This window comes from Populus trichocarpa, chromosome 15, assembly GCF_000002775.5.
Source record: "Populus trichocarpa isolate Nisqually-1 chromosome 15, P.trichocarpa_v4.1, whole genome shotgun sequence".
Classification (NCBI taxonomy): domain Eukaryota; kingdom Viridiplantae; phylum Streptophyta; class Magnoliopsida; order Malpighiales; family Salicaceae; genus Populus; species Populus trichocarpa.
This window is the reverse complement of record NC_037299.2, coordinates 12845610-12911674: the sequence shown is the minus strand read 5'-3', so window position 1 is coordinate 12911674 and position 66065 is coordinate 12845610. Positions and strand designations below refer to the sequence as shown.

The 66065-nt window shown below is 33.6% G+C and overlaps 7 protein-coding genes across 16 annotated transcripts; 6 read left to right on the top strand and 1 right to left on the bottom strand.

Annotated features, from left to right (window-relative positions):
- Positions 1–4972: 4972 nt before the first annotated feature.
- Positions 4973–7484, top strand: LOC7457604 (40S ribosomal protein SA). The gene is made up of 5 exons (XM_002322292.4): positions 4973–5234; positions 5938–6200; positions 6303–6500; positions 6826–7036; positions 7218–7484. Exons 1-5 carry the CDS (start codon positions 5075–5077, stop codon positions 7322–7324), a joined length of 939 nt encoding a protein of 312 aa, XP_002322328.1. The 5' UTR covers positions 4973–5074; the 3' UTR covers positions 7325–7484.
- A 10968-nt stretch (positions 7485–18452) lies between these two features.
- On the top strand, positions 18453–29585 carry LOC7456688 (protein ROOT HAIR DEFECTIVE 3 homolog 2). The gene is made up of 22 exons (XM_002322290.4): positions 18453–18855; positions 19620–19686; positions 19805–19907; positions 20339–20409; positions 21567–21630; positions 21712–21777; positions 21889–21936; positions 22035–22097; positions 22218–22274; positions 22625–22783; positions 22868–22936; positions 23014–23105; positions 23319–23397; positions 23616–23781; positions 26479–26603; positions 26697–26959; positions 27040–27136; positions 27223–27393; positions 27507–27611; positions 27994–28088; positions 28210–28306; positions 28844–29585. The coding sequence occupies exons 1-22, from the start codon at positions 18702–18704 to the stop codon at positions 29126–29128; spliced, it is 2496 nt and encodes an 831-aa protein (XP_002322326.3). The 5' UTR covers positions 18453–18701; the 3' UTR covers positions 29129–29585.
- A 1701-nt stretch (positions 29586–31286) lies between these two features.
- On the top strand, positions 31287–39033 carry LOC7456687 (protein ROOT HAIR DEFECTIVE 3 homolog 2). The gene is made up of 20 exons (XM_002322289.4): positions 31287–31583; positions 31738–31804; positions 31922–32024; positions 32152–32222; positions 32919–32982; positions 33504–33569; positions 33697–33744; positions 33844–33906; positions 34024–34080; positions 34933–35091; positions 35171–35239; positions 35336–35427; positions 35552–35630; positions 35982–36147; positions 37084–37175; positions 37276–37544; positions 37641–37737; positions 37840–38004; positions 38128–38232; positions 38468–39033. The coding sequence occupies exons 1-20, from the start codon at positions 31448–31450 to the stop codon at positions 38798–38800; spliced, it is 2301 nt and encodes a 766-aa protein (XP_002322325.3). The 5' UTR covers positions 31287–31447; the 3' UTR covers positions 38801–39033.
- A 1804-nt stretch (positions 39034–40837) lies between these two features.
- On the bottom strand, positions 40838–46993 carry LOC7457601 (CBBY-like protein). 2 transcript variants are annotated; one of them, XM_002321751.4, is made up of 11 exons: positions 46616–46993; positions 46424–46473; positions 46222–46285; positions 46013–46061; positions 45854–45922; positions 45501–45562; positions 44705–44785; positions 43475–43629; positions 43288–43372; positions 42176–42319; positions 40838–41124 (listed from the first exon to the last, which is right to left on the bottom strand). In XM_002321751.4, exons 1-11 carry the CDS (start codon positions 46894–46896, stop codon positions 41022–41024), a joined length of 1143 nt encoding a protein of 380 aa, XP_002321787.1. In that variant the 5' UTR covers positions 46897–46993; the 3' UTR covers positions 40838–41021. The 2 variants fall into 2 exon arrangements, with proteins under 2 accessions (XP_002321787.1, XP_024442774.1); XM_024587006.1 differs by lacking the exon at positions 40838–41124 and having other exon boundaries at positions 42172–42319.
- Positions 46994–48617: 1624 nt separating this feature from the next.
- On the top strand, positions 48618–51818 carry LOC7457600 (arginine biosynthesis bifunctional protein ArgJ, chloroplastic-like). 9 transcript variants are annotated; one of them, XR_008057397.1, is made up of 6 exons: positions 48625–48733; positions 48847–48938; positions 49024–49161; positions 49499–49622; positions 49832–50800; positions 51545–51818. XR_008057397.1 is itself a non-coding variant. In XM_024586539.2 (5 exons), exons 1-4 carry the CDS (start codon positions 48937–48939, stop codon positions 50572–50574), a joined length of 399 nt encoding a protein of 132 aa, XP_024442307.1. In that variant the 5' UTR covers positions 48625–48936; the 3' UTR covers positions 50575–50800; positions 51545–51818. The 9 variants fall into 9 exon arrangements, 4 of the variants coding, with proteins under 4 accessions (XP_024442305.2, XP_024442307.1, XP_024442306.1 ...); XR_008057394.1 differs by having other exon boundaries at positions 48847–49161; XR_008057398.1 differs by having other exon boundaries at positions 48625–48938; positions 49073–49161.
- Positions 51819–52697: 879 nt separating this feature from the next.
- On the top strand, positions 52698–55057 carry LOC18109890 (peptide methionine sulfoxide reductase A1). The gene is made up of 2 exons (XM_006388123.3): positions 52698–53318; positions 54553–55057. The coding sequence occupies exons 1-2, from the start codon at positions 52776–52778 to the stop codon at positions 54802–54804; spliced, it is 795 nt and encodes a 264-aa protein (XP_006388185.2). The 5' UTR covers positions 52698–52775; the 3' UTR covers positions 54805–55057.
- Positions 55058–59356: 4299 nt separating this feature from the next.
- LOC18109889 (cyclin-U4-1) lies at positions 59357–61573 on the top strand. The gene is made up of 2 exons (XM_006388122.3): positions 59357–59866; positions 60983–61573. The coding sequence occupies exons 1-2, from the start codon at positions 59532–59534 to the stop codon at positions 61251–61253; spliced, it is 606 nt and encodes a 201-aa protein (XP_006388184.1). The 5' UTR covers positions 59357–59531; the 3' UTR covers positions 61254–61573.
- The last annotated feature ends 4492 nt before the right edge of the window (positions 61574–66065 follow it).

The window sequence follows — 66065 nt, the reverse complement described above, 5'->3', positions numbered from 1 at the left end:
TGGACCGACCAATTATATAGGTGCAACTGATCCAACAGCAGTCCGGTGTAGTTGAGTGTTGTTTTGTTCTTTTGAACACTTTTTGTTGCCTGTGTTTGGAAGTGGGATAATATTTAAGATTTAAAGTATTTTTTAATTTTTATTTAAAATATATTAAAATATTATTTTTTTTATTTTTTAAAATTATTTTTGATATCAACACATTAAAACAATTTAAAAAATAAAATTAAAATTAATTTTAAATAAAAAAATTCAATTTTTTAAAAAATACAGTTTCAACTATATTCTCAAACACTGTCAAAAACAAAAATTATAATGAAATGTTATTGCATGATATACTAACTTGACTATAATTTATCGATAAATTGATTGTCATAAAAGATAGTGTTGGATTATTATCTTGAGACAAAAAGGATTGAAATAATAGAGATAGAAATGTGTTTAGTTAAAAAGATAAAAACATAAAAATAAATTTATTTTTTGAACAATTTTAGAGTGAATTTCTATACTTCCAGAATAGGAGGTGCATGAAAGACAAGTCTCTATATATAATATTTTTATTTCTAAAATATCCTTATAAAAAACTCTCAATTTCAAAATTGTCCATCTAAGACATGTAAGAATAAAAATGGTTATTATCATGGTTTTAAAACCCAACTCGGGGGTCGATCTAGGGCAAAGTTTGGGACACTGGTCGAGGCTCGAGTCATGGGTCGAGTTGATCCGGGTCAGCGTAAGAATAAAAATGGTTATTATCGTAATTTTAAACTTGATTCGGGAGTTGACCTAGGGCAAGACTCGGGTCGCGAGTGGGGTTGATTGTTGACTTGGGTTAACTTAAGGATAAAAGTGATTCTTATCATAATTTTAAAACCCGACTTAATGATCAACTCAGGGTAAGGCTTAGGTTATGTGTTAGAAGGGTTGATCTAAGTCAACATAAAATAAAAATGGTTATTATCAAAGTTTTTAAACTTGATTCTAGGGTCAACCATGAGTAAGGCTCGGGTCACAAATTAAAAAGGTAAGTCTGGGTTGACCCGGGTCAATGTAATAATAAAAATTGTTATTATCATAGTTTTAAAACTTGACTCGAGGGTCAACCAAGGTAAGGTCCAAGTAACGGGTCGAGAGGGCCAACACAAGTTCACTCGAGTCAACACGTGAATAAAACTGGTTATTATCATAGTTTAAAAATCTGACTCGAAAGTTGACCCGATACAAAGTTCAAGTCACTGGTCAGGAGGGTCAACCCTACTGACCCAAAAAAAATCAAAACAATCTTGTTTTGACCAATTTTTTTTCCAAAAAAATTAACGAGTTTTTAGGTAATATTGAGGTTTTAAATAACCACCATCAAAGTCTTCTCGCCTCATGGAACCCGTGAACACCAAAAAAATCTATTTTGATGGTCATAAATAGCTTAAACTACAACCTTTTCTCTTATCGCTAGAATCCATCAATCTCTCTTTCTACTCTTTTTAATTAGGAATTGAAAAATATTATAAATAAACTTGTACCAAAACTATTATTTTCAAATCTAAAAGGATCTAAATTGTCTAATTTATGTTATTTTTAAAGTTTGAAAACCTAAGTGTATTTTAAAAAAAATTAGCATGCCACCCATGTTTGGTGTCCTTTTTATTTGAGTCCCTCTACTTTCAATTTCATCATTGCTTAAGAAATTAAAAGCAATTAGTCTTTAATGGCTAAAAATAAAATTTTGAGAACCAAAATAAATTATTAAAAAATACATAATATATTCATAATGTTTTGTGAGTATGTGATAAATGTTGACTGATCAGTGTTTATCTCACCCCTTCAATTTTTTTTATGTTTGTTTTTAAGATAGTTTTTGTGGTTGTGGTTTGAAAAAAATAAGTTTTTAAAAAGTATAGTTAGCTGTGGTTAGTTGGATTTAAATACGTATTTAGTAAAAATTATGATTGAGGTTTATGAGCAGCAAAAAACATGTATAAGATATTTGGTAGTTATGTTATTGCGGTTGCTTTTCAAAGTGTTTTTTACTTAAAAATACATTAAAATAATATTTTTTTATTTTTAAAAATTATTTTTGATATTAGTGCATCAAAATAATTTGAAAACACCAAAAAAAATTAATTTTAAGCAAAAAAATAAAAAATTTAATTTTTTTCAAAAATGCTTTTAAAATGCAAAAATAAATAGGGTTTTACAAAACTCAATTATAAAAATATATAAAAACTACTTTATAAAAATTACATTTCAAACTCAATTTTTTTTAATGAATGTTATAATATAAAACATCATTTAATATATTATCAAATATCTTAATATACACCGTCAACTTAAAAGCCGAAGATAAACAAACGCACCTTTTAAGTAGAATTTTATCTCGATATTTGCAAATCTGCTTTAACGAGAAAAAGGTAATTAAGAAAAAAAGGACGAGAACTACAAATATCTTGATCAACAAAGTGGATCATGCCGCAATGGTACGTGGAAATCAAGTTTGCAAATATTCTTCAGTCAGCCGAGTCTTCATGGATCAGAACATAGTAAACCAAACACATTGATTTCTAATCTAGACCTAAAGCCAACAAGAACATGCAGTGCAGACCTCTCTAATTCTCAAGTCTATTTATTTTCTTTAAACATGGAAGAAGCATAATTGTGCACCAGAAACAATTCACAGCTATGAGGACAAGTAGTGCAGACCATATGCCTGTTTCTGGACCCCAACAAGGACATCACAGATACCCTCAACTCTCTGGGGTCTTAAAGATCTTTTGGCTTTAAACTTATCATCTAGCTCTATCTGGTGGCTCTCTACCACTAGAGGTTGGACAGATGAAGGTCTTGCTTGCATTAGATCTATCAGGAAACAGCTTAACAGGAAACATCCCCAGCACCATTGGAGTTCCTCAATATCTCCTTAGCTCACAAGGTCAGATTCCAGAAGTATTCGTTGAGTTGAAAAGCTTGGAATCCTAGGATTTATCCTACAATAATTTTTCCGGTGTGATCCCAACTTCTATGGAAGGACTTCTGCAACTCGAGAACTTAAATTTATCTTCCAATCAATTACGAGGAAGACTTCCTAGTGGAGGACCATTTGCAAACTTCACAGAATCGTTTTTCATGTCGAACTTGCAAGAACGATGGACCGTGTGGCCTGCCTCTAAGTTTCCCAACTTGAAAGAATGATAATGCTCCAAGATTAAATAAAGCCGAGTTGAAATTTTTTAGATACATTTTGCCATCTATTCTTCTTGCAATGCTTATTTTAATTACTGTAATCATAATAAGAACTCGAAAGAAGAATAGGCAACGCCCCAGCCAAGAAGGATCCTTACCACTCATTCATAGCATCACACAGAGAAAAAATTCATACCAAGAACTTTTAGCTGGAACCAATAAATTCAATGAAGGTAATCTTCATGGAATAGGAAGTTATGGTAGAGTACACAAATGTGTACTTTCAGATGGGATGACTGTTGCGGTAAAGGTCTTCAACTTGCAAGTTGAAGGAGCTTTCAAAAGTTTTGAGGCAGAACGTGAGATTATGCGCAACAATATTCGGCATAGAAACCTTTTAAAAATCATCAGTAGCTGCTCTAACACTGTTGATTTTAAGGCATTGGTTCTTGAGTACATGCCTAATGGGAGCTTAGAAAAGTGGCTGTGTCTCAATAGCCAATAGGCAAGAAGTTCTGAAACAGAAGGAATTTCTGCAAGATATTTGGTCGATTCTGTAGTCATAATAGAATATATGGAACCAAAATATCTGCAAGATTCGTAGATTATAAGCCTTAAATGTAGTAACGAAGCTGTTATAAAAGTTGCATCAATATTATTAGCAACTTTGCAATAACTTCTCTGCTACACAGTTTATATCAAAACTCATCAAGACTGCGCTATTAGAGATGAAAGATTCAAGACTAATTGAGTGATTGTTGAAATTGGGATGCAGTGGTTGCCAAAGATGAAGATTACAAATGAAAAATTCCAGTTAGTCACAGTGGCTCCCCAGCAGGGATTAATTTCTTCAGCATAATTGAAACTGAAAATGGTCTGTGAAGTCATTTTGATCACCTTATTCGAATCTTCTGACCTTTTTATGGCACTCTTTGGTTCCTTGGAAAGAAATGGATAAAAGAGGAGAGACTTTCTGGCTGTAGTTCTGGCCTGGCTCGAGGTTTCTTTTCTTTTCTTTTCTTTTCTTTTTCTTTTTCATTAATTCTAACTGTAACTCTTGCTGGAGGCAAGAACACCCCACCTCTATGCATGCATGCTCATCCTTTTTGTCAGAAACCTCAGCGGAAATTTCTGCTGTTCAGAAGTTTGTGTTATCAAGACGGGTTCCTTGTAAAATTCATCTCTACGAAACACTGTTGCTGCCTCTCCATATCTGTTAGATGTGCATGGTCTAAGATATCCTGCTTCGATCCAGATTTGCACAACACAATCACAGCATCCTAAGACCTTCAAAGTTCAAAGACAAGTTACTTCCTAACATACGAGGACGAAAATTTCAGGAGATTATTCACCTGAAGCAAGGATCAATATCAAGACCAGACTTGAGAAAATTAAAGAAAGTTTTTTTCTTTATTAAGGATTAAGGTTATGTTTGGAAGTGATTCATCGTGTTTCTATAAAGTTTTTATTTTTTTAAAATAATTTTTTTTATGTTTTTAAATTGTTTTAATATATTTATATTAAAAATAAATTTTAAAAATAAAAATATTATTTTAATATATTTTTAAATAAAAAATATTTTAAAATATAGTATAATAAATATTAATAATATTGTGAATATATATGGAAACAGATTCAGCCCATTATCTTCGTAAAGTAAGCTGCCACTTAGGCTTAGTTATCACACTGGGTTAATTAACTTGAAGCCCAATACTTAAAAGGGCAACTCAGTAATTAACCCCAAAAAATAGCATCTAGGGTTTCTTCACCGTCTCCTTTATAAGCAAAGTACAAGACTCTCTCGCAGATAGCGCCAACGCCTTCATTCTTGCTTCCTAGCTGCACAAAACCCTAGCTTTTACGGGTTAATCTCTCTAACTCTCTAGAGGGTGAAATCATGGCGACGAACACAACAGCAGGAGCAACCCCAGCTCCACCTCGGGAGCTGTCGCAGAAAGAAGCTGACATTCAAATGATGTTGGCTGCTGAAGTCCACCTCGGCACCAAGAACTGTAATTTCCAAATGGAACGTTACGTTTTCAAGCGCCGCAACGACGGTTAGTTACTTATAATTACAAAACACGGAGTCAAATATTGTTCTTTTATTAGTGAAATGGTTAGTTTTGCGATTTTGTGTTTTGAAGTTTGTGTATTGTTCGTGTCTGAAAGAACAAGCTTTTGGGGTTCTAATCTAGTTTGTCTTGATGGGATTTTGTCTCAAGTAATAAATTGGCTGTTTTTTCATGTTTGGATTCTGGGTTTCTTAGGCTGTATATTTTCTGTTTTTGCTCTACAGTAGTTGTTAAAAGAATTGTATTTTTGTGGTTTTTGTCAAGAAAACGTGGGAAATAATAAAAATTTATTATTCTAATATGAAGTTTATTGTTGAATTTGAATAATGTAATATTGCTGAATTTTTTTTCCCGAAATTGCTTCGTAAAGAATCTCAACCGTTGTATTTATGGGACTCAATCCACTCATTCAATGGTTGAGGATTTCGGGAAGATTTGGTGTCTGGTTGGTATTGCTCTTTGAATTATGATTAGTTGTTAATTAGGATAATGTAGCTTAATTAATGACTTGCAGTTAAGATAATGTATCTTAGAAGGGTTCTATTTTTATGTTAAATAAATCACTTGCTTTTAAGCAGATTTGCGTTTGTTGATATTTGGTTCTTGGTTGCTTTTCAAATGTATTTTGTTAAATTAGGTTGTGATTGTTTATGTTTTTTGAGTTGCTCTGTATTTTTTTTTGTTACAGGTATTTACATCATCAACCTTGGTAAGACATGGGAGAAACTTCTATTGGCTGCCAGGGTTATTGTTGCCATTGAAAACCCGCAAGACATTATTGTTCAGTCAGCCAGGCCCTATGGTCAAAGAGCTGTTTTGAAGTTTGCTCAATACACCGGTGCTCATCCTATTGCTGGAAGGCATACTCCTGGTACATTTACAAATCAGCTCCAGACTTCCTTCAGCGAGCCTCGTCTTCTTATCCTTACCGACCCAAGGACTGACCACCAGGTGAGGCTAACAATCATTTATATCTCTTGTAGCTGATGGCTTGTTTTAGTGCTTTCTGATTTTCTTACTTTAACCATGAGTGTATTTTTTTTTATCTTGCAGCCAATCAAGGAAGCTGCCTTGGGAAATATCCCAACCATTGCTTTCTGTGACACTGACTCACCAATGCGGTTTGTGGATATTGGTATTCCAGCCAATAACAAGGGGAAGCACAGCATTGGATGCCTATTTTGGCTTTTGGCAAGGATGGTTCTCCAAATGCGTGGCACTATTCGTCCAGGGCACAAGTGGGATGTGATGGTGAGTTCCATATGGTTTTCTCTGTTTTTAAATTGCAATAAGACATAAATTATTTTCTCTGATTTGTATGCTCATGCCATTACTGCAATTGCATTACTACCTAGTTTGCTACCACTGTATGGTTAATTTGTTTTTTTGATTGCTTAGGTGCATGACGCAATGAATGCTCATGCTTTGTTTTTTTTCTTTTCTGAAATGAGAAATCCTGAGTGCCTCCTTGTTTTTAATCGTTTACTTGTTAGGACCTTGTCAATATCAATTAGCATGCAATTTTATATCCTATCTCCAAGTTTTCTTATGTCCATTTGTTTTTCTTCTTTGGCAGGTTGATTTATTTTTCTACAGGGAGCCTGAGGAAGTAAAACCACCGGAAGAGGAAGATGTGGTTGCTCCTGTTGACTATGCACTTACTGGACCTGACTATATGGGTGGTGCTGCTGACAGCTGGTCTACCCCTGTGGCTGATAGTGGATGGACCAATGAGGCCTTGCCAATCCCTGCTGCACCTGTCACAACAAGCTGGACACCTGACCAAGGTATGAAATGTGTTTGCTTTGTTGATTAAGCCGCTTGACAGAGATTTAGGTTGTTGAAGCTTTTTGTGTTGGATGCTGAATTTGTTAGTCTGTTCGCACTGGCTGCTACACATCATAAGTTTTTCATGCCAACATCGTTTTCTTTAGTTTTGTTCCTGGCTTATACTTTCCATTTTCACAGCTGCTGGTGGATTGGATCCAGACTGGGGTGCTGCTGCTGCTCCTCCTCCTCCTCCTCCCCCACAGCAAACTGCAAGTGCTGTGGTTGACGAAGGTGGTACCTGGTAGTGAAGCCTGCAAGAGTTTTTACTTCGACCATGTGTTGTTGCAAGTTTAGCATAATTGTCAGTGAGTTTCGAGACAAATTTTATAGATTTTGGTGATGTCGGTATCTCAAATGATGCTAAATTTGTTATTCTCGATTGGCCTTAAAGCAACTTGCGAATTATATTCTTTTTATTGCTTAATGATTACTTAGGCATGCGAATTAGTTGAGAAGGCTTAAAATTTAAAATAATTGAAGCAAAGCAAGTTTGCTCGTGTAAAAACTTACTTTGGAAGAATTTGTATTCCATCCAAAAACAACTAAATCTGCTGTTGATGGAGACCACCTCATGTTTGAGAGCGAAATTTCAACTATAAAATCTAATTCTCATCTTCTTGTCTGATTTCCTATAACTGCCTCTTCAGCCTATGGTGGTACCATCCTATACTTTTAAGGATACTTTGAAGCAAGGTTTCGAAGAATTTAACTCATCTTCTTGTCTGATCAAACATGGACGATGGCGAATGTATAAGGATGACTGGTTTTGATCTTGTAATTATATATAACGATATATTAAAAAAAAAATTGAACTCGAGCTTATTGTTAATTTTCATGGTTTATATTTTAAAATGGTTTGTATTTTAAAGCAGATCTTGGTCAGCACCTTCAATATCAACCTAACAAGAAAGTTGGATTGAGTGTGTTTCAAATTTATTTTAAATTTTTTTATCCACTATTACATGTAATATCTGCATTGATATAAAAATTGAACTCGAGCTTATAACTCCTAGAATGGACTACTTCTACCATTTATTTTTGGTGTCTGGAGAAGCCTTTGGTGGGGAAATCTCCCCTGTTGGCTCAATCGGGGTCAGCTCTAACAAAAACTAAAGGTTGGTATGATGCCATACGATAGGGGTTTCAATCCAGCCGGAGCCACCGGACCAACGAGAGTGACCTCATCGGAGGGTTAAGAATAGGGTAGAAGCCGGTCTTCGGAAGTGGGTAGAAGAAAGGAAATCCAAGCTTCTTCAAAACGGGGAAGCTGGATCCAGATGTGACTGAACGATCAACCTTTCCAGAAGACTGAGAGTCGGGGACTATGGCTTGAGAAATTGCAGTTTTTCAGCCTTTGACGTCTCTTGAAGACATCAACTCAGGCACCTGCTGAACTGTTTGTAATTTAAAGAATGGACAAAAGGAAAGCACTCTTTGTGTTGAAGCGCTCCGTGGAAGCTGTAAGAACCTGGGCTTCATAGAAATCAGGAGATCTCGGTCAAGCTTGGGCCTCTCTGCCGGCTGTTTTGCTTGTGGCTTTCTGCGGATATCGAAGGTCGGCCTGGTCGGTGAAAAAGACCTCTTGCGAGAAGCTCTAGTGCTTTTGCTAAACTTGGCTAATCATGTACTTCTAAAGGATTGGTACTCCTTAGCACGCCATGGTCCTTGTCAGATTATAACAGTTGTTAAACATGGGCTGGATTAGTGGTTTGATAATCTGAGATTAAGAGTCTAATTTTATCTTATAATTTTTTAATTGAATTAAATAAAATATTTATTTGATAAAATTATCAGATTAAGTTTTTCATTATTCGCGTTGACCTATTAAACCAATTCAAACCCAATTATGTCAACATCAAGAAGAAAAAACCAATTTTGTTTTAATAAAAATAATTGATTTGATATTTCACAAATTAACTCAATGACTTAACGATTCAAGCTTTTTTTCTAATCAATTCTCGAATCAGGTCTAACAACAATCAATAATGTAGATCAGATTATTAAAAATAATTTTTTAAAAAATATATATGAATTGTTTTTATGGTACTGGAAAGATGGATTTGATCTCCAGCAAAAACTGATCTAAATATATCAAAAAAAAATTAGGAACAAAACGGGCCTAAAGCAGTAGACAAGCTCTACTTGTAAACTCTCTAAGATCTCCTACACATATTTTTCTAAAATCTGAAAAATAAGCAATTTTATTGCTAAATAAGCTCAATGTTCAGCCAATTTAATTGAAATTATATTTTCCTCAAAAGAGAGGCATTGAAAAAGAAGAAGAAGCATAAAATGCTAACTATATATTCTAGAACAATGCTTCTTAAGAAATCAATATAATTGTTGAATATTGTAAACAAACCGGTAAATTTTAATTTCAAAAGTTTTATCTAATCACTATCTATTAAATTATGAATTACTATTCAAAAGTAATTATCTACCTAAAAAGATCATGTTACGGTGTCTCGTTAATTATCTTTTTAAATAACAAACTATATTTTTTATTATTTTATTTTATTCAAATATAGTGTAAGAGTGTCAATTTATTTATACTTTATTTGGTATTAAATAAAATAATTTGTTTTTCTTCTTTTTCATAACCATGCTATGCTATGCAAACTATTGGGCATAGTTTTTAAATCCGGCCCGATCCAAAACTAGAGTTCTGGGTTTTGACCGGATCACCCGGGTCAATCTCTATTTTTTTAAAAAATTAAAACGGCGTTATTTTAGTAAAAAAAAAACAAAAATCAAAGTATTGCAACCGGGTTTTTGACCGTGTTTTGCCGGGTCAGTCGAGTCACACCGGATCATGACTTTTCTTATTTTTTTTTCATCCCGGTCCGGTTTCAGTTCCGGATGGACCGGATCCCAAGTTTGAAAACTATGCTATTGGGTACAAAAATAAAATTCACATTGAATGACCAAATAGCTTTCAGTATTTGTACCCTAAAAAAATATGAGCAGGCTAGATAGATTTTTGTTTTGTCTTAAGGGTATTATTATTTTATTTTATATTGAATAACAATAGTAATTATATAATAAACATTAGATATTCGAAATCTAATAAATATAATATAAATATTTAAAATTGTTATTCATTGAATAATGAAATAAAATATAAATATAGTAAAAACATCCATTGGGAGCATGTACGATTGGGCTATAAGTTGGGCCAGGCTAATTGTGCATGGAGCTAGTTATTTTGCTTGGTCTCAGCAACCCAGTTTATATTTTGGGCTTCAAGCCTTATATCTTATCACGGGTCTCGAGCGCTTCCTAATAAATTCTTCCCTTGAAAATGGGTAAACTCCCATCTTGCCCTCCCTATAAATACGATGGTATCTCATAAAAACAATTAAAACTAAAAAATAAACAGGGTCTAGTAAGTCATAATTAGTGGTTAAGCTGCTAAAAAGTTGACATTAATAGTTAAGCAATTTATGATGGTTTCTCATAAAAACAATTAGAACTTTCAAACTTATTATCATTGTACTACAAAAAAGTTTTTCTTACAATTAGTAAAATAATAGTCCAATAAATTAAAAATGAAATATAATATAAAGGATCAAACAAAATGCTAGCATACACACAATATAATATATTTTAATATAATTTTTATCCTTGCATTGACCCGAATTAACAGTTAATCTGATATGTGATTTAAGCCTTGTTATGGGTTAATTCTTAAATTGAATTTTAAAATTATAGTAATAATAATCTTTGTCATTATATTGACATGCAAAAAGCTTGTTCTTAGTAAATCCGTGAGTCAATGATCACTTGTAAATCAAATTAATAAATCAATAATAGAGGTTTGAGTTTTTTTTAAAATAGAGAAATAATTAACTTAGCTTCACTCAAAAAAACCCAAAATAACTTGTGATTTAGGTAAAACTCGTTAATTTTTTAAAAAAATTTCTTGTTTTGATCTGTTTTATTTATTTTTTGATTTTATATGAAGGATAATTTAATCATTTCATAAATAACAATTATTTTTATGTAGAGAGTTGAAGAAGCTTGTTATATCTTTTTTTAGTGGAAAATTTCTTCATTAGTGAAATTTTGGACAAGATAAAAATTATTTTTTATATTATTCAAAAGTATCCAAACAACTTCACATAAAATTATGGTGATACTGCCCAAATGACTTGTACCTTCAACGATAACTGTTTCAAAATAAATTTTTTAATTGATTTAGCGTATAGCTTTTACCTTTGGTTTACATTGATTTACGAATAAAGAATAAAATTATACCTTTAACTTCTTAATTTGAAATACCGGAGAAAAATCTCAAAAATAAAACAAAATAAAGATAATAAAGTTCTGAACATCTATTCATAATACAAATCAAGTTATAAATATTGAATGATAAACTACGACAACTCATCTTAAAAACCCTCAAAATGGCAGTGATCACCAACCGATCTGCTGTTTGTTTGCCTGTGACTAAAATGTCATCGTGGGTTCATTATACGTGATAGTCCATTTTCCATGCTCTTCCCAGGTTCCATTTCCCATGCACTTCCCAGGTCACGATGAATCTATTCAGGCCAAGTAAAACTACACTGCTGTTTGTTATACGTGATCAACACAAAGGTCTGGATTTATGCCGATGAGATTCTTTTAAGATGACCGAAGGACTTCTGCTCAATGAATATACCTCTTGTCCTATGCTGAATGTTTGCCCTGTTTTTGACTGTCCATTCAGACTCCACTTGAGTATCTGGAGCCTGTTCTAAGGAAGATATTCAGAAGGTATTTTGTGCGTTTTTCTGCCTGTGCCAGCTTCTCTTCTGGCCCTCTGGCAACTGTTTGTTTGATTTAGCATTTTCTAATGTTTATAATTCTGCAGTTACGGGATGAAGTTGCTAAACCCGAGGCTCATAAAAAGACTGCCCTCAGTGAAGTAGCGATCCTCTCATTTCCACCTTTCTCGCTAACGTTTTTGTCTATGCTTCGTATTTTATCTCCTATTTTTTTTTGCCATGTTTAATTGAAATGTTTCTGCTTCTGTTAATTTACACAAAGGTGGAGAGGTTGCTGCGTTGCCTAGCTATGAAGAAAAGGAGGAGCAATTTAAAGAGCAGGTAACCTGAGCACACCCTTATGATAAGAATAGTAGTGTATCCAACCTTAGAACTTGTATGTTTCTAATTGATATTGGTTTCAAGGGATTATACTTCTTTTAAAGTCCTGGTCTTTGATTTGTAGCTTGTTTTGTTTGCACAACTGATTGGAGTTACATTGGTAGTATGACATCCAGGCCAAATTCATCCATCTGAAATTGCTTTTATGGATCACACGAACTGATATGTGGTTGATTGTGAATAAAAAATGAGTAAAATTACAGGAGAAAACCACCTTTTCAAATGCATAGAATTGAAATTTTCTGTTGGTAGACTGATATGATGTCTTACACAGGTTGATCAACTGAGGCGATGGATTTCCGATTCTTTTTCTACAGGATTTTCTTTCAGCCTGTGGCAGGCAGGGAAAACAGTAAAAGAGAACAAGGACCTGGATCTTCCTGCTCACAAGGTTTATTACAAGCCTCTTTCTTATGTGAAAATATATTATTAAACTTTCATTGTAAATACAGTTTGCTGTTTGCTTAAAGGTATGGTTGCCACCCATGTTTTGGATAGGTTATGAAACCACCAATGTTGCTAAATCGGGCTTCAAATTCAACAACTATTAGCATAAAAGCAGAAATGTGTGCACAGGTTCTCCTGATTTAAAACCACACTTTTTTTCTGTGTAAATAATCTGAGTTTCTATAGCTGTTAGTATAATAACAGGATCTTGTTTCAACTATTCATCTCTACCAGTTCAATCGTGCTTAGGGTCTCCCTAAAGTACTCAGAGACTACAGCTTGGACTTCTATTCAGTAAATCTTGGAAGCGAGCAACGTGAAAGATTTCAAGAGAATCCTAGAGGCAACGTGAAAGATTATGAAGATCAACTCTTCTCCAAATCACAAGTAGATGAGTAGCCCATTTGCTTGTCCATGTAGCAAGACTAGAGCTTTTAGTGGCCATTTGTATCTTATCTTTAGTAGTTTAGCGCTCTCTCTCCCCACCACACGCATTCCACAGAGGCTTGCTCTGGGATATTTGTCAACCATCCTTGCCAATCAAATTAGTGATTCTCAGGTGAATTTGGGCTTAGAAAAACGATAAAAATCACAGGATTGATGCCAAAAAAAAAAAAATCTTGTGAAGAAACTGGCTCAAGAACAAAAATGGCTTGTCAACAGAAATAATATGATGCATGCTTCATTTGCTAAAAAAATGGAGTCCAGAGACCCAATATGTACAAACTACAATCCCATACAAAGCATTGCTGCTTTTGTATAATTTCCAAAAAGAGGAACCCAGAAACACTGACGGCAATGCGATTCACCTTTTGATTGATGGGTTCAGGTAAGGCAAAATCTAAAACTATATCCTGTGTAATGGTAATTTCTCCTTATTGGATGCAACAGTGCAATCTGCTATTTGTAAAAATAAAATGGCAATCACAGCTGCCTGATTGAGCTAAATAATGAATCAATCTGACCAAATATAGTGAGTATGAAGCGAGCAAGAGATGTACGAAACCAGTTGGAGGGCCTTTGGGAGATGGTTGAAATTGAGCTATCGTCCAATCCCAATGGTTTATATGCGATAAAGAAGTCCATAACATCTGGGTTTTTCCCCATTCAGCTAGGCTACAGAAGAATGGATCCTACAGAACTGTGAAACATCCCACAGACGGTTCACTTTCACCCCAGCTCAGGGTTGTTGTGGGTGCTCCCAGCATGGGTTATATACCACGAGTTGGTTCTTGCTACCATGGAGTACATGAGGCAAGTAACGGAACTAAAGCCAGACTGGATGGTAGAAATAGCTCCCCATTATTACCAGATGAAGGATGTTGAAGATCCTGGATCGAGGAAAATGCCAAGAGGGCTAGGACTAGCATGATAGCAGCTGGGTTCATGTTGGTTCATAAGAAATGAAGAGTATACGGGATCTTATCAGGGGCGCTGGAGATATTTGTGGTCAAGGAATAGAAGACGTAAATACAATTTTGCAGAAGTAGGAAATATTGATGGACAATCTTACATCATCTTATTATTGTTGTGTTTATTTCTTGCCTCAAGAAGGTCTTTTATATTGTTACAATATACACAGAGATGACAAAATCTTGATACATTGTTCATATGCAGAAACAACTCAGTTATGCTCTCACCAGGCCCGTAGATTCCCTATTTTGAAGTTTGCAAACATGACACCTGGGCTATAATAAGAATGAATCAAAAGCTCTTGACTGATAACGCTATCAATGTTTTTTTAAAAAAGATGTTAACGGTACTCCTGAGTTGGACATATCTATAATTGACACAAAGGAGCAATCTTTGAGGGAGCATGCAATAAATTTAGTGGAGGAAAAGGTGAGAGAAGAAGTAGGGAAAGTCATGTTCCATATGAAGGACAGGTTAGAGTATATAATTTGCTCTTACTTTTCTTCTTTCAATTGTCCGTTTTGCTGATTAATTTTTGGATCATATTTCAGGTTCTCAATGGTTTTCAATCATGATGATGGTTTGAAACCAAGAGTTTGGACTGTGGAAAGAAGAAATTGTATCAGTTATATGCATGAAATGCTGTATCTAGATAGACTATTGAAAAAATAGCTGCCTCTCTGTACTTGAATGACATCTGAATATCTTGAAATCATGCCATGAAGTCTTACGCCTAGACAAGGAAGACAATATTGAGGAAGTGCTATTCTCCTCGCTCATGGATGGAACTGTGGCTGCTGCTGCTGCTGTTCTATCTTCCGTAGATAGAAGCACAAGAGCTAGCATGGACCCTCTTGCATCGAGAGCATGGGAAGTGGTAATAGTTGATTGATACTATTTAAATAAAGTATGCATACAGTGCTGGTATTACATATTTCCTGCATACAGATCTCAATCTCTTTTTTTTCTAAATGGATTTTGCATAAAATCAGAAGATGAGGCAGGTAGGTCTCTTTACATGCTACACTGCTAACACCATTGCAGTGCAAAAGTATTACGGGAGCAGTTCATAGCAGAGCATTTTAGCTATCATTTGCCTTCAATGTTTTCTTCAGGAGGCTCAGGAGTTGATAAAAGGGAGGTCATCTTTTCACTGGAGAATTGCGGAAAATACAGGGACGGCAACAGGGGTCGCTGTGAGGCCGGCGGGTGCTGTAGGAGGGACAGTTGGTATAGTTTTGGCAGCGGCTGCCACAGGAATGAGGCGATTCGTGGGTGGTAACAGCCATAGATTCATAGTTGTATTTCAATGGATACGTCAGGGTATGGTGTCCAATTTCATAGAATATGCTTGGTGATCCGTCATGCTTTCTTTTGCTGTCTTCGTTCTTGATGCTAGGCTCTGGATGGTTGACGTATTCATGCAGCAGGAAACTGCTTGCATATTCAAGGGCACATATAAATTTAATAATTTTGTCTAGACTATAGTTTTAACATTCAAATTTAGCCAAATTACATAGTGCATTGATCAAACTGGTGAGCTTATGGAAATCCCAGGCTACGACAATCCTGTGTCTGGTAGGAAACTGCGAGTTTGAAGTGAAAGTTTCTCATGGCTCCTCAGCTGTCCCGCTGGCCACCTACAATAGAAAATTCTATGGGGATGGCATCACTGATTTAATTTTTTAACGAAGAAGAGCATCCCTAAACGTGTTAATTAAAATTAAATTATACGACAATTTCTTAACGAAAAGGTTCTTCTTTTTTACCTCAACACTTCATAAATATATTAAAATTAAATTTGTGTTTCTGGGTTTTTGCCCCCCGTGGGTTAACCAAGAACCAAAAACTCTTGAAAGTTCATAATAAATTTTCGTCAGAAATGAATGCGGCAACAATTAAAACATGACAAGACGTTCTTCATTGGTTTCTGTCCGCCACTAACAAGTACTTTTACAAAAATAAGAACTGCAGCTGTATAAATTTATTTTTTAATGAAAAATGCATTTCTTAACGAGAGGAAATACTTCTTTTATGATTAGAAAAGGAAAAAACGTCCTTTCAAAGAAAAATAATAATAATTATATTTTGGTTTAACGTCAATTTAATTATCTAATACATTTAAAAGATTTGGGCAGCTTAACAGTAAAGCTTGTGACTTTTTTTATTATTTTCGATTTCTTTTCCTTTTAATTTCATCTTTTTATAGCCTAATTACATGGAGTTAGTATTGCAATTATAATAAATTTATCAAATTAAAAGAAATAAAACTGAATTGTAAAACATAAAAAAATTATCAAAATCACAATATTTTTTTATTTGTTTATTTTTCAGTTAATGACAGAAGAGAAAAAGCTGAAAAAAAAAACAAAAAAAATAGTTGGTTGCCACGATTTTAACAATTAAAATAGTTAAACTTGATGTCAAAAGATTTCATTCGATAAAAATAAAATTGATGGTGATGAGTTTTCTCTTTAAACATTCATGAAAAAAAAAAGTCGAGTTCTATTTTGATTTTTTTTATTCAGTTGATTTTGATTTTTAAGATGATTTTGGAGTATTTTAAGATTAATTAATAGTTTAAAGTGGTTTTTATAGAGTTTATTAGGTGTTTTCTAGATAAAAATAGATTTTGAACCTAAAAAACTCAGCCACAATTTTATAACCTCATAACGGTGGTCAAATTCGGATTCTCCATCTACATGCTTTTTTTTTCTTCTATTTTTTTCAATGGTTCTCTCTTCTAGCTGATACACTTGATTTTAAAACAAAATATAAAATTATAAATATATTTTTGATATAAATGAAGGGGCAAGTATAGAAATGACAGGATCCTCTAACAAATATAAACACAAGGCATATTTAATTTTATATAAATATAAATATAGAATAATGAGTAGAATTTAAATATACGTATATAAGTAAAAATGAGATTTAAAAAAATCTCTTACTTAAATTTATATAAAAATCATTACAAAAGATATAAGTTTTGTGATTTTAACGTGGCTGCCAGGATATATACATACATATATCCTAGACGGGTGGGCTTGAACTAAGCTTATGTGTTTGGTTTTTTTTAAGCCTTGGAGTTTTGAGGTATTTAGTCATGCATGTATGGTCTAATTTTATTTTAAAAAAAAACTTTTAACATTAAGTTTTTTATAAGAAAAAAATTATTTTTTTATTTTATCATTTAATATTAAATTATTTTTTATCATATAATTAAAATTTTAAAAATATTATTAAAATATTTGAAGTTTTAGATCACAAGTTTGCTTAATTAAATCCTAGTTGATCGAAATTCTAATTGATCCAAATCAATCCAATATATTTTTATTTTAATATAAAAAAATATTATCTTCAATATATTTTTAAAAACCAAACTATTTAATTGTATTATAGGTTGTCTTTAACTTGCTATCCTGATTTTGGTTTTTTATGTTTATTAATTTTTTTTATCATTTAATTTTGTTTTTATTTTATTTTTTAACTTATTAAATAGATGATATCACACCAATACAATTCTAATTTAAAATTTAAACTAAACAAAGAGTACGAGTTAAAAAAAATTTGAATTTAACCCTTTAAAGTAACTTTAAAAACAAAATTAAAAAGCCCCCTGCTATTTAAATATTTTTTAAATTGAAAAGAAAATTTCGCTCCGAACTAGAGCATATTGCGGCCATGTACTGCCAGCTAAATGACAATTCAATATGCTAAATGCTAATTGCATGGAAAAGTTTTTTTTTTATTGAGATTGTTGGGGCACATTTTTTTGAATAAATTACTATTTTTTTTTTAATATTAAAATATATATAAGTTAACTCGAACATTTATATTAATAATAATAATAAAATTTATTTCTTGTTATAAAAAAAGACGAATATTTGTTTGTGCTTGTTCATTTTCATGAGTTTCTTTCACTTCTTTTCTTCCTTTAACAATTATATTTTATTCACAGATAAATCAATCCATCTATATGTAAAGCCGAAGTTTGAAGATTGAGGTTTTCAGCATTCTTATCTTTGTGTTCACGTTATGCTTTTTCAAAAAATTATTTATTATTTATTTTAAATTATTTTTTTATGTTATTATTAATATCAAAAAATAATTTTTTTTAATATTAGTATTTTAAAATTATTAAAAAATAATACAAAATATTAATTTAATATATTTTCAAATAAATATATATTTTTAAAAAGTATATAGAAAGAGAAGCTAAGGAATAATATATAATTCGCCCTAAAAAAATCACCCAACCGTAAGAAATAAAAAATCAATTATTTGGCAAAACTTGAATTATTTGGATGATCATTACATCATAATTGAGATCCACAAAAAGAAAATAAAAAAAGACAGTAAAAATAACGCAAAACGAGGGCTGTTTTGCTTTCAATCAATCCTTCCTTGGACTAGGAGAAGAATGCTTTCAGCAACTAGTAAAAAAAAGACAGAAACAAAGAAGAAGCCGTTGCTTTTTCTCTACTAAATTTCTTGCTTCTTCCACTATCTCTCTCTAAAACCCTTAAATCTTTTCTTCACACTCCCCCCCTCTAAAACCCTTTAAAGTTTGTCCTTTAAGTAGAAGATCGGTGAGTAAATAAGAGCAAGAATGGAGCGAGATCAAGATAGCTGTGGCACACAGCTGATTGATGGAAACGGAGTGTTTAATGTGGAAGGACTTGATAACTTCTCGAAGATCACGAAACTGTCACAGTGTGGTCTTTCTTATGCTATTGTCGCAATCATGGGCCCTCAAAGCAGCGGTAAATATTTTTTTTTTAGTGGGATCTGAAGTCCATTTGATTGGTTAGTTGATTTTTGTGGTTGTTTAGATTAATTGTGAAATGGGTTTTTGTTTTTTTGTTGGTTTATTAGTTATAACTGTGAATAAGCTCTTTTGATTTGTTAGTTTGTTGTAGTGGTTGTTTTAGCTTAAATGTGAAATGGGCATTTTTTGTGTTTAATTTGTTTGGTTAGATTTTGGTGTTTGATTGTATTTTCTTGGAACTTGATTTGTTCTTTATGTTTAAATAATGATTAGTTTTAATGGGGTTTTATATGAGCAGATCCAAAATATTTTGCTCTTCTTGTTGTTTTTTTAGTTTTTTGGAAGTTGAAAGTTGAGAGTTTTTGAGTTTGATCGAATATTCTTAATGTTTGGTTATGCAAAGTTTAGTGAAAATGAACTCTCTGGAACTTAAATCTGTTGTTTAATTGATTAATTATTTGTTCAATTGGGTTTTTTTTGAGTAGATCCAAATTGTTTCGCTCATTTTTGTTGCATCCTTTTTATTTTTGCAAACCTGAAGTTTGAAACTTTCTGTATATTAATGTAATAAAGGGCGGTTGTAAACTGGATTTTGTTTTTCTATATGAAATCTATTATGCAGGAATTGCACTAAAGATCTCTCTTGACTTTTGTTTAGTCACATCAATGACACTAGTTACAGTTAGAACTGTATGTTATGCATATGCATTTTGCATGTGTAGATCAAATAATGGTTTAATTTGTGTTCTCTGTGAACAGGGAAAAGCACGCTTTTGAATCATCTATTTCAGACAAACTTCAGGGAGATGGATGCAATCAGAGGAAGGTTAGATAGTTTTAGTTTTGTGAGTTTATCATTGTCGAAGGGAGAATTATGCCTTTTTGTATATCTATTTTGCTTTTTTGATCTTCACATGAAGAAACACTATATAATTATGTTTCAGGAGTCAAACAACCAAGGGAATTTGGATGGCAAAGTGTGTTGGTATTGAGCCTTTCACAATTGCCATGGATTTGGAGGGAACTGATGGAAGAGAAAGGGGCGAGGTAGTGAGCTTTTGTGTTGATATATATTGTTTTAGCTTCGCACTGCTAATTGAGTGGCTTGTATAGTCTTTGGTTGTTGCCTTTTCTGTTTTATTTGATTATCCCCTATGTTCGTTGGATTTGACAATTGATTAGTGGCTTCATGCAGTCAATGTGAGTCTTAATTTACAATAGCATGTCAAGTATATAGAGAATTTTGGTGGCAGCTTATTATTTTCAACATTTGTGAGACAGGAAGCCGAGTAGCATTAGTTTGTAAATTTTGAGAAATTTTGAGGATGAAGAATACTGTATGCTTCTATAAGCTGTGGTGTCTAATGCTTGTAGTAAGCTGAACGAACCAGCTACAAATTTCAGCTTGTGAATCTATTGAACACATGCTGTAGGGAATTTTTGACACTCCTGATCCTCTGAATATTTGCTGTTTTCAGGATGACACTGCATTTGAGAAACAAAGTGCCCTCTTTGCTTTGGCAGTTGCGGACATTGTACTGATAAACATGTGAGTTATTTTATTTTATGCTAAGCATTATAGTGTTGGATGCCTTTTCTGCCTGATAAATTTAGTGGATGCCTGGACCCCTGGCTGTATTTGTTGGTGGCTTTAGACTGTCAGGCTAGTTAGACTGCTATATTGTTATCAATATATTGCCCAGTGCCTGGTCAGGAGTGACATGGTTGAAACGGCTCTGCCTGGTTATGGTCATCACATTCTTTTTTTTTTTAAAATCCAGAATTGGTGTGAAGTTTTTTTTTATATGAATGCATGTGTATAGTGCACAGCCAGGATTAAATTTAACTTTACTTTGTTCCGACTTCGTTTCAATTTTCGATCTTGTTCTTTTTTATGTGCCTTTACCCTGTAGTGGTTAAAAAAGTGTGTGAAACACCATGGCTAACAGTGCAGTGAACTGTTTGATATTGGTAGTTTACTACTTTAACATGTGTTTTAGTGATTTGGGCATCTCTTTGCAAGCTGAACATACTATTCTTTTGATGTTCCTATTCTTTGGTATAAGTGCTGGGTGGGAGGGGTTAAATGTCACAGACCAAACAGATGAAGCTGGAGGTGAAAGGGATATGGCCTTAACAAAAGTGAAAAGTGCATACTGCATTTAACCACCTTTAGCTAGTGTTGAAGATTAACGCGTTTTGCTGATTAGATTACACACAAAAATAGTCCAGTTTGTGCCGGGCATCGGTTAGGTCTAAAATCTGGGAAAACTACTTTGCTTGGCTCCGCAGTCTGTAGGTGTTCTGAGATAATCTGCTCAGCTGTTACCTGGCTTGTTGCTGATTTGTATATTACAATTCAATAATATGGTGGGATTCTGGTCTATTAAACATCTTTCTGATTCTCATTTGATGCTTGAGTGATGAGGAAAATTTGTCCAATTTAAATACAAGATAACCTTGGACAATTGTAATGAGTTCAATTTATCATTAGGGATAAGTGATTATGTCCTGCAAAAAAAGGAAAAATAGATGTTGATTCAGAAATATTCTTTGTAGGATTAAAATATTTTCATATTTTAACAGTGGATGAATTAGACACTGCAAATTAGAGATGCAGCTAAAGATTGACAAGGCACAAACATACAGTTTTCTGTTTATTGGGATCTGCTCCTAATTAAGTAGATGCTGAAATATTACTTGTAGGTGGTGCCATGACATTGGCCGGGAGCAGGCTGCCAATAAACCCCTTTTAAAAACAGTTTTTCAGGTACTCTTTGCCATTTCCTGTGATTAAGATGCTATTGTGCGTTCCTTACATGCAATAATCTATTTTCTGTCCTGTACCTAGGCCATGATGCGTTTATTCAGCCCCCGCAAAACAACACTGCTCTTTGTTATACGTGATAAAACAAGGGTATGGATTTATGCCCATATGATTCGTTTAAGATGATTTGCCTTTTCTCCTTGAATATAGCTGTTTTTGTCCAATGCTGAATCTGTAACCTCTTTGTGACTGTCCATGTAGACTCCTCTTGAATATTTGGAGCCTATTTTAAGAGAAGATATTCAAAAGGTACTTTTGTGCATCTCTTATTTTCTGGCTATGCCTTTTCATCTTCTGTTTGATTATTTCGTTTCTTTTAGCATCTTCAATGGTCATAATTTATGCAGATATGGGCTACAGTCACGAAACCTGAGGCTCATAAAAGTACTCCTCTCAGCGAATTTTTTAATGTATGAAGATAATTCTCTCATTTTTCATCTTTCTCGTGTTTTGACAATTGTGCTTCATTTCTTGTACCAATTTCAATTGGCATAAGCTCTAATTTTTTGCTTCTGTTCATTTGCACAAAGGTGGAGGTCACTGCTTTGTCTAGCTATGAAGAAAAGGAGGAGCAGTTTGAAAGGGAGGTAACCTGCTACCATTATAGCAAAAATAACAGTTTATTAGCCACAGAACTTATGTTTGTCATATATGTTGGTTTTTCAACTTTGGATTCTGCTGTAGTATTTTTCTTTTCTCTTATTAAAGTCTTGGTCAATGATATGTAGCTTGTGTATGTTTACCAAAATGATTGGAGTCCAAAGTTAAAGGCAACGTGACATTATTGTCAAATTTTGTTAGCCATGATTGCAATTTACAGATCATCATTTGACTGATTGATTCTGAACAAATAATTTAAAATAACCAGAGGAAACCACTTCTTGATTACATAGCATTTGAGTGTACATTTGGTAGACTAATTTGATGTTTTATACAGGTTGCTGAACTTAGACAGCGGTTTTTCCATTCCATTTCTCCAGGAGGTCTTGCTGGTGATAGGCAGGGAGTTGTCCCTGCTTCAGGCTTTTCTTTCAGTGCACAGCAGATATGGAAAATTATAAAAGAGAACAAGGATCTGGATCTTCCTGCTCACAAGGTTTATTATTTACCTTTCTTATGTGAACTTAAATTGTTAAATTTTTCTTCATATGTGAAATATGTTGCAAATCTTGCTTATCAGGTGATGGTTGCAACTGTTCGGTGCGAAGAGATTGCCAACGAGAAGCTTCGCTACTTGTCCTCTGATCAGGTTACTTAAAAGTTACTCTGATAAATGTTAGAATTGTGAAATTTATCATCAAGAAGTGCTAATATGATTTCTTGCAGGGTTGGTTGGCATTGGAAGAAGCTGTTCAAGCTGGTCCAGTGTCAGGGTTTGGGAAAAAACTCAGCTCTATTTTGGAATTCTATCTTTCAGAGTAAGTTTATATCTTGCTATTCTAAATAGTGGTGTGCTACATTTCTTTCTGTTTATTCAATGTTTGGAGACTCAAAAATCTCTAATTCATCTTATCAGTATTAGTGTTTTATTTCAAATTTCCTCAATTTCATTAGTTTTATCTCACAGAAGAATATTTTTTTGTGCTTGTTGATTTGCATCATCTGATGTTATGACGCTTCTTTTACACTAGATATGAAAATGAGGCGATCTATTTTGATGAAGGTGTAAGAAATGCAAAACAGCAACAGTTGGAATCAAGAGCATTAGATGTAAGTCCTTAATGAGTGTTTTTTTTTTTTTGCTTAGTTCTATAATTTTTGTTGCCTGCAGTAGGATGATCTAAAATATCTTCCATGATGGAAGTTTTTAGGATTATATAGGGTCTAATCATATGTCTTACCTTTTGGATTCTTATGTCTTGGTAGTTGGTGGGTGCTTTTATCTATAAAAAATTGCTTCTTATATTGTGGGTTTTCTTTTCCTGTAGGTGGTCCACCATGCTTATGTTACCATGTTGGGGCATTTACGCTCTAAAGCTCTTGAAAGTTTTAAAACGAGGCTGGAACAATCATTGCACAAAGGAGAAGGATTTGCTGCTTCTGTTCGTGCCTGTGCTCAATCTTGCATGGTTGAGTTTGATAAAGGGTGTGAAGGTATGTGTGGTTTATGGATTTGTGCACAAATATTGGTAGTTGCTCATTAACTATGTTAAGTGTTGGAAGTCCGTGCCTACTATTTTTTCTCCACAAACAGAATTTCTGCCATTGCTTTTCCTAGTATTATTTGCAGCTGTGCTAGTTACAGAGTGTGCTTTAGGATTGTTATGAGAAACACTTACTTCAATAGATCATTGTTAGGAGGCTGAATTCAGCAACTATTATTCATATAAGCAGGGTCACGACCCAAATCCTGGGTCCATGACCGGCAACGTAGGAAGGGTGCCGTAAGGACACCCCTCCTACGTTAAGCTTCAGAACGTACATATCATAAACAAAACTGTATAAAATTCACGAAGCATTTCATAAATTTTCAAAATATTATATTATTCAAAATTCATAAAATCAAATGATACTTCAAAATTTCTCATCAGTAATTAAAACAAAAACAATAATTCATAATAATCATTATATTGTCAAAATCCAAACTTAATTAAAACAGGGTAATAATGAAGCGTTTAAGATATCGAATCAAAACTAAAAGGAAAGTCTCGCGAAACAAGCAAGGCATAGTGACTAAAACTGAAAAAGCAGGAACACTCATCAAAGTTCATCTACTAACAGAAACTAAGAACCTGAAATAATATAAAAAATAAGGGTGAGTTCAACCAACTCAGTGAGGGAATAACATTTAATATACATTTCAGATATTAATAATTTGCAATTCGATTTATCTTGATATAGATATACATACTAAGTATATTATCATAAAGTAGTGGAATATATGTTAGAGATTAGATGACACGTGAAGGTGACCACTGTGGGAGGATCAATCTCTACATGCTGGTATTTTTCTCACCAGTTAGGCATATAGAATACTATGTGCACATAGGCTAACTACTCTTCGTTAGCATGGAGTTACTGACAAGTCCTATATTAAGGCATAATAGATATTCACATAATTATCAAAGCAACGTATATCATATCAAATAGAATTTAGTTTAATAGAATGCGAATGCAAATTCAAGAACAGGTAAGTACTCGGAAAATAAAGCAACATATATAAATATTCAAGAAATTAACTAATCGTACTCATCATATAATCAACCTACATATTTATTTATATTACATGCATATTAAAGATTATTACATTCACCTAGAAAATATAGAACTAAAAGGAATATCGGATGAAAGACTCGAAAATCCTATTGAGGATTGTTATAAGAACCTATAACAAATATATGGAATATGCTAAAAAACAACCCAAAACAACACAAATAAAAGATTCCAATGCATAAAAGAAAACCAGGTTTAGTCTCCTAAGTTTAGGGACTAAAACAACAATTTTCCAAAAACAGGGATCAAAACGCAATTTTACCAAAATTGGAGGACCAAACTGTAAATACATAACCATACTGAAATTTCCCACTTAAATCATCATCAGTTCTGTCCAGAAATGAACCAGAGACCGAACTGTAATTTTTTTAAAAGTTCAAGGACTAGAATGTAAATTCCCAAAATTGGGGGACCAAACTGAAAATATTCCAAATCAATTATCAAACTGAGATTCATCATCCTTAACCTCGTAATAATACTGCCTGGAATCCCAAAATACTTTTAGGGGTCAAATTATATTTTTTCAAAGTTTAGGGACCAAACTTTAATTTTTATAAATCAAGAACCAAAATAAAATTTCATCATCTTCAACCTCAAGACCATTTTGTCCAGATTTTCCAGCAAAGTTGAAACGAATTTCTTAACCCATAACAAATCAATTCACAAATTTTTATTTCTAACAACACACTCAAAATCAATCACTTAACCTTAACCAATAATAATCATGAATCAATCTTAATAACATAAACTTCAAATCTTTATAAATCATAATCTCTTCTTTAATCCTTCTATAAACAAGCCATAATCGAAAGTAACATGAAAAGGAACCACTTGTTACTTCCATCTTTCTTGAACTCAAAACTCAAGATAAAAAACTGAAATCCTTGGTTTGATGAGAGGAGGGTCACGGCAGCCACAAGAATTAGAAGAGAGAGAATTTTCTTGCAACTTTTTCCTTATATAACTTAGGTTGGGTTTGGGCTGACTTGGGCATGGTTTGGGCCAAAAGTTTGGGTCTTACATAGCTAGTCCTCTCAACCAGTCTATTCATTCTAAGGGTCTCCTTACAATGCTTAAAGGATACAGTTTAAACTTCTATTTTTGAACTGTGGAATCTTATAACTGCTTTTTGCTTGCCACAATGTAATTGCAGAAATAGTCTTATCTTGCACAAGAATTGCATCTTCTCTTTTGGACTTCTAAAGATCTTGACTTGCCCCTGAAAATAAACTGTAAAGTGGTATGGCTAGTCAGCACTTCTCAGGACATGTTCCTCTAACCCATCCTCCTAGCTAATTAGCTTGTCTGTACTTGAACAAGCATCAATTATTAAAACTGTGACTGCAAAACAAAAGGCAGTCAAATACTTCATCAAAGAATTTCATTGGGTTAGACAAAAGAAAAGTGGCAAGGTGAAGGGCAGCTGTACCAACTTATTTAAGCTGTTGATACTAGAAGTTATAGAACTCATCCTTCTATAATTCTTTAAACTTCATATTTATTCTCAGCAAAGATCTGTTATCTACTCGTTCTTTTTTTCTGGATTTGGTGATTGACATGTAATATCCTATCCCTCAGATGCTTCCATTAGACAGGCCAATTGGGATGCTTCAAAAGTCAGGGAAAAACTTCATCGTGATATTGAGGCACATGCAGCATCAGTACGCAGCACCATGTTGACAGAAATGATAGCCAAATATGAGGTATTTTCTTGGTTGATGTTGCAATTGAATATTCCAAATTGTTGAACTCTGTATTGAAACAAATAACAAAATCTTGTTACACTAATCATGCAGAAACAACTTACTGATATGCTTTCTGGACCTGTTGAAGCCCTATTCGAAGCTGGTGAAAATGATGCATGGACTTCAATAAGAAAGCTTCTTAAACGTGAGACCGAGGTTGCTGTATCTGAGTTTTCAACTGCTGTTGCTAGTTTTGAGTTGGATAAGCCTACAATTGACACAATGGTGCAAAATTTGAGGGAGTATGGAAGAAATGTAGTGGAGAAGAAGGCAAGAGAAGAGGCAGGGAAAGTTCTGATCCGCATGAAGGATAGGTGCAGTACATGATTGTTGCTTATTTTTCTTTTTTCTTTTTTTTTTCTTTTTTTGTTGGTTAATTTAGATAACATTTCAGGTTTACAACAATTTTCAATCATGACAATGACTCAATGCCAAGGGTTTGGACTGGGAAAGAAGACATTAGAGCAATTACAAAGGATGCACGCTCTGCGGTAATCAACCAAGATTTCTTAATGAATTGCTGGCTGCCTTTTATCTTTGAGGAACATCTAAATATCTTGCATTTGTTTTGTTGCAGTCTTTGAAAATTCTATCAACCTTGGCAGCCATACGCTTAGATGAGAAATCAGATGATATTGAGAATGTACTGTTCTCCTCGCTCAGTGATGGAACTGTTTCTGTTCCATCTTCCAAAGATAGAAGCATAGGAGCCAGTAGTGACTCCCTTGCCTCAAGTACATGGAAAGAGGTAAACAGATGGTTGATAATAGTTCAATTGTGTACATGTGCATGATGGCATCTGTATTTGTATATATCCCTTGTCTATTTTCAAACTGTTTCTCATGAAATCAAATGAGGCAGGTCTCTCCAAAAGCTACGCTGCTCACACCAGTCCAGTGCAAGTCACTGTGGAGGCAGTTCAAAGCAGAGACCGAGTATAGTGTGACCCAAGCTATTTCTGCTCAGGTACCTTATACTAAATATTTCTATTTTTCATTTATGGTATCCTTTTATCAAGATGTGTGTTCATATAGTAATTTGGTTGGATTCACAATTTTAACTGGATGTTTTATTTCTTAATCAAATAATGTTCAAGTTAATTTGGGGAATATTTTCAGTTTGTCGTTTGCTATCTTCTGCTTTACATGCCAATTAAAGTTTCTATGCATGTAGTAGGGCACCAAACCAAAATATGTAACTCATGCTCATGTTCACTCAGTCACACGCATGCACAGACACACAGATCACTCTCTTTTCAGAAACCAAGGGTATATTTTATTCATTTATCAAGTATCATGTCCTGCAAGCTATCTAGCACTCTTATATGCAATAAATGGTGTTTCTTCAGGAGGCTCACAAGCGAAGTAATAACTGGTTACCTCCTCCATGGGCAATAGTGGCGATGGTTGTTCTTGGTTTTAATGAATTCATGGTTCTGTTAAGGTACTCGCTTCAAACCTAGAGTCTTTGCTTTCCTACAGTTTCTGTTCTGCACAACTTTTTTGCTTTATTCTCCAGTTGACTGGTGTGCCTTTCTTTGACATGTTTTTTGCTAATGAAACAGGAATCCACTTTACCTCTTGGTTCTGTTTGTTGTATATTTACTTTCAAAAGCATTATGGGTACAGATGGACATCACAGGAGAATTTCGAAATGGCGCTGTAAGTTTAGAAAAAAATAAAATTATCATTCTCTTGTTAGTCATGTTGAAAATCGTGCATATGTTAAGTACATGGTTAAAATGGGACAAAACTTTATCATGTGTTTGTCTATTGATTGGTATGATTTATTGTGATTAGAAGATTTAACTCCAGAACTATGCATGGACATGGAAATGGAAATCAAAGATGTGTGCTAAAAAATATATTGTTCTTAAAACTTGTCTAGGAACTTAAGCACACAGTAAAGCCCCCACCAGTGCTTGAACAAAATTCTGACACAGTAAAATTGGTCTTAAGCTCTTGTGCCGGGATATTTAGCTTTCCATGCACAACCTGTTATATGAAGCTTGGCTTCCGTTCTTCATTATGGTTAGACCTTAGTAGGAGGCAATGAGAGAAGTAGCTGTAATTTATGATAAAACAGTGTTCTCAGTGGCTTTATTTGGTACTATTTTTTTTTCCTTGTTCAAAAAACTATTTTCTTCTCTTGTCATATGCAGAGATCCTGTGCCTTATTTCTTTGTTTGGTGTGTGCAGTTGCCTGGTATATTATCCATTTCTTCAAGGTTACTTCCCACTGTTATGAATCTTTTGAGGCGACTTGCAGAAGAGGCTCAAGGACGTCCGACTCCTGAAGCCCCAATGCAACAATCATTTAGTTTTCAGAATAACAGAAATCAAACTCAGCTGAATCCAACATCAAGTACAATACCTGAGTCTTCGGTATCATCATCCTGCATGTCATCAACTGATAGTGAATACTCAAGTCCAAACTTGATGCACAGGCGAAGTACAAAAATCTCAGAGGAAGAATTTTCTTGAAAAACTGAACGTGTGTAAAATTTGTACCAAAGTAGAGGAGATAAATAGGTTAAAGCCTTCTTCTGCCCTTTCCAACAGGGAAGAAGAAAGAAAGAAAGAGGCTGGGGGATGAAGGCATGGAGTTATTTTGTCATACGGGAAGTTGAGATATATTTATATATGTAACAAGAAAATAATCCTGTGTTGTGGAAAGACTCTGTCAGACAACAATTGGGCGGCTAATCTGTATCTCGCTAGATTCAACTGAATCGGATATATATTTTTATTGATTTGGCTGTCAAGTCACCTTGCTCAGAATGGCCATGCCCTTTCATTGCCCTGATGTCTACTAGCTGGATCAAATGATAATGAAGATGAACTTCCCATGTAAAGAGCTTTCCATGAAGACTTCATTGGTTTGTTAATGCATACTGAAAGAAAGCCAATATGGAATACCAGCATCATTATCTTTGCATCAGCTAGACATATTTTGACTGTAACAACACTACTGTTCTTTCTCTCTTCTGCTGATGCTTCTCCTGCGTTTTTTTTATTTGATGTGGCTCTCGACCACTTGCTTTCTTTTCTATTTTCAGCATTTGTTTTTCCGTTATTCTTCTTATCCCAGGTGAGAGCGGGTCACGTCAATATCCAAAAAACAATTAACGTCATTTTAGTGGTTTTTTCAGTAGTTACAATTAAACGGCATCATTTTTAAAATGATTTGATAATTCATTAACAACCAGATCAGCGGGTATTTATTTTTGTGTTATAACTTTTTTTTATAATATTTTTTAAAATTGTTTTTTTTAATATGAAAAAATATTAAATTTAAAAAGTATTTTAGTGGTTTTTTCAAAAGTTACAATTAAATGACATCATTTTTAAATTGATTTGATAATTTATGTATTGATTTGATAATTTAATAACAACCTCATTACTAAGTATTTATTTTTGTGTTATAACTTTTTTTCATAGTAATTTTTAAAATTATTTTTTTCATATGAAAAATATTAATTTTAAAAAATACTTTAACAAAAAAACTCACCATGATAACAAATAATCACTAAGAGATTGCTCAACAACATGGTAAAAATTGCTTCTTAAAGTGTGTTTTTATTTAAAAAATATTAAAATAATATTTTAATAATTCATGGATTGATTTCATAATTCAATAACAACCTGATCAGCAAGTATTTATTTTTTTGTTATAAGTTTATAACTTGTTTTTCATAGTATTTTTTAAAATTATTTTATCTAAAAAAATATTAAATTTTAAAAGTATTTAAACAAAAAAACTTACACCATGATAATAAGTACTCTCTAAGAGATTGCTCGAGAATGTAGTACAAATTATTTTTTTAAGTATTTTTTTATTTAAAAATATATCAACATTATATATATATATATATATATATATATATATATATATATATATATATATATATTATTTTAATATCAAAATATCAAAACGATAAAAAAAATTAATTTTGAAAAACAAATTAAAATTTTGAAAAATTGCAATTCAATTATACTCCTAAACAGCCTCAGAAATCAATTTTAAAAAGCATCGGATACTAATGTGTTTGTTTTTAGGTAATTTTTGTGGTTGTGTGAAAAAAGTAAGTTTTAAAAAAGTATGGTTATCTGTAATTAGTTGGATTTAAATACGTGTTTGGTAAAAATTATAGTTGAAGTTTATGTGTAAGAAAAAATATGTATAAAATGTTTGGTAGTTGTGTTTGGAAGTGTGGTTACGATTGCTTTTCAAAGTGCTTTTTACTTGGAAATGCATCAAAAAAATATTTTTTTTTATTTTTAAAAAATTATTTTTAATATCAATGCATCAAAATGATCTGAAAACATTAAAAAAATATTAATTTAAAGCAAAAAAAATAAATAAAATTTAAATTTTTATAAAATTCAATTAAAAAAACATGTAAAAATAGTTACACAAAAACCTAGAATTCAAATTCAATTTTTTAATGGTCCGTAACACGAAACATAATTTTCTTTGTTATTAAAGATGTTGAGTGGAAAACAAAAGCAGCCAATAGGGAAAAAAAAAAAAAACCTTCTTGGCGAAGGAGTCATCTGCAGCCATGCATGGAGTAGTTTAATATTCTTTAAGTGGGGTCAAAACTCAAAAAGCCAAAAACTTCTTGGCGAAGTGGTTGACTCAAAAAGAATACTTAGTGCTGCTTTTAAGGAGACTTTACTTCAATTCTCTGCCAGACTGCCACTTCACTGTTTGTAAGATCCTCTGCAACCCAAAAAAACACTAACCTGGTAAGGAAGGCACATCAAAGCTGTTGTTCTTGAGTTAGAACGGTAGTGAAAATGGAGAAAGGCATGCAGTTGATTGATGGAAATGGCAAGTTCAACGTGGAAGGACTCCAAGACATGACAACCACCGAGTTCGCGCAGTGCGGTCTCTCTTATTCTGTCGTTGCCATCATTGGCCCACAAAGTAGCGGTATGTTCATGTTCTTTTCAGTTCTTACTTCTTAGTGAGCAGTGACCCTTTGTTTATGTCTATGTGAAGTGGATTAAATTCTACTATTTTCTTATGTTCATATGAAGTTGATTACGTACACGTATATGGTTTCATTCACGTTCTTTGTGAGCAGGGAAGAGCACCCTAATGAATCATGTCTTCGGTACTGATTTCAAGATGCTGAATGCAAACAAAGGAAGGTTTGATATTTTATGGTTTTTTCAATTTTATAGTTTTAGAAAGGAAAGTTTGTATATTTGTAGTTCTTTGTTGCTTTGTATACATGGAGGAAGACAATCTGATTGTATATGTTTTAGAGGTCAAACAACTAAGGGCATTTGGATTGCCAAGAGTAGTGAAATTGAGCCTTTCACAATTGCCATGGATTTGGAGGGAACCGACAGCAGTGCAAGAGGCGAGGTACTTGAGAGCTTTGAATTAGTACTATGATTTTTGTGCTTTGTCGAGGACAAGCATTACTATATGGTTTCGTTTTTCTGTTTACATCATTGTATGGCTTCACGTTGTGTGAATATCTTGCTTTCAGGACAACACTGCGTTCGAGAAACAGAGTACCCTGTTTGCTTTAGCAATTGCTGACACTGTATTGGTGAACATGTGAGTTTTGAAGTTCAGCATTACAATATCTAGATGCTATTTCTTCCTGGAAAAATTGATGAATGTCCACACGTGGGTATAGTCAAGGATGGCCATGAATGGCTTGGTCTAGGCTGTAGCTGGCCCTTATATATCATTGTTGTCACTTGCTTATTTGATACACTACTAGTCACTGGTTTACTGGGAATTATCCTATGTTTAAATCTTGAAAAAAAAAGAAAAAAAAACTCTTGTTGTAGCCTTTTGCCTTGAAATGATTTCCTTGGGCATTCAGGGCTCATTGCATATTTGCAATCCAAATATCCTATGGGGTTGTAGTCTGTTAAACATTTTTCTGTCTCTTTTTTGATTGCCAAATAACTGAGAAAATGCATCTGAATTTGTTACAAGATATTCAGATGAACTTGAGGAATACATTTACCTACAAGACAACTGCATGTGCATCCAGCCAAGGAAAAAGACCAAAAGAACAAAATTGTGAACGAGCTTTTGTTAGTATCCATATTGTGAAATTGTTGATAACTTTTTTTCTGTGTGTTGGATATATTATGCCTTCACACAAATCAGGCTCTTCATAAATTGTCACTCCAGAATTTAGAGATTTCAAATGGAGACACGAAGGTAATGTTTTGTAGAAAAGACATTCCCTCTCATGCTCACACACTGTTTCTATCCTGTGTTGAATATCATTTACAGGTGGTGCAAAGACATTGGTCTGGAACATGCAGCCTGCAGACCCCTTTTGAAACTTGTTTTCCAGGTACTTCATGTTGAAAAGCAATAAGCAGAATTATCCCAAGTGATTGGCTGTTGTCGAGTTAATTCACCATGAATCAATTCCCTTGAAAGTCAAATTGGATTGTATCAGTTTAGTTGTATTTGACTGGATAGCTGTTTTTCTTAACCTTAAAGTACTTGTGAAGTAATTATTGAGCTGTTCAAAATTACAGCTAGAAGAAGCTAATAACTATCACTTTACAAGAGCTATACATATAGGAATGTGAATGAAACACATGCATGGATAATGACAGCCTCTTCTCTTCTAAAAACAAAAAATGACAGCCTATTCCATCTCCAGTATATGTCAATTTCTCGTGCTTGAATAAAGTGCCGCCTCTTCCATATTTGCCACTAACGTGCTTTATGAAAACTGTTTCGCTACATTCACTTAGGCCTGTGTGTGATATGCTAAGTATTGCACCCAAAATAATTTGGTAACACAGCCAACAATCGAGCTATTTGGCTACGATGTTGATAACTTATTACCCGTCTTCTGTTCAGGTCATGAAGCGTTTATTCCAGCCCCGGAAAAGAACATTGCTGTTTGTTATACGTGATCACACAAGGGTATGGAATTTATGCCCATGAGTTTATTTAAAAGAAGAATCCAAGCACCTTTTAGCTTGTGCTCCATTCTTTGAGTGCATTTTTTTGTCCAATACTGAATCCACGCCCTTTCTGAGTTTCTATGTAGACTCCACTTGAGTTTTTGGAGACTGCTCTTATGAAAGATATAGAGAAGGTACTTTTTTGCATATTTCTTATGCTACATCTATGTCTTTCTCTTTTCGGGTCAAATATTTGTTTCTCCCAGCACTTTCAGAGGTCATAATTTCTGCAGATATGGGCTACAGTTGCTGAACCTGAGACTCATAGCAGTGCTGCTCTCAGTGATTATTTTAATGTATGAAAAATATCATCACCATCTCTCTTACTAACGCCATTGACATATATGCTTCATACGTTTCTTTTTTGTTCAACTGGCATATAACTTAATTTTCTTCTAATTATTGAAATGAAGGTGGAGATCACTTCCCTGTCCAGCTATGAATTCGAAGAGGATAAGTTTAAAGATCAGGTAGCCTTTTCTCTAATAATAGCAGTTAATCACCTCAAAACTTAAGTTCATCACTTGTGTTCTTCTGCAGAATGTTGTGGCATTTTTTTTCTAAAATTAAAGGTCCTGGATGATTTGTAGCTTTGTATTGGAAATCAAAATCACTGGTAGCCATCTTAATTGGGTGGTTGGGGGTTGCTATGTATGGCAAGTGAGGAGAGCGGGATGTGATATCCTTCTGTGAGATAGGTGAACCTTCCCTAAAAGGAATGATGGAAGGGATATGTAAGAGATTTAGAAAGAAAAACTATGAAGTTTGAGAAAGGTTGTGTGTAGAAGAAATGGTAGAAAAATCCATTAGTGAGTCGAATTTATACTGATAGGGGAGACACTTGGGCAAGTGTGGCAAGTGATTTGACAGTGTGTCCAAAAAGATGAATGAGTTAACATTCAAGCCCTGTAGGACAGGTTCAATTCGGAATGACTGGCCTGCTTCAAGTCCACTAATCCACCTCTTTAATCCATCTTGTTAATTTAGAAGTTAATTGCAAAGTCTATAACTGATCAATAATTACACTTTTATGCATATTATACTTGATATCAAACTACTTGATGTCTGCTTACCACACATATTTGTGCTTTGACTGGTGTGGTTTCCCAGTTCTTGTAAAATCAAGTAATTTAGAGAGTAATTTATAGACATTAGGAGTCTATCACATGGTGATGAATGACCATAAGTCATATGATAATTAAAATAAATATGTCTCAGATGAGGACTCAAGAGTCTACAATCCTTGACTGCATTTTATTGACAGCTTCGACACTTACAAATTGGTATTACAGGATTGTAGCCTAATATGATGTATTTTACAGGTTGCTCATCTGAAGCAGCGTTTTTTCAATTCCAATTCTCCAAGTGATCTTGCTGATGATAGGTTGGAAGTGGAACCTGCTTCAGGATTTTCTGTTTGTGCAGAGAAGATATGGAAAACCATAAAGGATAACAAGGATCTACATATTCCTGATCCAAAGGTTTATAAAAGCCATTTACTTGTGTGAGAATAAATCATCAGGATTTAATGTGATTACATCTCTCTATTTTGTTTTTCAGGTGATGGCTGCTTCTGTTCGGTGCGAAGAAATTGCCAAGGAGAAGCTCAAACAACTTACTTCTGATGAGGCACTTAAATTGAATATAACCTTCTTTCCTTCTTTCCTTCTTTGAAAGCTACTTCAACTTCTGAATATCATACAATACTAAATTGATATCTTACAGAAATGGCTGGAGTTGAAGGAAGATGTTCAAGCCGGTCCAGTACCTTGGTTTGGAGCAACCCTCAGTTCTATTTTAGCAACCTATCTTTCACAGTCAGTGTACATCATGCTTAATAATCCAAACCAATCGTTAGCATTGTGTGCCTGCAGTCTTGGACTCTGCTTCTTGTTCAACTTGATTTGGAATCTCTTAATTTGTATATTTCTTTTTTAATAGATATGACAAGGAGGTGATTTATTTTGACCAAGATGTACGAAATGTAAAACGGAAGCAACTGGAGTTAAATGCATTGGAGGTAGGGCCTTAATGAGCATATTTCCTCTTTTTTTACTATTTAACCTCTCTTTTCCCCGTTAGGTAACTGAAGTAAACTTTCTCATTTGATGCTCTGGATATATGGTTCTAGTGAGGTGAACTTAGTTTTAGTTGTTGTGGGATAGGATAGTTTTCCTCGTCTCTTTGTGGTGTCATACATCGGGTGCTTTTACAGGAGTTGTCTTAGCTGATATTCAACAGGATATGCTGTTCTTTTATGATTTTTTTTTCCTTCATTTTTTTTTGGTGGATGTCTTATTCTCCATATTCTTCTGTACTTTCTTTTAGTGATTTGATTCAATTTTCTCTAGTCTAAAAAAATGTGGTGTAGGTGGTACGCGATGCTTATGTAACCATGTTGGAACACTTGTCTTCCAACACACTAGAAACTTTTAAAACAAAGCTGGAGCAGTTGCTGAACGAAGGAGAAGGGTTTGTTGCTTCTGCCCGTAGCTGTGCTCGATCTTGCTTGCATGAATTTGATCAAAGATGCGAAGGTATTCAACTTCAACTAGTAAAAAGAATTTCTCTTAACTCCACCGGTATCTAACCCAGTTTCATCTCCAATTGATAAAGTGGCTCTTTTATTTACTTTTTTTTTTCTTTTTGTGAGATTCTTTTGATCTTCTTAATATTTTAAATCTTCAATATGATCTCAATGTTTTTTCTTCACAATTATTGTAGTAGTAGTATGATAAAAACTCTTAGCTTTTCTGGATATAATAAGTTGTTGTTACATATTTATAAATTTAATACATATCTCTCTTGAAGAGGCTAAGTTGTTTAGCTTGGCAGTTAGGGTAGGTGCTATACTCTTATCTTTTCATTTGTCTTGAGGGTCTGGCTTAAATGCTTTGATGCTACTGTTAAACCTTCTATTTGATGAATTGTCAGATTTTCTACATGCACCTTATGACCACAGAAATAGTTTAAACCTAGAGAAACCCTCATATCAGACTGATATGAATGATAACGTCAAGTTCTCCAAAGGACCCTAAATTAGTTTCAGTCTACGTGAGAGTTGGTTTTCTTCTCTTATGGACTTTAAAAACTCCTGTATCCCCATTATCATTAAAAACCATTGTGGGATCTAGATACTCAACATTCTCAGGGTGTGTTCCTCCACCTCCTCAAGTTGACCAGCTTGCACTCTGCACTTGAAGAAATCTCAAGTTGTTATGGTTCTCACGGTAATAGATAAATGCTAGTTAACCAAATACTTTATCTAAGAAATTCATTGGCTGAGGTAAAACATAAGAAAAAAGTAATTTGACAGGCGAAGTAAAAGGCATCTACTACAAATTATTCAAGCTGTTGCTGCTAAAACTCATCCCTCGATGGTGTTGAAATCGTTTGCATATGCTTGGCACACTGTCTGATCCACTAATTCTGTTTCTTGGATTTGGTGTATTACCTTTATCATGCTCTCTCAGATGCTGCCATAAGACAAAGTGAGTGGAATGCTTCTAATGTCCGGGAAAAACTTACATGTGATATGTTGTCAGGAATGATGGCAATATATGAGGTAATTTACGTGAATGATATTGCAATCCCTCGGTGCTCATTAAACTAAGTATATCACTTTACTCAATCAAATAACCAAAACTTGTTATGTTCCTATGCAGGAGCAACTCACTGATGTGCTCGCTGATGAAATACAATCCTTATTTGAGGCTGGTGAAACAGACACATGGTTATCAGTGAGAAACCTTCTTGAGAGCAAGACTGAGAATGCTGTATCAGAATTCTCAGATGCTGTTGTTGGTTTCAAGGTGCACAGATCAGCAATTGACACTAAATTGGAACATTTGAGGGAGAATGCAAGAAATGTAGTGAAGAGAAAGGCGAAAGAAGCGGCAGCTGCAGAGAGAGTTTTGACGCGCATGAAGGATAGGTGGAGTGCTATCTTAACTGTTGCTTTTGTTTCTTCTTTCAATTGTTTTTCTTTTTCTTGTTCTTTTGGTTCATTAAAGCTTTGGATTGTATCTAGGTTCAAACAGGTTTTCAATCGTGATGAAATCTCAAAGTCAAGGTTTTGGACTAGGGAAAAAAACATTGATGAAATTGAAAGGAATGCGCTCTCATCGGTAATATGCCTACATTTTGTACTGTCTGGCAGCTAGCATGTTAAATTGTTTATACTTTTTGAGCAATATATATCCGAAGGTTTCCTGGTTATTTTGTTGCAGTCTTTGAAAATTCTATCAACAGTGGCGGCCATGCGCTTAGATAAACTGACAGATCAGATTGAGCATTTACTCTTTTCCTCTCTCATGGATGAATCTGGTGATATTCCATCTTCCCAGCGTACAGGGGCTACTCCAGACCCCCTTGCATCCAACACGTGGGAAGAGGTAATGGTGTATATGGATGTGTACCCATATCACTATATGTGTGTAAATGTATCTACTCAAAATACGCGCGCGCATTCATGTGTTTATCAAAGTGGTCTCTGATAGGAATCGAATATGAAACAGGTTTCTCCAAATGATACGCTGCTAACACCAGTGGAGTGCAAGTCATTGTGGATGGAGTTCAAAGAAGACATGAAGTATAAAATGAACCAGGCTAGATCCGATCAGGTACCTTGTTATATATTGCTTTATGTTTTTATACCACCTTGTTTGTTAGAACATTTTCAGTTTTTGCCAACAAGTTCCTATGCTTTCTAAACTTGGGAACAGAAACTATTTCTATATGGCATGCGCCTGCACAGGTTTTTACAAGAGCATAATATGTTCTGTGCGACCATTGAAGTTTCTCATGTCTTGGAATCTAACTAGCAATCTTTCATGGCATACTTGTTGTTTTCCGCAGGAGGCTCTTAGGAATGCTAAAAGGGTAATTAAGATAGTGGTCGGGGTAGTGGGGGCAGCAGCGATCACGGCAGTGGGAGTACCTACAGCCATGAAGATAGCTGCAAGGCCGGAGGTGGCAGCAGTGTTGAAAGCTGTAACAACATGGTTGTTGGCGGTGCTGAAATATATAGGGATGGAGGTGTTGGAGACGCTGAAATATATAGGGATAGATGTGTTGGAGATGCTGAAAGATGCAGCGGCAATGGCAGTGAGATCTTTACAACCGGAAATAGTGGCAATTATAATTGCACTGGTGACCAAGCAGTCGGACTGGCGGCAGCAGTACTATTAGCTTAGGCTAAAGGCCCTAATCTTAATGCAGCATAGTATGGTGAATCTTATCAAACGAAATCTGTAATTTGATTACCCCTCTGAGATTTATAGTTGAACTTGCAAGCCCTACTTATCAATACCGTCACTGGTAAAATTATCTTTCGGTTTCCATAACGGCAGTCCCAAGTTACAAACATAATATTGCACAGCCAAAATCTATGAGAATAATCTCTCCTCCTCTATTTTTCTTTAGATTTTTAAGTTTTATTTTTATGCTTTGATTTCTTTTTGTGATAAAAAACTCAATTTTAAAGGCCATTTTCAAGAGGTTTTTTTTCCTTTGTTTTTGCTGCATCTGGGATTATTTTTTTGGAGTGTACCCTACTTTCTCTTCATAATTAGTTAAAATAATTATAATAGATTGTTTACTTAATCATGCATGTTAAACAAAAAAAATTTCAACAAAATATTTGAATTTATACATGTTTAAAATTATAAATATATACTAAAAACATAACTCGTGATAAACATGCTATCAATAAAAAAAAATAATTCTAAATACATGCTAATCATATATCAAACTTGCAATTGATATCAAAATAAAGCTCTAGCATTTTTAAGAAAGGTATTTACAAAATATCTAAATTTAAAATAAAAATAAAAAAATCATTTACTTGTTGAATCACTTAAAAATAATAAAAAATTTATTATTGTCAAAGATAAATTCTTTGTTTTTAAAACATTATTACTCCTCTTAGCGTAGAGAATATTTGCAATAAATCTTTCAAGATTCCAACATCTTAGTTTAGATGCATTTCTAAATAAGATTTTTGTATTAAAATTAAACGACCTAGTTATTTCTCAACAAAGTGAACGTAAGTTTTAGTTTTGGAAGGAAAATCAAAATATAAAAAAATAAATAAAACACTAAAAATGAGGTAAGAAGAAGTGTAAAAAATTGGAAGAAAAAAAATTTAGGAAACTTTTCATTTATTCCTTTTTTATAGGGGATCTTGAAAGCTAAAATGCTATTAATTCTGGTAATAATTATTATTAATTTTTAATATTATTAACTTTTGATTAGTTATTATAAATCAAAAATCTAACTTGAACGTTTTGGTCATAAATTTAAATCTTTTAGTTGAAAAAAATATATTCAGCTTTGCATAAAATGCTTATGAAAGATATTGTTCAAGTGCTAATATTTATGGGCTGTATTGGACAAAACAATTCACATTTTAATTGGTAACAATTGGTAAAAAATAGTGTTTTATAATTCAAAATATTATTTTACGATCAATTTTTTAATTACTAATAATTTACTTAAATCATGTTAATATTAATGGTTAAAAAGCTTATATTAACCTTAATTTTATCTAAAAAAACGAGTGAAATACATTCGACCTCACATGTATCCATTAGCCATGTTATTAAACAAATTTTTCCAACAAGTTGAAGTTTCTCTCATTATCATACTCGATAACTCTAACAAAACCAGGCGATTTTTCTAGCACAGCCACACCATACATAGAAGCAAGCTCTCCTGTATGTCTTTCAATCTTACAACGTGAAATATGCATCCTTGACAAGGATCAACAGTGTCATGAACAAGAAAACCAGAACCGTTAATTTTTTTGTACATCACAAAATACAGATATTATGGCAAAAACTTGGAAGATTACAGCTCCAGTAGATCTTTCATGGATTAAACTCAATTTTGAGATGGGTAAAATTTTCAATTTTCTCTCTTTTTTTTAGTTTTTTTTCTGATCAGAGAGCAGTTTCAATCATATAGTTTTTGGATTAAACTCAATTTTTACAGGCCATTATCATAAGCTCTATTCTTTTTCCTTCTTTTTTATTTGGGAAGAGAACGTTTCTTGCTATTTATTACTCTTTTTAGTTCAAAGTCCCTCTCTCAATACTCGAGACCTGCCACAAAGCCAAGAGACATTTCTCACACAGGGAAACGAACTCTCCTGTTTTTTCCTCTTTCAATCGTATAATGAGGATGTGCATCCAAGACATGATTCGGCAATGTCATGAACACGAACAGTAGTCTGTAGTGCAGTTTATCTGTTACACACCACAAAATATACTTGTATTATGCAAAAATCTTGGAAAATTACAGCTCCGGAAGGTCTTAATTTGATGGGTGTAACTGTTACAATATACCAGGAAACAAAAAGGACCAGCTCATGGCCTCATATAGTTTTCAACAAAAGGCCCTTGAATCAATCTCAGGACCACCGCTTGTCTAGTAGCTTAGAGATCGTCAGGTCCGGACCTCCAAACCCATCCACTGTAGCTTTTGCAGATGGGAACTGAGTTCTAGATGTTGAGCTACAAACATAATTGAAAGCATTAGCAAAGGAACTGACATAAAATTATATTTAGAAACAAAATGAGAAATCATGTTATGATTGTTGTGATCACAAAAGGAGTGAATGATTCAACATAGGTTGGGGACAAAAGCAGCAGCACAGGATGTAGATATAAAAGCAACTGCTTAGTCAAAGCCTCTTTGCACACATGACTGTTCAAGGCAGCATGTTTTCAGCAGCACATGCAAGAGTATTCAATTGCATTGATAAAAGAAAAAAATTATATATATCACCGTCAGAACTCGGAAACATGAAGAACGGATATGGATGCACAATATGTGAAATAAGGACTTGCATTTCTGTTCTTAGACTATTTCAGTTTAGAGATGTTGAGAAGTGATTCACTTGAAATTTTACACTCAGCTTGGTTGAACAAACACAACATCAAACAAAAACTTGATTTTTATTTTTTTTATCACTTCTATTTTCACTAAACTTCAAGGGAAACACCAGGAGTAGAAATACTATTCAAGTCATAAATATTAAATTAGTCAAATGCTCAATTTTCTCAGTTACCCACCTTTAAATTTACTCATTATCACCACAAGGTTGTAACTGATCCCTTACTTTATTCTCTTATTAACCAAAATCATTTGTTCTTATAGTGCATTATCAATTGTTCTTGTTATAACATCATATTTCCTCTGGTACATACATAAACCGAAAGAGCTTGACATAAATAAAATGCTGTGAACAGCAGGAATGAAGGTGCTCACACAGTCTACTTCTTTTGTCCCAAGGCATTGTTTCCTATTATTTTCAGCAGACTCGGATTTCAGGTTTATTTCTATCTATAATTGGGCACATACACATGTGGCTAGGATAGCTGGTATCCGAGCCAACTCCATGTAATTATAACAGATCATTATAACAATTCATGATGACATTGCATACCCATGCTATGAAACTTGAAAGTTTGCCAAAAATGCTACTCATAATAATAACATAAAGAAAATATGCTAGTAAATTTCACTAAGTAACAGTGAAAAACTTGAGAAACAAGCCTTCACCTGCTCCGAAGAACAACACAAGGCATGCCAATTTGCTCAGCTCCAGCCACTCCAGATTGGCTTCCAGCAATAAGGACACAATTGTTGACAGACACCCCAGCATACTCTGCCCCTGCACGCAATGCAGCTACAGTCTTTTGTAGGCTGGATAACTCATTATACGTTAGTTCAATTTAGGATTGCTATAGGAAAACAAGTTAAACAATTTAACAAATGACTCGGAAAGCACAAGCCAGCTGTTGCAAATAATGCGTGTCATTGCACATATACATATGCCTGAATTTATGCAGCTTTGACAATGTAGCCTCTATAGAAACCACGAATAGAATAATTCAGGATTCACTCGAAAAAAAATATTAGGCAGGAACTTCCAAGACCAAATTGTCTGTCATCCAAATAGCCTCCCAAATACACAGAATATGTATGCTTATATAGGCACACGAAAACCCTAAAGAATCCTGCTCAAAATAGGATATGAAATCGCTACTTGAATAAAATACAAGTAGTTCTAATCATAATAAGTTCATAAAGAATTAAAATGAACTAAATAAAAAATTCCCAGAATGATAACAGAAGTCCAAAACTAATAATTCTTCATAAAACTTCCAACATCGCTTTTATTTTTTTCTTTGGCTGCATCAACTTCTTTTTAAAGTGACATATTGGATATCTAATTGATTTAGTAAAAGTAGTTACATAAGGAAAAAATATATATATTTACTAGCACATTCTTCTCTACGATACCCTAGATTTTTGTTGTCCTAACACAACATCATCTTCATGCTTCACCAAAGGCAGAAATTTTAGAACCAGAACCATTGATTCTTACTGCATTATAGTTGTTAGAACCAGAACCATTGATTCTTACTGCATTAGTTGTAATGCTCAACGTAATGTGTTTGTTATTCAGAATCCAGTCTGTGATTTTGATAGCTTGTTCAAAATCTTTTTTTTTTTTTTAAATATCAGAGACAAACTCTACGGCACATTATCTAATCAGAAATAGTGTTCATTGTTTCTGAACCTTATACCATGAAAAAAAAAGCGCGCCAAGTAGTGCTAGAATTTAGTGCAAAAGGAAAACAAATACAAAAGAAAGTTACTGGATTAACCTTTCAGACGAGCTAGAATCAAGGGAAACACTCAACTTTAGCATTGATGCGACCTCCTCTGCTATCTTTTGTTTCTGGGCAGAAACTGAGCAGAAAGCAGTAGTAGACCATTTTAGTATCCAATCATCTGCTGTGAAAAAATAAATATTACAGAACAGGTGACAATCAGACCAGGTTAAGGGCTTACCTGCTTTCATTGCTTCCTTAGCTAGTTCCTCATTCGTACCAGACAAGATTCCTTTATGATGCACAAGTTGACCATATAAGCTCTTTTCAACTTCCTCATTCCCGACAATCTTTAACTTTGAGATTCTTTCATGCCCAAGCTTGTCTATGATGGATCTAACAATATTCAGAGAAGCAAACAAAATACCTGGTGTGAAGCCTTGGAGCTTATGTCAGAAGAGCAAGAAAACTGGGGCTAGGGTGAGCTAAATGTGCAGAACTGAAACTAATAGGGCAGAAGGCTTTAGGATATACATAAATTTATATATTGTATGCAGGAATTCATCAGATAACAAGCTATCATAGTGGGTTGATAAAAAAAACAGCTGATATTCACTGGCTTCAGTATGAAGGATTCCACTTGTTCCATTAAGTTGATGAAACCAGAAAACTACATAGTTAGTGAAGCCTGTGATTAGGTGAGTGTGAGTCCCACGTGAGATGATCATGAGGCTAGGTTCAAGCTTTTACAATAAATGAGCCCAGACAGGTGAACAAGGACGAGGCCTACCCAAGCTCATTCCATGCATGTTGTATTTATAATTTTACATAAAACTTATACCGTAACTCACAAATAACAACAACAATAATAAATTAGCTACAGAGAAACACATGACAGAATGTTTTCCATCCACAGAAAGAAAATACAGTTTGGAAGGGGCACTACCCTGACAGGATAATTTGCTGTGACTCATTCTAACATTTCGCCCATCACCCAAACAGGATAAAGACTACAAGCATATGCTTAATAGAATAGAACACCATGATCTAAACCTTTAACATTCTAAGCTGTGAGGCCTACAGTTCTGCTTATAAGAGAGGTGCTATTCCATTGACAAAAAGATCAGAAGGGCAGTGAAATACTCAAATAGGTAACTCAACCATTTGCGCCATTTTTTTTCAACTATGGCTTTACTATTATTTTATAGGCATCAATGCTTGAAACCATTAACAATTAGAGTCAATTTCTTCATTTAGTGGATATATCAGACAGCTCTAAGATGATGTCAGTAGACTTTCTTCACATGGATAATTCAAAGGTTTATTGATAAAAGTACGATACACTTAAGTATTTAAACAGAGGAAACAATGTCAGTATCATGCCTTTGTATAGCAACCGGGCAGCATATTTATTAATAATTATAGAACCTACTTACATTCTGGAATACTTTTCGTAATAAATATACCATACCTGGCAATCTTTTCCACACTTTTACCATAAGCTGTTAGGATGACAACAGGTATTCCTTTATTAGATGCATCATCAATAAAACTGCAAGCCAAAATTGGCAATTGTGGGTTTAAAATTAAGTTGATTTACAAATATTCAAAGGCATATCCAGAGCAAATAGAAGATGTCAAAAACTGACACAACTCAGCTTATAAAAGTGAATTGAAAAAAAGAAACAATAATATTTTTTTTATAAGAATTGACAGGTATAGATCCTTGGCACACAATTCCAAGATTAAAAAATGTTTTAGATGTTGAAAATCAAAGTTTGAACGAAAGCATCAAAGCGGACATTCATGATTCGCTGCCAGACCTGACTTGGAAGGGTAGAGATACCTCCCTCAAAATTTAGGAATAGTTCTTAACATTAGAAATAAAAGTGTAGCAAAACAGTAGAAAGGAAAAGGAACAATCAAGGCCAGTCAGCAGCGAATAGCCAAAGACAATGCAGGGAACATCAACATCTATTATAAAATTGAGACTTTCTTCATAAAAACTGGAAGGCTGAAAGAAGAGATTCATCAAATGTCACAAACATAATGAAATTCAGACGTTGGAAGAGAATCACCCAAATATTTTATAAACAAACTTGAGTGAACATATCTCATACATACATAAAACAGTGTCAAAGGAGATATTTATCTCTGCCTAGATAAAAGATTAGACATGAGAGTTGGAGAAAGGAAACTGACATAATGACAATTCCACTGGCACAGAAAATACACTACTTGCAGTGAATTACGATGAGAAAACTTACTCTTCAACTCCAGGACGTAAAAGTGAACTTTTAGATGCCACAAATTCATCCAATGCATTTTTCTGCCAACAATTTGTAAAATGTTAGAAACTTGCAATGGTTTCCAGGCATCTTTATTTGAAAAAAGGAACGAAAAGTTGCATAGCTTTGAGCATTGAATAATTAAATTTCATTCACAGTTCTTCCACTTCTCCTTTCCTCACTGTCACGTATAATATAAAATCAAATTGGTAACGTGTACCCTTGAACCATTATTTGATCACCAGATTTGTACTACAACATGAACTGAGTTCCTCATCCAACCAAGAAAAATGGACCTCGGTATAATGTTACCGTTTATTCCAAAAAGATACCTTTTCTCGCAGTACACTTTTTATGAACGCGCCTTTCTCACTTGTGGGCAATGAAGTAGGCCAGCCAATCTGCAAGGAGGCCAAAAAGTATAATATGTAAAAAAATCACATAGAAGGCATAATTTATTGATTACTTTCCAAAATTAGAGAGGGACTGACCCGGTTAAAAAACAAAACCAGCATCCTCTCCTCATCACCATCGCTCTTTCTGAGAAGCAGTGAAAACGATAGCTTAAACAAATCCCAAATGATAAGAAACTATGCATTTGATTAAAACCAACTCAATCACAAAACTTAAAAAGCAATTTTATAAGAAATATGAGCAGCAGTATAACGCTTGGAAAGAAAGAACAAAAAAACACACACACCTTACAAGGTCTTGATAGATAGGCTGAGTCCAATTAGCACAGTCAAGTCCAAGCTTTTGAAATGCTGGTGGCACATGAAAAAATTAACAAAAACAACAATTTAAACTCTAAAACATATACAATCACAAATATTTCCTTCAAAACATGATCATTTTATGTCATACACATGCAATTACTTGGAGAATTTAATCAATAGCCGCACCTACATTAAAAGCCCGGCGATTTCCTAACCTGTATGCATCTATAAGTACCCTGAAAAAAGAAAAGATAATTCATTTCTGAATAATTAAATAAATAATAATAATAAAATAAAGGAAGAGAAGATAACTAATGGAGCAATTGAAAAAAAAAAGAAAAAGAAAAAAAAAGAAACAGAGATGGAGAGAATACATACCCGTCAACTTCAAGAAGAACAGCAAATTCTGTAGATGGGTTTTGTTTACTAGAGCTAGGTGTTAAGCAAAATGTAGTGAACAGATTTTGTTGCACAAATTTTCCTGGGAAAGTGTAGTTTCTTAGGAAAGTGGAAGAAAATGGAAGACCCAGATAGAGATTATTGCAGCAGCTGCTGCTGCTGCTGTTTCTAGGTGGGGTTTCAGTGTAGTGTTTGCTATGATAGTTGCTTGATGAACGAAGGGGATGAAGAATTGAACATGATGAAGCTGCTGCTTCCATGGCCAGTACTTGAAGTTTTTTTCTCTATTTTTGCTTTTTATTTCTCTATTTTATTTTTCTTATGCTAGCAAGCTGCTCCAAGATTTTGTTTACCGTCTGGTTTATTGAAACTTGTATACTCTAGGCATTATAAAAAGGAAAATTTATTTATTTTAGTCACTATATTTTTAATAAAATACTTAATCAGTCCCTCTAGTCTGGAAACAATAATATAGTCCCTTGATGGTAGACAACTTAACAATCGTTAAAAAAAAAAAAAAAGTTATGTACCTCATTTTTTTTCTAAATGTCATGTTATTATTTCTTAAATCGATTCTATATTATTATATTTAAAAAACATACCAATATGTTAAACTTAATATAACAAAAATTTCAGAAAATAACAATGTTTTAAATATTGATGAATATATATATATGGTTATAATCATAGTTTTAAAACTCGGCCCGACCCGAGCAGGGCCGGGTTGAAGAAAAAATAGGAGAAGGAAAAATTCAGCGTGACCCGGTCAAAAACTCAGTTGCGATCTATTTACTTTTTTTTTTTTTTACTAAAACGATGTCGTTTTAATTTTAAAAAAAGAGAATTGACCCGGTGACCCGATCAAAACCCGGGACCCGGGCCTTGGACCGGGCCGGGTCTAAAAACTATGATTCCGGTGTTTAACAATCCTTCTAAAATACTCAATGATAAATTATTTATAATATATCATGCATTGTTACATACTTTATATATATATATATATATAATTGCTCTCATTATAATCAATAAAACCATAAATTATACGAACCATCTATTTTATTAATAAAACTAGTTGATTATCCATGTGTTCAATGATATATTATTTATTAAAAAATATTATCTATTATAGTTTTTTTATTTAAAGATAAAGATATATTTAATCGACTCTTATTTATTAGAGCTTGCTTTGTTTACAAAACACGAAGTAAATTTATTTGAAATAAAGCTAACATGCTTTGAATACACACACTATTACAGTTCATAAGTTGTAATGAAAAGTATTTTAAACATTAATTGGATGGAAATTAAATTGATTAAGACAACGAAACAGTTATACATGTGAGCTCATATAAGCATATTAAGAATTAAGAAAGTAGTTTAAAATGTTTATAATTCTTATGTTTTTATGAAAACTTTAATGAATCACCTTTACCAGAAGAGAAAATATTAATAATTATTATATAAATTAATGTGACGCAAAATTCCACAAATCCTATAGTTTTATTTGATAAAAATTAAACTTTAATTTTATAAAAGATTTATTATATGTAGATAGATGGAAAATAAATGACAATACGAATGATTTATTTTTAACTGAATTAAAATTGAAGAAATTGCAAAATGATTCTATTATAATTATGACATGAATAGTTTATCTTTGATTAGATTAAAGGTGAACAAATTGCAAAGGAATATCTAATAGATCATGTATGGGTATTTGAGAAGATAAAATAAAATAAAAATATGAATCATTTTTTATTTTTTTATACAGTAGAATCTTTTGTTAGTTATGAGTAATAAAGAGCAAATTGAATCTTTTGAAACAATAGGGGTAGTTTTAAGAAAAGTTAAACTAAAAGGGGTACAAATGAGAATTGATGAATCTATGAGGATAAAAATATAGTTTACCTGAAAATAATTTAAGCGTTAAATCCACGTTATTAATAATCACCATTAAAGAATTAAATTTAAAATAATAAAAAGCAAAACCCCTTCAAAGTTCTCAAAAGGAAAAAAAACACAAAAAAGAAGCCGCCACTCACTAGTCACTCTGCTGCTGCTGCTGCTCCGGTGTATAACGCCCAGATTGTTTTTCCGGTTGTAAAACGTTTTAAAAAAAATTTAATATTTTTTTAAATTTAATGTATTGATTTTAAAAAATAAATAAATAATTATTTTAATATATTTTTAAATAAAAATTACTTTGACAGTTACCAAACGATCAAACAGCTAAAAGACCACCAAGATAAGCGGCGGCACCGGCGGTTTCAGCTTCTACATTCGGCGCCAATTCCAAAAAGATGTATATTTGTGCTCCTCCTCCTCATCGCTTTATCTCTCTAAAATTCCCTGAACTTCATAGCTCCTCAAAGCTTAATGATTTGCAGGTTTTGAGGTCGTTTGGTTTGAGTAAGAGAAACTTTAAATTATTTTCAGTGACTGTCTCATCGTTATCAAGTATGAGTGAGGCCTCTAATTATATACCTGCTGCTCCTATTTTTCTACCTGAAGGACCATGGCAACAAGTAAGCTTAGCCCACTATTTGTTTCAAGGTTCAAGATTTTATTGCTTGACTGTTATTCTGTATTTTCTAGTCTTTCAATGATGTTAGCATTGATGGTTTTTTTCTATTTTTGTTCTTGAGATGCCCACAAATGTTACTTTAGTGCGTAAAAATCATGATGGGTTTTTGTTCAAATTACCTCGATGAATAGTGCTACAGTCAATGTGGGATTTTGTCTAATTTTTTCTTTTTTTGGTTATTATTTTAGAAGAGCTTTGAGTTTATTGAATACTGGTATATGGGTGTCTTTTATTTGGTTTCTATAAAATGGCTACCAAGTTTGCAACTTTTGTGGTAGATTCCTGGGGAAGTTACTGCTGCGAAGGGGTTCAAAGCGGCAGGGATGTATGGTGGATTGCGTGCCAAAGGGGAGAAACCTGAACTTGCACTTGTTAGTTGTGATGTTGATGCTACAGTTGCAGGTGAGGTCTCAGTTTTTAGTGGATATAATATGACGAGTAGTTTTACAAGTTATGGACTTTTAGATTTGAGGTTATGGTGATTATTTGCCTCTCAGGTAGATAGGTTAAACCGCTTGAGTTGCTTGCTTTTGATCGACAAATTATTGGCATCATTAAAGAAATTGGATTATTTTGTCTGAGAATTTAAATTTCACACTCTTTATCTCCAGGGGCGTTCACTACCGACATGGTTGCTGCTGCACCAGTATTATACTATAAAAATGCATTAGATATTTCAAAAACGGTAATCCAGAGTATTATTTTTGCATTGCTTGTATTCGGTCACCTGTAATTCAAATGAAGGATGATCTTGCAGTGACTGAGGTCATGTAAGTGAATTATGTCACATGAAGCTTTTCTGAAATGTTGGCAAGTGCTATTTTTTGCCCTTCAAAAAAAAAAAAAAAAAAAACATTCAGCCACAATCAACTGTTGCTTCTTTCCTTTTTTTGAAATAATGACCTTCATGCCCAGTAGACATGATTTGAATATTAATTCTTTCTCCACCATCAGTACCAGAGCTTATTAGGGTTGAACATCTCAACTTCACCAAGTTCATGTTCTAACTGGATTCTTATTCACTTCTCATTTGTGCCTTTTATCCTCGATTACTTAAATTGAAACCAGAAGAAGTATTGATTGAATCCACTGGTGTCATAGGTCAAAGAATAAACAAGGTATGGATGATTGATTCCACTGTCAATAAGTCGTTGCTTTCTCAGCTTGCTGTGATGCTCCAGTTTATGTGCTATGAACCATGCAGCTTCAAAGATGAATGAGTTTAACTGAATGAGTTTATACTTGATCGAAGACTGATAATGTTGTCGTTTTTGGATTTGTTTTTGTGGTTTATCAAAATGCAATTTCTTCACCGAATCAGCAATCTCTGCGACCACCTCAGCATGTCATGTGAACGTACTTCACAGGAAAAAGGCAAGGAACCAGGCATCTGATCGGATATTAATTATCCTCCTTGCATATGATGCTTAATTTGCCGTCTTGGGTGGAAATTATTTCCTCCGAGTCTCAAGAATATAATTAGTACGATATCATCAAACCGACCAGAATCTTTGCCATCCTCGTCCTCTTTTCTTCTATGAAAAAATTTCTTAGGTGATCAGTCATCAATGGATTTTGAGGTATGGACATTTTATCCTTTCTCATTGTTTTAGCTCTAATAATATTTTTAGATCAGTTTTTTACGTATTAAGATTAATTTTTTTTTCTCATTAACTTTGAAGTTGATCATTCGCATTAGAATTATTGTATTTACAAATTTTTTTTTGGCACATCTAGGATCATATGGAAAAAAACCTACATGCTAACCCGATCGAGTCTCCAAAAGTATCATAGTGTATCATAGTTGTTAGACTCTAAAATTATATATATATAATTTCATCATCGGCACAATAAAATTATTTAAAAACATTAAAAAATTACTAACTTAATATTTTTTGAAGGCAAACTAGGGCAAAAAATATTTAGAACCTGTTTAGTATTGTGATAATAGTTGTTTTTTAAAGTGTTTTTCACCTGAAAATTTATCGAAATAATATTTTTTTATTTTTTAAAATTTATTTTTAAAATCAGCATATTAAAACAATCAGAAAACATAAAAAAATTTAATTTAAAATAAAAAGTAAAATAAAATAAAAAATATTTTTTTTTTAAATATTTTTTAAACATAAAAATAAATAACATTTAACTGTATATTAGCTTCCGATCCCAGGGAGATCTGGGGGGACGAATGAAAACGACGTTAGCATGCATGAAATAGATGGTGTGTGAAAGGCTTTCATCCACATTCCAAAATCTAAACCACAAGATGGCTTGATGAGATGGCTAGAAATCTGACTCACAAAATCTTCCATGTCCTCTTCCAGATTCTTCCAGTCCACCATCTTCTCCAGTAACAGTGTTCAACCGAAACAGGTAACTCAGAGAATCGGCCGATATCTTTCTAGCAAGTATAAATGAAGAATATTGATGATGGTCGGTGAGAGTCGTGTCTCCCTGTGGAGGAAGCAGCTCGTATCGGTTATTAGTCGAAGAATATTAAATCTATCGATAAAGCATTTAGAAAGGTACTCTAATTCTAAAGCACACTTGTGGTATATTGACAAATTAATGCATCTACCTCAATTCCTAGTCGTGGAACCTAATTTTTTTAAACCTAAAAATAAATAATATCATTTTAGGTTTCTTTTTTAAAAAAACTAATTCATTTCAATTTTTTTTTTTAAAATGAAATAACGTGGCTTTTGTGTAAAAAAATAAATCCATTTTTTCATAAAAAGATCCAAGTGTGTTTAGTAATATGGTTTATGGTGTTTTTTGATTAAAAATAATTTAAAATGATATTTTTTATATTTATTTTTTATAAAAATACATTAAAATTATTAAAAAAATACTAATTTAATATTTTTATAAATAAAAAACAATTTACAAAGCAGAAGTAATCATAAACATTCTATATCTGTTTGTAGATATTTTTTTAAAATGTTTTTACTTTAAAAAATATTAAATTGATATTTTTTAATATTTTTAATAATTTCAATGTATTTATATTAAAAATTAAAAAAATATTTTAATATATTTTTAAATACAAAATACTTTTAAAAAGTAATAAATCAGCTTTCATGACTAATGATTCAATAATTACAGCTTAATTCAAATCTTAAGATCTTCCTCAATAACTGTGTCTAAAAAGGTTTAATTATGTGTAAAATTATAGTTTTGAAACTTATTCCATTTTAGTTTTTGTTTTTATTAAAATAACATTGTTTTGATTTATTTTAAAAAAATTAATCCGACCGACTCGGTAACCCGGTCAAAATTTAAAACCCCAATCTTAAATCAAACCGGATTTTAAAACTATGTGTAAAATAATAAAGCTGAGGCAATTTTGAGTGTAAAATGGTTAGTTAGATTTGTGAGCTGTTAAATAAACACAATAAATTCTTCTAAAAATTATATATAAAAAAATATCATCGAAATTAAATTTGAGAGAAAAAACTACAAAAAAAAAGAAAAAACCTCTCCATTTGTTAACCACTTGCAACATCACTTCTCCTCCACCTCCACCAGTGCACGTCACGCACCCAAATCTAAAAAATGCTCCGAAATCTTGCTACCCACTTCTCCTCTACCTCCTCCACCACCACCAGCAGCAGCACCACCCCTCTTCTCGTCCTCTCAAAACCTTTCCGTTCTCTCTCATCAAAATCGCTACTTTTTCTCTCTAAACCCTTCAATTTCCCTCGAACCTCAAAACCCATCTCTTATTACAAGCCATCAATGAACATCCTTAACAAACTAGGCTTTGGTCCCAGGTCACCTGACCCATCAACAATGGACCCAACAATCCCACAAGGTCCCGATGATGACTTACCAGCTCCTGGTCAGCAATTTGCTCAGTTTGGAGCTGGTTGTTTTTGGGGTGTTGAATTAGCATTTCAAAGAGTCCCTGGTGTTACTAAAACTGAAGTGGGTTATACTCAGGGCTTATTGCATAATCCAACTTATGAGGATGTTTGTACCGGTACTACTAATCATAATGAAGTTGTTAGGGTTCAGTATGACCCTAAAGAGTGTAGCTTTGACACTTTGATTGATGTTTTGTGGGCTAGACATGACCCTACTACCTTGAATCGCCAGGTGGGTTTGCTTGAATCGGCCTTTTTTTTTTTAACGGGTTGTCAAATTTTGATTTTTTGTGTGTGAAAGTTTGAGGCTTGGTGATGATGTGAACTGGGTTTTGATTGGATTGTGCGGGGTTGGTTTGTAATTGGGTTTTGTTAATTTTCTTGGATTCTTGCTTAATTTGTAGTGCTACATGTTTTAAGTTCTTAAAGTTGGTTGATATTTTGGAGGTTTTGGTGGTTGACTTTTTTGGGTTTTAGGTGAGCTCTTCAGTGGATAATTCACTTTTTGTTTGATTGACTGCTTAGCATTTGTGTTGATAGTTGTTTTTTTTTAGTTCAAGTTCTATCTTTTTTGTCTTTCTTGAGAATGAGTTGAGGTGATTTTGGGCCTAATTGCTTTGCATTTCCCTCCTTATTGTTGGCATGTTACTAATTATTTCTATTTTTCGTTAGTTTCTAAAGAAGTCAATAACCTTCTATACCATGTGTCAATTCGTTTGCCTGGAATGTATAGGTGCCCGGGTATGGGTTATTAGGAAACACACATAGGTTTTTTAGAATCTAACTAAATGTAATATGATGTAGCTGAAGAATGAAATGGGAAAGAACTGCTAACTTGGTGTCCACAATGAAGAAAATTAGTTGTCAAATCCACTTTGATTTTGGACAGTCTGGTGTAGTATCTACTTTGTATCGTTTTGGAAGGGGAGCCATCGAAATTATAGATGATTTTCTAGAGAGTTCTGTGCATGTTGAAAACTTCAACATCCAGTGACCCCTAATAGTCACGCATTGGACTTTTGAGTATACCTCGTTGGTTGTGTGAGTCAGCCATGGTGCTTGATTTGCATTAAGGGCAACCCAACGAGGATATGCATTATCAGGTTGCACTTTAATGGTGCTGTGCGAGTCCATTGTTCATCCAGTCCATTCTCTGTCATAGTAGGATTAATGAGTATTATCACTTGTTTTCATTGGAATAGATGATCCATTTCGGACATATATATTCTAGGCGGTAGTCCCGGCATGCCTGTGGTCATCACATGTCTTCCTGTTTCATTGTTAGCTTATTATATCACGCCATCAATAGCTGATGTCACTTTATTTATCCCAATGTTACTATGACATAATATTAATCTGCATTGTCTCAAGGGATTTTATTGTGATACAAGTCTGATTTCAATGTACTCTTCTTATGGTCTGTTCATATTGCATATTCTAATATCTTGCTGGTCCTTGCTGGGCAGGGGAATGATGTGGGAACACAGTACAGGTCTGGAATATACTATTACACCCCTGAGCAGGAGAAAGCAGCGAAGGAGTCCTTGGAACGGCAGCAGAAGCTCTTGAACAGGAAGATAGTCACTGAGATTTTACCTGCCAAAAAATTCTACAGAGCAGAAGAATACCACCAGCAGTATCTTGCGAAGGGTGGCCGATTTGGATTTATGCAATCTGCTGAGAAAGGATGCAATGATCCAATCAAATGCTATGGCTAAGTCCTTAACCATCATTTAGAGGCAAACATCGTCCTAGGTTAATTATTCTTGTCCTGAGACTTTACCTGTTTATATTGATAAACCTAAGCTTTTGTGTGCTAGGCTATGTTGTGAATGCCATATGTGCTTAGCTTCCAGGATACAGATATCTAGATACCTAAACGTGTTTGATGGCCGCGTGCTCTACTGTTTGTGTAAAGGTAGTTTGGGCAGAATGGTTGGTATATAAGAAATAAAGTTTTTCTGTAGTTTATTTTGCTCTTCTAGTTGAATAGGTGTAAACTTTCTTTTCTTTCCTTGGAAATAAAAAATCAAGAAATAAGCCGTATTCGAACGCATCTCATCCCCCCCTTTGTTATTAGGTATAATTATCAAATCTTTGTTCTAAAAAGATAAAAACTCATCAAACTGGAGGATAAAACTAGGGTATTGATAGAGAAAACAAGTAAGAAACAGTCAAATTCTTAGAACAATGGAAGAAGATAGAAAGATGAAAGGTTGTTTACCAATGATATTGTGAGAACATCACCGACAATAGCTAGGGTTTTTTCCTTGGAGAGGACGATCGAGAGATTGTTTATCAAAGTATTTAACATATATATATATATATATATATATATATATATATATATATATATATATATATATATATTCTCGCTGTCAAGCCTAACAATCTTCTATTATTTGTTTTTTCCAACCAAGAATTTCCAAAGGAAGTATCCTTGCTGATGCTTCCGTGCACAGTTAAAGGGCCTCGTTCTCTGATTTCGGCCTGCTTCATCTGGGCTTGTAGTTTTGTTGTACTTGTAGTTTGGTCTTGATGAGCTTTTATAAATGCAGGGCTTTTGCCCTGATTAATGAGATTTATTATGATGAAAATAAAAAAAATACCTGACATATATGAAATGTTTCTTGATTTCATAAATATAATTATTCCATAATACAAATTATGTGATTGGAAAATGTTGAAAATTCCAAAAATAGGCTCTTATTTATTAAAATGGTGGTGGAGAGATTGATTTGATAATTTTGAGTTTGTCTTTTTTTTTTTAGAAAAAAAATAAAATTGAGTTCATATTATTTTGTAAATACTTAAAAGACAAAATATTGAAATATTGGAGAAAACTAAGAGTTAACAATCTCTTAAAAATATTATGTTATGTTGATTTATTTTAATTAGCACTTAAATATTTTTGTTGCACAAAATAATAACATTATCAAAATCCCTTGAATACAGTAGAACATGCATCACATACCTCACCAACGTGGGTAGCACGAGTGATCAAGATACAACGATAAAAAAATGAAAAAAAAATCCTCCTGCATGTTCAGGTCATGTTAAATGCTCAACAATTAAAACAATTGAAAGGGAATAAACAGCCGTTTTAACTAGTAAAATATCATGTTTGAAATCTACTAACATGACCCTCCAAGGCTACAGGAATATCATGCTTCGTTCAAGCAAAATTTTGATGGTTAAAAGTGAAGCAAAAATAATTTAAATTACTGTTGTTTTAGAGAATCATGCCGGCGCAGATAAGGCAGGGCACGGCGAGCATGTTAAGGAGCTTTGAAAGTGGGAGGTAGATCGACTTTTTCTTAGTTAATCTGTGTGGTATTTAATTAATTACTAATTAATATACTAATGTTAATAATTTTATGTGCAATGTTATGCAAATGTAATTGACTATACGTGCTCGAAAGAAAAAGAAAAGGAAAAGGTGAGAATGGTTAGCTTGGAGTGCAAGGAAGCAAGAACTGCTATAAATGATTAGTTTGGTGGTTAACCAATTTAGTCCTAACCTAAACCACTAAGTTTTATAAACAAGCATGATCATACTCCAAGCCTGGTGGATGGGAGAAACATATGATTTCTTTTTGCCTTTTCCTGCCTTAATAATATATAAATACCGAGTAAGACATTAGGAAATTATAACTGGATTATTTAACTTGAATAGATAGCATAATTATAAGATCATTTCGACATCTTAATCATCTGATTAAATGGGGTTTATTGTTAATTAAGGTCTTGAACAATAAATCTAATTAATCGAGTCTATATATAAAAATTAAAAATAAGTTGATAATTAGTAGTCTCACGGGGATGAAACTGAGGATATTGCAATCTATTTTGAGTTGATTTGAGGCTTCTCCTGTGACCCGAATTATGCTAACAACAACTGCAAAAAGCACCAAGCACAGCAGATCGAAGGGTTTTATTTCTTTTCTTCTCTGGTTACTTCATGTTAGTCAGGCCACAAGGAGAACAAAAACCCTTGTATGATCAAGATATCCAAGAAAACAAAAGGAAGAAAACAGCTGTTTTGAATTAGTGATTATATATTTGTTTTCAAGTGTTAGAAGGAACAAGCTGTCAGTAAGAAAACCAGACACCTAGCCTAGAAAGAGGTATAAAAGAAATACAGAAGACAAGAAATCACAAGTACAAGAATGTTGTGTCGTAATGTGGACACATTCTACTAGCTAGCTAGCTATGAAAGCTAGCTGGAATTCTAATGATTGCCCTCTTTATGCGATGCAAGTAGGGCACTCGATTAATATTTAAGTTAACCTTCTTAAAAGAAATTGAAAAAAATTAAATAAATAATAATTAATTAGGGTATGAATTGGTATATGGATATTCTAGATCAGATCATCTAGTTGTTTGATGGGACCATTTCCATTTTTAATAGAGCTATGGTTTCTGTTTTATATAATCCCAACTCGAATTCTCAATGCATGACTATATCCAAGCCTGCAATTTTCATGTGATCTTGTTCAAGCATAGGACAAGCGGATAGGGGATTAAAATTAACCATTATATTTATCATTTTTACCCTCATTTTATAAAGACGAAAATCTAAAAAAAAATAATGTTTTTTTCGATGCAATTCAGTTAATTTATAGTATTTTTGGCACTTTTGCAGGTTTTTTTCGAGCATGAGATTCTTCGCAGGTCATTTTCACTAATTTTACTGTGTAAAACCGATTCATAATTGAGTCCACAACACGTTCTACTCATATTCAGAAATTTAATTATGATTTCTTTGCCCGTCAGGACTATGCAAACACAGCATTGACATCAACTTTCCCTCTCAAGCTTAAATTCCAACCCAATTTTGGTGCCATGAGAAACAAGATATAAAACCAGTGGGGACGTAAATGTCACGATATTCCTTTTCTTGCCAACCTCATCCACCAAAAGAGAGAAAGCAGCTTTAATTAGATGTCATTACAAGTTAGACAAATTTATTTATTTTTCAATTCTCAATTATCCCTAATAATTACTCAAGTCCCACCTTTGATATGCAATCACTTGTCGAATCCAATTATCTGTTGGAACATCTCTATCATGATTTTGATGTTAAGACAAAATCATGGGTTTACTACAATAATTATTAAAAAAACTAATGAATTAGGAGTTATAATGATGTCTAATTACTGCTCCAACCACAAAAATCTATATAACTTGGACATCCATACTCAAGCAAGGACTGTGCGAGAGTCATGGGCAAGAACCTGGCTTTTGAGAATACCATAACTATGGAGGAATTGATCTGGTCGCATGCAGTAATAAAAAGACATGAATCCTTTTCCTCAGATGGGAAAGATGTTTGTGGCATGGATGGTATGGATAATGTGCTGGAGGTTGATGCGAGGGAGGAAGGAGCACGCGAAAGACTTAATTTGTTCTTATGAGGATACAGTACTGGTGGGTTCTGTACCAGATGTTTTTTCTGTACCAGATGTTTCTTACTCGAAACCCTGAATCCTCCAAAGCCACCATAAGAGAGCAGAGTCCTAGTGAGGTAAGGTTGCTATGGAGGATGAGGCAATTTCCATGGTGGAAAAAACACAGTTAATTTAATGATCCAGGAGGTCAAGAAGCTTCTCATGTTGATGCGGTTATGGCTTGTCATAAGGATTCCGATGCCTCTCTCGATCAGATTTGAGCTATACAAGGTTGTTTGGATATTTTTGTGATGCTTCCGGCTGGTGATCAGAATGTGAGTGTTCCTACGACCAAAATCTTTTTCTCCCCTAATGAATCTCAGCATGTTGCCAGCCACTTCTGTTGTTAAAGAGAGTGGTTTTACTAGCTAGGACCACTGATTTTGGGAGATATCTTGTGGTGCCCTTGCTTCACCAGCGAGCAACCAAGTACACGTTCTGTCACATTGTTGATTTAGACAAGTGAAGATTAGCCAGATGGAAAGTGGACAGATTTTCGTTGGCAGGGGGGATAACTCTTTCCTAACCAGTTCTGCAAGCCATGCTGATCATGTATACAGTGCATTTTGCTAAACTTCCCAAAGGCACTTGTGAGGATATTGAGGAGATTTGCAAGAGTTTTGTGTGGGGATGAGGAAAATCTTATTCATACTTCGCAAACCAAATAAAAAAAACTTAATAAGTCTTAATTCTATATAAAAATATTAAGATTTTAATGTCATTATTAGGTAATAAATACTAATATTCCTAAATAATACTAGAACACTAAATAATCATACAATACTAAAATTCCCAAGTGGACAAATAATATGTATATCATTGTTTGAAAAGCTAGGGAGATGCATAAAGACACCCTCTTACATAGTAGTAAACTTGGAAAGAGAAAAAAAATTAGCAATAAAATCGTTTGACACGCTATACAAAGGGAAGGCAGGAGGTGGTGTCTTATAAAACACCGCTAATTACACACAACAACCAAAGTAAACCAAACAAGAATGGCAGAATTAGCAGAGACTGCAGTGATGCCTAAGGTCATAACTTTCCTCTCTTCTCTTCTTCAAAGAGTAGCAGAATCTAATGATATTAGCCATCAGTTATACCCCCAGAAAGCCTCAATCTTTCATGGCCTAACGAGACCTACTATATCCATTCAAAACTATCTTGAGAGAATCTTCAAGTATTCAAATTGTAGCCCCTCTTGTTTTGTTGTTGCTTATGTGTATCTTGATCGGTTTTCTCAGAGACAATCCTGTTTTCCTCTCAATTCTTTCAATGTGCATAGATTGCTCATCACAAGTGTCTTGGTCTCTGTCAAGTTCATGGATGATATGTAAGTAATCTTCAGAATCCAGTTCTTGAGCTAAGTTCCTTTTGATCTTTAATTTAGTTTTTATTTTATTTTATTTTTTTATAGTTGTTCTTCTTGATCTGGCATCAACTTTGATAAGTGGATTCAAGTTTGATGATCCAACTAATGAGTTTATATTTTTCTCTTCATCAAAGATAATGGATAGCAGTCCTGGTACAAGGATTCTTGATTGGAATCTTTCCTTTTCTTTATTTTACCTTGATGACATTCAACTCTGAAATGTTAAAAGACATTAAAGGGTAGGTTAGGCCTCAAAGTTCAAGTCATGCCCAAGTTTGAATAGAAAAAAGAATTATTGATTTTCTTTGTATTAAATGAAATTCTATGTGATGGAAATCTTGCACCTTGCATCTCAGTTAAGATCCGAAGCTTAGGCTTGTGTATACATACGCATGAAAACTCTCAAGCGATAAGATATTTTCATTGCTTAATTGAAATTAGGCATGCCAAATCACGCCAGCATTTTGATTTAAGAAGTCAGACTTCATATTCCAGTCACATAGAATGATGGCCCGTGATCCGATGAGATCCCCTTAATTAACCAAAATGCAGTACACAAAACTAGGTGCATATGGGATCGGAAAAAAATCCCATCTGAATCAGCCACAGCCAAGAAAAAGAAGACACCCATGTGTAAAACTCCAGCTTTGATTCGACTATACCACCTAAGTTTGTGGTGTTATTACTTATTGCCTCTGTCTGTTTAAGCATGCCTGTAAATTCCATCAAATTGTAAGCATGTTTCACTTTCATCCTAGAGAGGGGTCAGGTCAGTGACAGCTCAATCAAAGCTCTATATTTTGTTTAAAGCCACAGCATCTAGAAGCATTTCTTTCCTTTCCTTTCATTTTTCCTTTTTTGGGCCATTTAAAATACTCAGCCCTCTCGGGCCTTGGCTGTTTTTGTTCACTGCCAATACCCACTGTGCTCTACTGCCAAAATCATGGTTGCAGGCTGGTGGTTCAATTGTTTGTCTGTCATTCATTCCAACTGGAAACTATACATAAGATTACTAATGTAGAAAGTTTATTTTTCTTTGCGTTGATATGTCTTTGTTTCGTGTTCTTGCCTGGTCAGATATTACAACAACGCATTCTATGCTAAAGTTGGAGGAATCAGCACAAGAGAGATGAATCTTCTTGAAGTGGATTTTTTATTTGGTCTAGGCTTCCAGTTGAATGTGACACCAACCACATTCCACCTCTATTGCTCTTACCTTCAGAGAGAAATGTCGATTCAGTCTCCTCTGCAAATAGTAGACACTCCTCTAAATATCGCAAGACCACTGAAAATCCATTGCTGTTTCAATGAAGATGAATCCACTCATCAAAAACAGCTTGCTGTTTAGATAATATTTAGGATGGTTAGGAAAGTTGGACCTAAAAAAAAAGGAACTAGCAGACTTTTAGTAGTGCTAGTCATGTAGGGTCATGCACATGTGAGAGCTTGGATGTTTTCCATAAGCATTCTGGTTTGAAATGATGGAGTCGAAACTCTCACTTGGCTTCCTATGATTTGAGGCACTGCACACATCTTCAAGCTCAGTTTTTTATGCTACTCGTCGTGTTCTCCTTTTCTTTTTGGTTGGAAATTTGCAAATCAATGCTATGTACAGATGGGCTTTCTGTCCTTACAGTCTGGCTAACACGATGTATAGCTCACGATCAATCTTCCCTGTAAAACATGACCAGAACTTAACTGTGCAATGCCCTGTTGCCCAAGTTCCTCAATGGGACAAGTAATCCAGGCTTCCTGAGACTGTGAACGACTGCTGACAGAAGCAATATCAGTAGAAAACAGAATCTTGCTTAGCCTTCCAAATGCATGGAAAAAAAAATTGCAACAGAAGCATTGCGCAATCTCTCTATGCATATGTAGGAGACTAATCAAATTGAGTTGTGTTGTGATTTCACTTGTTAACAATGGTTAATGACTGTAAGGAAATTAGCTGGTGTTTAAAGATTAAAGAGATATGTTCATTTTTTAATTTCTTGAATTTTCATTTTGAGATTTACATTCAAAATAATTTTATTCCTTCTAATGTACTAATATAGAGAATGTGTTTTTTTTTTTTATAAATAAAACTAGGATTGTATTTGATTAATATTGTAGATCAAAAAATGAGACAAGAAACAAAAAAGTATTTTATTGAAAAGATAAAAATGAGAACATAAAATGACTCTAATATAATTTCAAAATAAAATTTTATACTTCTAATATATATATATATATATATATATATATATATATATATATATATATATATATATATATATAAAGAGTTTCTAATCATAGTCCAGCACAGTTAATCTCAAGTATTGGGCTGGAGCTATTATCTTGGTACTACGAGCCCATTTCTAATAAAAAGGACCCTAACTTGTAGCCAGCTATACGTCCACCAGATATATAATATGCAGATCTTCTCATATAAATTTCTAAGAGGGCCCTAATTTTTATTTATTTATTTATTTTTCAAGAAAACAGGACCCTAGCTAAATAATAAAGGTGTTAATTCCTGATTCAGGAAATAATTTGAGGCTGCTTCGCTTCTGTTTTATAAACACTTTCTAATTAAAGATAGAAATTGAATAGGAAGTACAAGTTAAAAAGGAAAACAACTCTGATAAAATCCGGGAACCTCTAGGAGAGAGAATTCTCGCAGGGGAAGGAAACAACCTCTGCCTTGGCTATCACCGCCGCAGTGCTAGTATATAAGTAGGCTTGTGTCAAGGATATTGGGGCTTCATTGTAGCAGTAAGGATTTCTGAACGTTTGGAGGGAAGCAAGAGGGTTACATAGCCTTCGATAGACAAGGGTTTTTTTTTTTTTACTCTATACATATTTTATTCAAGTTTTATTGATGGTTTCTTTAGGTTTTCTATGTTTTTTTTTTGTTGGACCGCCGTACCTGTTAATTAAATCGCCTTGTCGAATGATCTTATAGCTATCATCGTATCCGGCTAGAGAATTCAAGTTTTCTTAAATATTGGCTGAAGTTTCGGATTGAAAAAAAAAATTATAGCATTTATGCCCATGACTAAGATTTTGATAAAGTTGCATTTGTTATATATATATATATAGGAACGTCAAGTTTAAAAGAAAAGGAGGGGGGTGGGGGAGATAAGTTTTGAGATAGATGTAATTGGTTATTCTTCCAAGATATATGTAAAAGAGATAGAAACGCGAAGAAATATCTATGCTTCTTTAACAATTTTAAAATGAATTTTTATATTTTTAAAATAAAAAATACATGGAAACATATTTTCCTTTCTTATTGTTGGAAACACTAACCAAGCTATTGTAATTCTAATTGGTTGATCTCATCAAGCACTTCTATATTTATTGTAAATTTATTGTTAAAAAAATCCTTTTTATATGTCCCTAAAAAATAAACTCTCTTTATTATGAATATAAGGTTATTTTAGATTTTTTACTATGTTTCTTTTATAATTCTTATATATGGTTAGAGTTGATTTGGTATTTTAATATATAAATTAATATTAAAAATTAAAACCTTTCATCTTTGGGTAGGACGTGTGACGCCCACACAACACCAAATGCCACCTTTTGGAACGGCATTCGATGTGTCTCACCTCCCCGTAACGGTGGTGACATGCAAGCTCTTTGACGGTGGAGGTGCTCCAGCAAGGAGTTTTTCCTTCCTCCCTATTTTCCCACTCTCTTCGTAGAAAACAATATTGGCCATTGCAAAAACAAAAGGGGGGGGCGAGAGAGAGAGAGAGACAGAGAGAGAGAGAGAGAGAGAGAGAGAGAGAGAGAGAGAGAGAGAGAGAGAGAGAGAGAGAGAGAGAGAGAGAGTCTAGTTATTTGTTTGTTAAGTTAAATTAGTTCCTTATTCTCTCTTTTTTTATTAACGTGGGTATCTGGGCCAGCTTGCGTGCAACTCGACTAATCCCACAGGCCCTAAAGTTAATGACCATGTAAGCCTCTAGTGACCCTGAGGGAACTCGAACTCGTGACCATTAAGAAGCAAACCCAAGGCCTAATTGGTTGAGTTACCCCTAAGGATTAGTTCCTCATTTTTTTTATTGCAATGTATTTGGTCTTTAATAATTTATTGAGTTAATTTGTTGTTTTAATTTTATCCCTTGATACTTTGTTTTTATATTAGATTTGGTTCTCATTCTTTTAATTGTGATGTTTTTTCTCTTGAATCTCTTATTGAATTAATTTGTCTTTGGATTTCATCCATTAACATATTATTTTTATATCAAATATTGACCTCATTCTTTTAATTGTTTTTTTTAATTGTTCTTATCCTTTTTTTAATTGAAATTATTTTCCAATTTATCCCTTATGATTTGGTTTTATTTTTTTTTTCAAATTTGGTTCTCTTTCTTTACAAATCTATATTTTTTAAATTACATTTTTTTTTAAATTTGTTTTTTTTCAAGTTTATCCCTAATTATTTTAGTTGGTTTAGAATTTTTCATTTTTATTTTTTCGAGTTTGCTTTTTATGTTGTGATTCGATCCCATGACTTGCATCACAAATTCTAAAGGTTGAAACGGTTTTTGCTTCAGCTATTTTGAATTTTTTTAAAAAAATTCATTCATCATCATTAAGTTTGTTGGAAATTTGTTTTGGATTCTTTTGTTAATTTGATTTTTTTTTTAGATTTGAGCTGACCATATAATATGGGGATTTGTTTTTTTTTTTTTCTTATTTAGGCCAATGCTTCGCATATGCACTCAAATGCATCGATTATGTTCTTGCAGGTATTTCTTCTTTGCTTGATGGCTGGATGCAGCATCAGCTGGTTCAACACAGTATGCTATGTTTTATGCATTAGAAACTTCTTATCCATCATTTATAAGTTCTCGTCATGTATGTTTTACAGGGAAGATTGATCATGAGCTATACATCATGTTAGCCAGACTGTAAGGACAAAAAATGTAGTAAAAATGTCTAATGTTCAATTCTAGATTCATCATATAATTGTTAAAATCTTCCACTGGTATACTCCTTTCCATTGTCAGATCTTAGTGTCTGAATCCTACATCCACTTTGGTTTTCCACCCATGTTTTATACTTCCAGAACACATTAGCAACTTTTGATTTGAATTTAAGAAAGAAAATCCAACAAAACCTGGAATAATCATCAATGAAGATGATATAATATCTGCTGCCATTTAGTGAAGTTGTACTCAGAGGACCTCCAACGTCTGTTTGTACCAGCTAAAGTTTACGTGTTGCTATCCAGGTAGCATGAGGAAAAAGTTTTTTTGACCTGCTTTTCATATTGACATGCTGCACAATTGGCTGATCTGTTCTCCAGTTATGGAACTCCTTTTACAAAAGTGTGTTTTTGCATATACATTAGCCTGCATGATGAAAATGTCTAACTCTTTTATGCCACAGTTCGTCATTGCATGCTTTTGCAAAGAACACACTTTGCTCCTCCTCCATAAGGTTTAAAGTAAAACCTTTTGCTTTTATTTTTACTCTGAACACGTTGTTGCCCAAATTGTCTTTGATCAAACACCATTGATCTTTAAACAATACTTTAAAACCTTTTTTCATAAACTGTCCAACACTAAACAAGTTTTGATCAATGTCAAGCACATATAATACATCTGAAATATACTTCAAACCAAACAGGTTGTTTAAAACAACAATTCCTTTGCCTTTGACATCAATATAATCACCATTTCTAATTTTGACTTTGAAAATAGCAGTTCTGACAAGTTCCTTGAACAAATCTTGATTGTTTTTCATGTGGTTTGTGTAACCACTATCAATCAACCAGGAATCATTCGAGCTGTTGCTTGTTGAAAAACATGATGCAACAAAAGCTGCTCCTCTTCAGGTTGTTAAGCAACAGGATTCGCCTTTTTTTCATGTTGTTGTGACCTGCAGATTCTTTCAACATGTCCAATCTTTCCACATTTTCTGCACGTGAAGTCTGGTCTCCACCAACACTTGATCAACTGATGATTCGTTTTTTTTACGGTAGGTACATGGTGGAAATGTTTCCACCTTGTTTCTATAAGTTTGAACCTTTTTCTTCTCGTTGAATCTCTTTTCTTTGCCTCCTCCTTAGTATTGAGCTCTTGCTTGAAAAGCTCCCTACATTGATTCCTCAAGTCTCATTGATCTTCTCTGCTCTTGTGCCTGCAGTGCATTTACCAATTTTCCA

Coding starts and splice junctions, on each gene's coding strand:
- LOC7457604 (XM_002322292.4), top strand. CDS start 5,075: ATGGCGACGAACACAACAGCAGGAGCAACCCCAGCTCCACCTCGGGAG. Junction 6,201..6,302: donor ACCCAAGGACTGACCACCAG/GTGAGGCTAACA, acceptor TTTATCTTGCAG/CCAATCAAGGAAGCTGCCTT. Junction 6,501..6,825: donor GGCACAAGTGGGATGTGATG/GTGAGTTCCATA, acceptor CTTCTTTGGCAG/GTTGATTTATTTTTCTACAG.
- LOC7456688 (XM_002322290.4), top strand. CDS start 18,702: ATGGAGCGAGATCAAGATAGCTGTGGCACACAGCTGATTGATGGAAAC. Junction 18,856..19,619: donor CATGGGCCCTCAAAGCAGCG/GTAAATATTTTT, acceptor CTCTGTGAACAG/GGAAAAGCACGCTTTTGAAT. Junction 19,687..19,804: donor ATGGATGCAATCAGAGGAAG/GTTAGATAGTTT, acceptor ATTATGTTTCAG/GAGTCAAACAACCAAGGGAA.
- LOC7456687 (XM_002322289.4), top strand. CDS start 31,448: ATGGAGAAAGGCATGCAGTTGATTGATGGAAATGGCAAGTTCAACGTG. Junction 35,428..35,551: donor TTAGCAACCTATCTTTCACA/GTCAGTGTACAT, acceptor CTTTTTTAATAG/ATATGACAAGGAGGTGATTT. Junction 37,738..37,839: donor AAAGGAATGCGCTCTCATCG/GTAATATGCCTA, acceptor ATTTTGTTGCAG/TCTTTGAAAATTCTATCAAC.
- LOC7457601 (XM_002321751.4), bottom strand. CDS start 46,896: ATGGAAGCAGCAGCTTCATCATGTTCAATTCTTCATCCCCTTCGTTCA. Junction 46,062..46,221: donor ATCTATCAAGACCTTGTAAG/GTGTGTGTGTTT, acceptor ACTGCTTCTCAG/AAAGAGCGATGGTGATGAGG. Junction 45,563..45,853: donor AAAGTGTACTGCGAGAAAAG/GTATCTTTTTGG, acceptor AATTGTTGGCAG/AAAAATGCATTGGATGAATT.
- LOC7457600 (XM_052447388.1), top strand. CDS start 48,937: ATGTATATTTGTGCTCCTCCTCCTCATCGCTTTATCTCTCTAAAATTC. Junction 49,162..49,498: donor CTGAAGGACCATGGCAACAA/GTAAGCTTAGCC, acceptor CTTTTGTGGTAG/ATTCCTGGGGAAGTTACTGC. Junction 49,623..49,831: donor TGTTGATGCTACAGTTGCAG/GTGAGGTCTCAG, acceptor CTTTATCTCCAG/GGGCGTTCACTACCGACATG.
- LOC18109890 (XM_006388123.3), top strand. CDS start 52,776: ATGCTCCGAAATCTTGCTACCCACTTCTCCTCTACCTCCTCCACCACC. Junction 53,319..54,552: donor CTACTACCTTGAATCGCCAG/GTGGGTTTGCTT, acceptor CTTGCTGGGCAG/GGGAATGATGTGGGAACACA.
- LOC18109889 (XM_006388122.3), top strand. CDS start 59,532: ATGGCAGAATTAGCAGAGACTGCAGTGATGCCTAAGGTCATAACTTTC. Junction 59,867..60,982: donor GTCAAGTTCATGGATGATAT/GTAAGTAATCTT, acceptor TTGCCTGGTCAG/ATATTACAACAACGCATTCT.